At 38.3% G+C, this 71703-nt stretch overlaps 4 protein-coding genes across 15 annotated transcripts in view; all 4 read right to left on the reverse strand.

Moving 5' to 3' along the window:
* Positions 1–4274: 4274 nt before the first annotated feature.
* LOC109039545 (uncharacterized) lies at positions 4275–10321 on the reverse strand. 3 transcript variants are annotated; one of them, XM_019055046.2, is made up of 4 exons: positions 9522–10319; positions 8180–8358; positions 6297–6393; positions 4281–5646 (listed from the first exon to the last, which is right to left on the reverse strand). In XM_019055046.2, exons 1-4 carry the CDS (start codon positions 9711–9713, stop codon positions 5614–5616), a joined length of 501 nt encoding a protein of 166 aa, XP_018910591.2. In that variant the 5' UTR covers positions 9714–10319; the 3' UTR covers positions 4281–5613. The 3 variants fall into 3 exon arrangements, with proteins under 3 accessions (XP_072152581.1, XP_018910591.2, XP_018910590.2); XM_019055045.2 differs by having other exon boundaries at positions 4285–5646; positions 6286–6393; XM_072296480.1 differs by lacking the exon at positions 6297–6393 and having other exon boundaries at positions 4275–5646; positions 9522–10321.
* Positions 10322–12444: 2123 nt separating this feature from the next.
* LOC109039631 (probable cytochrome P450 6a14) lies at positions 12445–23847 on the reverse strand. Of its 6 annotated transcripts, none has more exons than XM_019055209.2 (6): positions 23651–23847; positions 22311–22725; positions 17543–18039; positions 15369–15596; positions 14384–14635; positions 12445–13161 (listed from the first exon to the last, which is right to left on the reverse strand). In XM_019055209.2, the coding sequence occupies exons 2-6, from the start codon at positions 22685–22687 to the stop codon at positions 12992–12994; spliced, it is 1524 nt and encodes a 507-aa protein (XP_018910754.1). In that variant the 5' UTR covers positions 22688–22725; positions 23651–23847; the 3' UTR covers positions 12445–12991. The 6 variants fall into 6 exon arrangements, with proteins under 6 accessions (XP_018910754.1, XP_072152145.1, XP_072152144.1 ...); XM_072296044.1 differs by having other exon boundaries at positions 22311–22807; XM_072296043.1 differs by having other exon boundaries at positions 22311–22827.
* A 4723-nt stretch (positions 23848–28570) lies between these two features.
* On the reverse strand, positions 28571–58936 carry t (C45 family peptidase tan). Of its 4 annotated transcripts, none has more exons than XM_019055219.2 (8): positions 58918–58936; positions 39796–39930; positions 37455–37652; positions 35914–36036; positions 34622–34856; positions 32361–32601; positions 30645–30835; positions 28571–30216 (listed from the first exon to the last, which is right to left on the reverse strand). In XM_019055219.2, exons 2-8 carry the CDS (start codon positions 39889–39891, stop codon positions 30122–30124), a joined length of 1179 nt encoding a protein of 392 aa, XP_018910764.2. In that variant the 5' UTR covers positions 39892–39930; positions 58918–58936; the 3' UTR covers positions 28571–30121. The 4 variants fall into 4 exon arrangements, with proteins under 4 accessions (XP_018910764.2, XP_018910763.2, XP_018910766.2 ...); XM_019055218.2 differs by lacking the exon at positions 58918–58936 and adding an exon at positions 57506–57661; XM_019055221.2 differs by lacking the exon at positions 58918–58936 and adding an exon at positions 45589–45607.
* A 9014-nt stretch (positions 58937–67950) lies between these two features.
* Positions 67951–71703, reverse strand: part of LOC109039669 (protein CutA homolog) — a 7728-nt gene continuing 3975 nt past the window's right edge. For both annotated transcript variants that reach the window (XM_019055265.2, XM_019055264.2), the window contains exons 3-7: positions 70765–70824; positions 69940–69985; positions 69372–69421; positions 68565–68607; positions 67951–68163 (exon numbers count right to left, since the gene is read on the reverse strand). In XM_019055265.2, the coding sequence (XP_018910810.2) occupies positions 68101–68163; positions 68565–68607; positions 69372–69421; positions 69940–69985; positions 70765–70824 (262 nt within the window). In that variant the 3' untranslated portion in view covers positions 67951–68100. The remainder of the gene's footprint in view (positions 68164–68564; positions 68608–69371; positions 69422–69939; positions 69986–70764; positions 70825–71703) is intronic.

Consider the following 71703-nt stretch of genomic DNA (forward strand, 5'->3'; position numbering starts at 1 on the left):
TACCTCTTCAATGCAGTTACTCACATAATACTCACACTACGCGTTACGAGGGCGTAGTGAATACCGGAAGCCCTAACGCGTGTCATTGTTCAAGTCAAACTGACGATAACATGATTTTTTCCATAATTTCCGCACATGGATTTGTCTACAATGAAGAGAATGATAATTTGTTTAGAGCAAACAGTCAGGGTCTGGTCTGACATTGGAAGTTGGTGTACCTATTGACTCGACAACTCGTCGTTCCCCAGACAAAAGAACGTAACTGTGTTCCAACGCTGCAAAATTTACAGTTTTATTTTGTATCTATCTAGGCAACCGTTGGGCATCTCTAATGGGAAATTTCACAAATGTTGAGTATGGATATACGATAAAATTAAGAGCACTTATTTTGACCAAAATCGAAAAGTCAAATTCTTGTAAAAATTGGATTTTTTTTCGTGAATATTGCAACGTAGGAGTGGAGTTACGTTCCTTCATCAGGAAAACGACAAACAGTCGGGTCAGAAATCTGTCAGCACGGAGTAATCTATTAAAATCCGTGAAAACATGTAATGCACACAACTCGACTTCCTCACCGTCAAAAACTCCTGTAAAAAATATTTTGTAATATTTTTGTCACCATACAGACTAAAAAAGCTTATGCTCAGTTTCATGAAAACCCAATTAATAAGAATGTATTTATGTGAATCATACGATTCAACGGGTAATTATGGCCCGTGGTATAGCCAGTAAGAGGATTTGGTAGGTCTAGAATCTAGAACTCCTCAACCCCATGACTGGAACATACCTCCAAAAAGTCAGTTTTCGTGATTTTATGGAATTTATCACCTTTGCACCCCCCTCCCCACGCCGTGAGACATACTTGACCGTAAACCCTCACTCCCCCACGAAAGTTTCTTGGTTACACTAGTGGTCATACTCCATCCGTCATATCTCAGACAGTGAATATTCAAAATTAGACGATTTTCCTGAGTTGAATATTCGTGTTTGTTCTTTATGATTGAAAGATAATGCTCATATTAGCTATACAAATAACAGGATCTGTTTAGATGTCAAGTTTAATCGTCGAGTGTTAATCGAATTGGACGTATTTCTGCCAAACGGAACTATGTGCATTAAGACATGAGTCCCGAGACCCATAAGAATATATGCATGACTGGGCTCACGTCATAATGCACATAGTTCCGTTTGACAGAAAGACGTCCAATTACAACCTTTTAAGGTAAACCTGGTTAAGTGCGCCACTTACAGCGCTACTTCATCAGTGGTTTTTCCGCTTGGTTTCAACAAAAATACTACTCATGTAGCAACCACTGAGAAAATCCACCAGTGCGATTCACAAGACTGGAAATAAAATATCCATAGAAAGCAACAAGCTGGTAAAAGGCGTCATTAAACAACTGCTCGTCTCTTGGCGAAATATTTGTGAGCGAGAGAAAAAGCTGATATATTATTGTATTCATTTCAGATTAAAGATTCAGCCCAAATATTTCGCGAGCATGGATGTGGAAATGAAGTATCCCATAAAGGCTTGGCGATTTGAGAATTTTTTTCGCATCTTCGATTAAACAATCAATTAACGATTCTACGATTTGCAGAAATGACTTAAGTGCTTAAGTTGCACTTTAAGATGCAGTTTAAGTGCTTAAGTTGGTCACTTAAGTGCGTAAGTAAAAGTCTTCATCCTCAACTTAAACTCGAGTACGCATTTTATGAAGACAAACAAATAATTTCACAGCTTTCACGCCAAAGTGGTCAGGACAGGGTGTTTAACTGTTTAACATCTGTTGTAGAACAATAACAAACCTTGGAGTTTCGTCAACCGGCACAGAGGCAATAAAGCTCAGGTGCTACACCCAAATTACCATTCACTACAAGAGCTCAATTATTTTTACGTTGAATCAGAGATTTTAATGGTGCGTTGCGTTGACTCAGGGACCTTTCAGTGAGGAACCTAAGGGGTGAAGGGTGGGAATCTGTACTTGCCTTGCAGGGCTTTAATAGGGAAAAAAGGTCAAGCCCAGTCTTGAGTAAGTCTTCCACTTTAGAGAGTGTCCATAAATTATGTCACGCACTTTCTCGGGATTTTGATCCATTTGATCCATCCCCCCTACACTGCTTCGTCACGTAGCCTTGGACCCCCTTTAAAAATTAAGCAACGCTTGACAACTCCCTCTCCTTAAGATCCCAAAAGTTGTCATGAAACGTTGAATATATAACTAGATAAAATTTGAAGTATTTTTAATGATAGTGTGACAAACCACGTCGAATGATTGAGCATGACACATTCTGGAATTCGTTTATTTTTTATGAGTAAAGAGGGTTGCTTAGTGCGTAACGATGGCAATAACTTTCTCCCCTCCCTGTAACGGCAGCAGGCTCAATATTCCTTCCCTCTTAGCGCCTTATGTAATTTATGAAAGTTATCTTAAAAAAGTAAGAAAAAAACTAATAATAATATTCTGCAATAAAATGACACAATTTTCGTTAATTCCTTGTAATTCTGTATTACTGCATCTATTATATATGACTTGACAAGATTAGCCCAGATACATTGATTCATAAAATGTTATTTCAGCTACTTTAAAAGCTTTCTCTGTTATTTCTAGAAAAATCGGGGGGGGGGGGGAATATCAGGCCAGTTTTATTTTCCGAAAGGATCCTCAGTGATTTTGAAAATGGCTCATCATCGCGCTAATAATTCCGTTGAATTGGACATCCTAGCCGGGACGGTCTTATAGCAATCCGCGCGAAATCTATACCGTATTCATTTCGAGTGGGCATTATTATTTTAATTTTCAGCGTTGAATAGATCGATGCTCACCGTAGGCGTGCATCTTCTCACGTCCATCACGACGCCGACAATACGTGCAAAGCCGTCATGCAAACCCGGCGTCAAAATTAATGAGTTCACTACAAAAGCTCGCAGATCTCATCATCGCATTGATGAGAACAAAGAGCAGGAGCACGCCGCAAGATTCGAAACGTAAAAGATAATTTACGAACGGAGAGAATTTGCAGTTCAAACAGTTGTTCAAATCACAAAAAAGAACTCACGCTTTGCGGTTCAAACAGTTGTTCAAATTACGAAAAATTACTCACGCTTTGCAGTTCAAACAGTTGTTCAAATTACGAAAAAGAATTAACGCTTTGCAGTGATAGGACGTTTATGGGGAGAGTTAAGACAGAGGGGCGCTCGCCATACCCCTAGGCTAGGGTTTCGAGCATTTTTTTCTTCTCCCTACTTTTGTCTACTGTCTCAAAAATTATTGATGATATTAGTATTCGGTGCAGGGATGATATTGCGTTGGGTACGTCTCGTAACTCTTTTTAAACGTGTCACAGGGAGACCTAAAATTTCTACCTTTTATGAGGGTTGTTGTGGGGATGATGCCACTGTCTCTTCTTTGGAACCTCAAAAATAAAATAATAAATATGCGATACCTTGGACACAGAACAAATCGGCTACCACATTCAACATCCTGTTCATGGCACGCTGGTTCAGAAAACTCTCAAATTAATGCCAGTTCCCTAATTAATTTCAGTGCAAAAATAATACCGCAAAGGTTAACTTGAGGTTGCTTCCAGGCAAAAAAAAGAAAAAAAAGAGCAAACATCATTAAGTCCTTGGGTGTAAAGGTAGTTTTACGCAATTTGATAAATAATGCGTGAATCGATAAAACTGTGTGTGACAGATATTGATTTCATTCTATATGTAGAAAACGCCGGGTGAAAAAAATTGTTACGACAAACTGGTACTGGTTGTTGGTACTTTTTCATGCGGAATTAAAAGGCGTTTAATACGGAGCCTGGTGCGTTTTGCTGTCTCGTCTTGCTCAGCCAAAACTTACACCACATGACTACAAACTTGCTTCTTATGATGTAAAATGGACCACTAAGCATGATCGAAACCTTACATTTGTACTTCTATTTGCAAGCGCTGAGAAACTGAAGTCCATCTCACCACCGTAAACCTTTTTTTTATGATTGAAAGATTTTTTCCGATATGCGATTTTTTTTACTCGCAAGGCGACAAATGGACGTATTTCTGTCAAACGGAACTGTGTGCATTATGACGTGAGCCCTGTTACGCATATATCCTTACGGGTCTCAGGGCTCATGTCTTGATGCATATAGTTCTGTTTGGCAGAAACACGTCCAAATACATTGTATCAATGAAGGAAAAACAATTTTGCAAAACCTGACTCGGGGAATTTTCCGAACATATACTTTGATCCTCAGTATACACTCTGATTTACGTCTTTTTTATGTGTATTCCTTAGACCGACGGGCTCTAAGTAATGCGAAACAAAAGCTATTTTCTTGCTGTTCAGATGACTTCAGACATCTCCATTTCAATCAGGTTCGTCCTTGTGTTTACATTTTTTCTTGTGTTTGAAATTGTTGTTTGTTTTTAAAAAGTTTTCATTACGAATTTTAATGATGCTCAGTGGAACCAAGGAGGTGATCATCGTACATTCAACAGTCTGCCGAAAAGTTGATTGTTTACGTCACTTGTGACGACGTCCCGGTGGCTAAGCACCCGGAAAATCCCACGAGTCCAACAGTCTGTCCACCGACGGTGGACAACATGAACTACTCTAAATTAGGAGAGTTTTTCCCACCATTAAAATGATAGACCTTACACACAATTTAAACAACGATGCCAATGTCCATTTCAACTTCAATTCATTTTTACGTTGGTTTTACACATGGATTTGAAGACCTCTATGCAAATCGATGCTTCCGTCATGGGAATAAATGAATTTTTATGAATGATTACTATCGTTTTTTTTTTTATTTTTGGCACAGAAAAGTTGATGGAAAGTGAGATAGAGGCAAGTTGACGTAAAATTATTCGCAATTAAAGAAACAGGAATAACCATTGTTGGTTGGTTGGTAGTAAGGATTCCCTGTCGAAATTTTATATTTAAGGGATAACTGATCATCCTCGTTCTATATAGTTTTAAATTCTAGTACATAGTTTTTTTTTAAGAATTTAAAAGAAATAAAGAAAAGAAACAAGATAACCGTGTAGGTAGTGCCTAACAAAGTGATTTCTCAAAGAATAAAGTGAGAGGCAAAATTCTGAAAACCTCTATACTGACTACCAAACGCAATGTCAGCCTTCTATAAATTGCGTCACATCTGAAATGAAGGCGTTGTTAATTTCTTAGCCATAACCGTATCATCATTCCACACCACGCCATACATAAATGCTTCTTCGACATAAAGATTCTGATCGATTTACTTGGTTTCATCCTTACCCCAAACGCACAAGTTTTTATTGCAACTTTTGGACGTCCTATACGCAAGTAAAACTTGCCACATTCTTACCTTATTTGGACTATGTTATAAGTTCAGATTCGACAGAACTTCAGGAAAATTACAAAAATTTGAATGACAAAACATCAACTAATTTTATTAACATTATTTCTCATCCACAAAAATGATAAGTATAAGCTTTACAATTGAATAATTTAACTGCAGTAATATCTGTAAAGAACACGAAATGGACCTTAACCGAAAGGTGGCTTTGGTAAAAATATAGTTATTGGACAAACGTCCATATATTGAGAGCAATTTTCTTGTGAATGAGCAGTATCATATTTATCAACGGGTTCGTATGCTTCTCCTTTCTGATACCTGAAAAATAAAGAAAATAATTTCAAGCTAGGAAAAATGTAAAGGATTGACAATGTTCTACCTCAGTTAATGGGTCAGTTGCGCTGGTCACAGAATCGTGTGTGGAAAAAACTAAGGGTGTCACTACCGCGGTGGATGACGTCAAAAATCCAACTTTAAAACATGAATCTTTGACCATCGCTACTGATCCGTTTCACCGGAGAGAATTGGATCCGTATGTATCACAATGGAACTAGAAATGAGCGTATCAGCAACATTACTACATTTTCATCGCATATTTATCCTTTTAAAGAAAGTAGGGAAAGCTGAGTGGAATTTTTTCTTAGAATGTGAAAAGGAGTTATTTTGAAGTAGCAAAAAATATTCACACAAAAATGACTTCATCTATCATCGATCCGTTGAATGAACACGCAAAACGGTTGGAGTCGATAAGACTATATCATATTGGAACGACATGAGTTTTACCTGATATTAACAGAATTTTTGCATTAAAAGATAGGAACTCATTTTAAATCAAATACAATGTGATGTTTGTGATTATCGTTCAGTATAGTATGCCATGAACAGAGTAGAGAGATCCGGAATAATTATATCAGAGTGTAATTGAAAATTAAAAATGAGAGAAGAAATATAGCTCACGTAAAGATTACTTGAAACAATTTTTCTATCAGTGTCAAATTTTTGTCTTCCTTCAGTCTTGTCTCACAGAGAAAACGGTGCACACAATTTTCTCCGTCGTAGCCTAGCCTACGAAAAGAAAAGAAAATTAATGTTAATGTCACGTGTGTTACTTGTATCTTTGTTAAGTATGTGCAATGTGCGGTTTTCTTTGGGTTCTTTCGTGCATGTATTTTTCCGCTCTTTTTTAAATGCCCGTGGCATGATTTTTGATTTAAGTATAGAACGTACATAAGAACAGTACTCAAGAATAAGTTCAATGGATTGCTACCACAGTTTTAAAACGGCAACTGTTTAATGGGCCTGTTGCAAACTTTTGCTAGAGCAAAACTAAGCGTTGTGTCTTATAGATAATGCCTCAAAAATCACGATGAGCGCATCGGCAAACTCTAAAATGCACTCATAACTTCACAATCTGCGTAAGAAATTTGCGGTTTTTTGAGCTTCCCGCTTCAAAAACGATACTACGGCACAGGTGAACATTTTGTTAGAGGAGTCGTTCCATCGTCTGCAATACTCATCATGGCCGACGCCAATCCGCCAAAACACGTGTGATGGTACGAGATAACACCTGAACAGGATTAGACCAGATAACAATCGGCGTGTTTACGTTCATATTTTTCTCGCCCGCCTTGATTGACCTTGAACTCTCCTCGAAATACACGCGGAACCGCGCAAGCGTCGGCCATGATGAATATTGCCGACGATGGAGCGACTCCACTGACAAAATGTTCACCTGTGCCGTAGTATCGTTTTTGAAGCGGGAAGCTCAAAAAACCGCAAATTTCTTACGCAGATTGTGAAGTTATAAGTGCATTTCAGACTTTGCCGATGCGCTCATCGTAATTTTTGAGGCATTATCTATAAGAAACAACTCTTATTTTTGCTCTAGTTAAAGTTTGCAACAGGCCAATTGACATCGATTCGTTCGAGACTCTAGAAATTATTTTTCGATAAAATTGTCAATTAAATGTTTAATGATTCATTTATCTTTCTTTAAGAAGAATATTTGAGGAATTGAATCAATTTAGAGGTAGGAGGGCAGTGTTTGTTTGTCGTTGTCAGACTAACGTCTTTCGATATCCGTTCCACGTTCAGATTGCCTGCAGTTGCTAGTATAGGCAACTGTTGAAACACCCATCCAGATCTCATACTATGCCACCGCACATGATTTTGTGTTTTTCACTTGACCCGAATTTGCAGGTTCTGCCAATTTCATAATATTTTTAAAACATTCGTTCGAGGCGATTCAAACATCAATTTTAAAAGTCTTGCAGAGAACTTGCATCAATATTACAGCCATCTTTGCTCCTGAAAAACATGTGAGTGAATCATGTGGCTTGCCTCGTTGGTAAACATGAATCTTAATTTAAAAATATTTGACGGGTAAGCATAGTCATTTTACTAATCCTTTGTTTTCTTTATCGGGAACTATGTGATTGACTTACTTACTTTCTTTTTCGCCCGATGAATTTTTCGGTTCGTCCCCCCCGCCCTCCTCCGTGACGCAACACAGTCAGCTGATCACCGGCAAGATATCGCACTGACTAGTATCGCGACGCGTCGCCGGCGATAATACGTGGAATTTTAACGTCAGTTTTTAGCTTCGGTTTTTGTTTTTATTTTCGTTGTTAGTTATTAATTACCTGATGATGACTTCCACAGAAGTCGAATTGGCCATCGTTTAAGTTTAAATAGTGACAACCGAAAAATTCATCGGGCGAAAAAGAAAGTAAGTAAGTCAATCAATAGTCATTTTATGTCAAATTGTCTAGGTTTTTCGACTAACACGTACCACAAAATTGATTTTTTTAATTTGCGGCAAAGTAATATCGTACTTTTTAAATGTACTCACTTATCAATAAAAACAGCAATTTTTGGATAAAGAGAGCGTTTGTCACGCCTGTGCTGCGTTCTGGTACCAGCAAGGATATTCCCAATATTTGAAGGCACTTCATATGCTATACCCAAACTTATACCAAAGGTCAGTTGTTGGTTAGAACCAAGTATCGTCATTAAAAAACAGTACACCAGCTGAATAACAATCAAATTAACGGATCTTAAATACATAATATAAAATTTAGCGACCAATAGCATCCAAGAGAAATGTTTAGTAATGGGGGGGGGGGGGGTTAGGGGTGAATGTCTGCAATAAAATAACATCGGAATTCGATAAAGTACGTGGCAGAGCTAAAGCTATGTCTTGTCTCATCATGCCAACGTAGCGAAAAGTAGTTTCGACGGCAAGATTAGAGCTCAATATAACTCAATTAAAAATTTTGGTTTTTTTCTGACTTTTATATTTCTCCTCACAATAAAGGACCCAAATTTATATCATCGAGGGATTGCGAGTAACATAGTTACTTTCAGCATGAATACCTACGTCCATTTGAAACTAATCTCATCGGAAACACAAATTGTTGAGAAAAGGCACATTTTTTGGGTGGGGTAAGGAAAAAATCTAAGAAATATTTAAAAATGTCCTAAAATCGACCAGATATTACCAAAATCAATCGAATAAATAGAATTGACCGAAAAAGGGTGCAATTTTAAATGAAACTGTGGAGGCAATTGGACCGCGTTAGACAGAAAGGAACCAAGCCACATCCGCTAATGCAAAATTTATTTGGAAAAGCCAACTTTTTATATGAAAACGTTTGTGCGCGAATTTTCCCCATAGTACGAAGCAAATTTCTTTAAATTTTCAAAGGAATCCGCACACAAATCTCTCGTAAATAATTAAATTGCCTATATAGTTAAATTTGCAATAGCTATAGTGGTTTGGTTCCTTTCTTAAACGCGGTCCAAATGTCTTTCTCTCTCTGCCCTCTCCAAATGAAGTTAGTGATCACTGCATGTACACTGAAAAAAAAGATTGGTAGAATTTACCATTCCTTCACGCTGTATTTCACACAGCGTCAATTCAGAATACAATCTGGCAGAAGGAAGGTGAACGTTACTATATACTGGTACAGGTAACCATTCATCTGGCAGAATCGATCGACTTGAAGATTGGTAGAATTTACCATTTATTATCTTATATTATACCATTATTACCATTATCATATCACCATTTATACCTGTATTTCACACAGCGCGAGGGAATGGTAAATTCTACCAATCTTTTTTTTCAGTGTATATTTTAAGTATTCCATACTAAGTCCTAGAAGGTAACGTTTGCAGAACACCACACTCACCTGAACTGAAGCTCCCTCGGGTAGATTTAGGTACCTTTTCACTCGCCGTTTCGGCTGCCGAGTGTCAGCTTTCCCAGGCTGATCTGCTGTAAGAGCAGTCTCAGATAGATCTTCAACGGGGCTGAGTAGGAACTGAAGAACCACAACAAAAATACACCCCAATATGACGCAGAAAGTGAGGTATCCGTTCATGTTGTGTCATGATACTCGTAGTCCTGACAGGAAGGGGGCGGAAATCACGGAAATTCCAATACAAAACCGCATGGTTAGGGTAAGAGGCTTTGACTGACTGACCGCCGAGAGCTGTGGAACTTGCTCTATTTTCAGGGAGGTGTTAATTAGTTTACCGAACGTTAGTTTTTTCTCGAAACAATACCACGAGGCCGTTGCACCTTGCGCCGCACAATGATGAGCTATTCGAAGGCTTCCAGGACTTTATGTCGACCTACCTTTCGTCCATTAAATAAATGTCCACCGCTATTTATGTCCACTAAAAGTTAAACGTCTTTATTAAGTCCACATGATTTAATGTCAACAATGAATATGTCCAAAATTGTCCAAATTGTGGACATGTTATGTCCGCATTTTTTTCTTCTCATTTAAATGACAGGAACCACCTCAAAAATAAATGCATACTACTACTACCTTCATTCTTAAAAACATTTCATTCATGAATCAAGTCATGAAAGAGAACAGACTCTAATAGCAGATAAAAACATATGTTCATGTGTACACTGTACAGATATGATAAGATGAAAACCAAAGCGGGAGCCTAGGAAACGCTCCAATGCCAAATTAAATGTTTTTCAGTAACAGATGCTGTCAAAATTGAAAGTCCTCTTTAACTAGTTAGTTCGTGCGCCTTCAATCTTGTGGGATACTGCGCAATGCCTCTGACGCGAAATAGTTGCTTAAAGCGTTACGGAGCGGCGTGTTAGCAGCGCAGAACGCGCACTGGCGCCTACAAACCTAACGGGATACTTCACGCGTTGCGCAATGCGTGAAGTATCCCGTTAGGTTTGTAGGCGCCTATGAGCGTTCTGAGCTGCTAACACGCCGCTCCGCTCTGTGTTAGGCTCTAATATTTAAACTCGCGGAGTCAGCGTTTTTCAACTCATGATTTTGAAATGTTTGCACTCTCTGCATTGATTATTCCCTTTTGAAGTGATGAAAAATAGTGAAACTTGTGAAGCTTTAGAACTGTGGACGTAAAAATTGTGGACGAAAAGTCTGTGGACGTAAAAAAAGTGGACATAAAGTCTGTTACCATTCGAAGACGCCGGGAATGAAATTTCTTACTATTACTGTTAATTTGAATTTTCATTCTAGCACAATATATATTTTAATGGGAGGTTCCGTGAGGCAATTTTACGAAAAAATCAATGGAGCTGCTTTTAAATATCTTCGTTTTGTATTAACAAAGATATTAGATTTTTAGGTGTCAGCACCATGTCCGACCTCTCCGATTGACGCGCATCACTGTGCGCTGGTCACCTCCGCACTTCTAAGACAGGAGACACGTCTCCGGAGACATTGCACTCGAACTGGATCATCATTGGTTATGTTGCGTGATAGAGTGTCCTGACGACATGCATGAATGTAAAGAATGGTCGATTTTGTCAATGTCCTCACTTTTGCGTCTATGCGTCTACATTGTCACATTGGGTTGTATAATGTAGGTGTTTGAGATTTTCCTGGGAAGCATTCTCTAATAAGCCAATCCATGGGTCCGGGCTAAAAGAGGGCGTTAAGTTGTATTGATATCATCAAAAAACTAATTGTTTCAAACATTATTTTTAATAAGCAAACTTTAAATTGAGAACACTTATGGTTTAATATTTTTTGGCGTTTTAACAATATATCATTTATTAAACTCTCCTCTAAGCGGCGAGAAGCGCCCTCGATGGTTTGAGCGATAACTATTGAGACACGATCGTCAGGGGGTTGCATACCCAAAATGATGAAGGCAATTTTTCGCTCGTACCAGTAAAACGTTGTGCCTGTAAATAACCCTCACAATGTTTAATTTTGGTCCTTGGCTACAGACTACCTATTATTTGTTCGAGAAGTAGGGTCCTCAAAAGATTTTGACTAATTAAAAAAGTAAGTAAAGGGAGGTCGGGCTCATTGCCGTAAACATAAACTTAATGCCTCAGTTTTTGAGAAAAACAAAATTATGCTTCAATCGTAATAAACAAGTTCATTTTAATATTTTAAGTGACGCATCACATTGGACCGCACAATCTGCAAAAAGATATTTGGGAGTTCTCGCGGTTTCAGTTGGACAAAAATTGAATGGTTGTAACTATAGTGTTGCATCAAACAGCGAATCTCTTTGAGGGAAAATATTGTGCTCGAATGAGTTTGTGCCCACTGTAGTGAGATTCTCAGTTTTTGATTGGACTCTTACGCAGGTTGGCTGGACAATTACAACCTTTCTGACAAAAATTGTGTAGAATTTCTGCATTCTTTGATGCTTTCCTTCCTTTTTGCTGAATAAAAAATATTTAAAATTAAGTAGCTGATCTCAGGTTGGTTGCCTTCTTCAAAATACTCCAACCCTAGCACTCCCTACTATTTTTATGTCTATATAGTATTGATTCATTTTCTTTTCAGTCATATTTAATATCTCGTATTCAGTGTTTCAGAATCCTCGTTCCCGTTTTATTTTATCAAAAGAGGATAAACCAACACTATTGCTTGAATTTTTCATAGAATATGCTTCTCGCTGAAAAGTGATAACAAGCATGACTTCAAAAAACAATAGTCATATATTTTTCTCTAGAAGAAAAGATTATAACTAACAGGAAGTCTGCAGCGTTGCAAACCGAGATACGCGTTTTTGCAGTTTCAACTTCGGTGTCCTTTTCAGTGACGTCATGTCTTTTGGTATCATGCGGTCTAATAATAAACAATATAAACGTTACAGTCATAAGAAGTCATTTATTTACACATTTGAAAAATATTGTGTTAATACGGCAAATATTCCATTAACCTTAGTATAAATGAAAATATTTCCCTTACTATCATTTTTAATTTAAAACCATGATCATTATTATTTGAAAGCCCACAAATGTGAGTTCTGCATTTATTTTAGATATTGGCAGTATATATAACAACCGACAGAAGTTTTAGCCGAACAGATCGGGTTCAACTTTCATTCATTGGCATTTTTAGCACTTCCAAAGCTTTAGGAGCTTTAGGATGAGCTTTCCGGAAAAGGGCCCATGGCAAAAATCACGTTCTGAGAAAAATGCATTTGCAGTTTTACCAATGGTCGTTTATTCAGTCAATAGTCTTTGACTTTGATCCAAGCGTCCAATTTCCGATGTGAGTCATTCACAGTCAGTGGCCAGAAATTGACAGTGAAAACTTCAAAAAGGCATCGTTCTCAGAACGCGCTTTTTACCATGGATTATTTTGTCGCAAAGCTCACCATTTGTATTTCTTTTTTGCGAGTAGACCGCAGATTATACGTTGCGTTTCTTCCACTTGAGCCAGATTCCATTCGAGGCGGATATCAACATACTCGTAGGGGCGAACTGCACCGGAACATCCGTTTTTTGCGATGGTTCGATATCATAACGCATTATCAAAGAGGCGATGGCCGCTTTCATTTCCATACGAGCAAACCGCAGTCCTGGAAAAAGTACAATAACTAAGAATTTAAACGAATCTTAAAAAAAGAGAAAAAAGAAGATAAAAAGAAAAATAAATGCATGCTCATCAAGTAGAATGTGGATTTAGAGGATATGCATTAAATGTACTTGATGTCGGGGAGACCTCAATAATTGCAGCCATGGACATCAAGAAAATTATGTATATTTTATGACAAGAGGAATAGGATGGGTTTTTCTCTTATATTTTACACTAGGAAAAAATGGTTTCAACCACGCAACTCATGCACATAACGCATTCATTTTTCTTGTCGGTTTAGTGAGAAAACAGCCCAATGATTGACAATTATTGTTTTGACAAGCATCAACAAAAATTTCCGGTGGCCAATGGTAGAGAGTCCTCTCTAGACTATTTAGCTCATGTGTTTTTCAATAAAAAGTAGTGAGGCTATGTATCCAACAGTTGAAACCAAACTGGCATATTGGACCCGCCGCCACCGCCGGACAGTAGATCGAGTCACTGGGAGAGGTCGGACAAAATTTGGAAACTTTAAACGCTTATAACTCCGTTTACACGATTATTTGAGATTTCAAAAGTGATTCCAATGGTTTTCTCGTGAACTTTCCTACTAGAGGCACCCCATAAAATTTAAAACGTGACGAAATAAACATAACAATTTGCAATTTTAGTCATAAATTTCATGACCAGCCTCGAATATGAGCTCGTTCCACTGTGCGCCGTGCCGCAGGTGAAGAAGTGAGTGCTTAGCGAGTCAAAACGCCTTCACTTTTGTGCGTATGCAACACGCACATCCATGGAGCTCAAATAGTTGCATTCAAACGTTTTCATGCAGTTGGCCTAGTGTTGCGTTGTATAAGACACAGACTGAGGATGTTTTGTTCACTTCCGGCTTCCCCGTTTTTGCCGATGAAGTTAACTATTACTGACTTTTATTGCATATAAAATTGTCAATTTTCCGGAAAACACTTTGATTGCTAAAATGTATCAAAAAGTTGCCCTTTTAAAATGTGGACCGCATGCCCAATACTTTCCAACCTGAAAATGATGAGTTTAGCGAGGCCATTTCATGGACATAGCATATTTGTTTTCACGGAAGAATTAAAAAGAAGTCCACTTAGAAATATGCATCATTCTACAGTTAGTTCAGAGCCAAATGAGGCAGAATCCATGGATCATGGATAGTACAGCAGTACAATATGTGAACGAGGCTCCGAATCTCTTACCTATACATGACCGTGGTCCATCACCGAATGGGAAGTAGGTGCCTGGAACTATCTTATTCTTGTTTTCATCACTGAATCGATCCGGGTCAAAGCGTTCAGGGTTCGGGAAATATTTTGGATCCATGTGAAAAGCGTAAATTGGGAGCAGCAACCGCGCATTTTTCTTGATCGTATATGATCCGTCAGGCAACTCGTATGGTTCCTGGCATACTCGCTCCAACCAACCCACATTCGGATACACACGAAGAGTCTCTGTGAATTTTATCAACATGGTTAATCTTTTGAGTCATGGAAACTTTTGAGATGCAGCGCTTTTTCAAGATGTAGTTCCGTTTTAGTATAATCTGTCCTCTGTTCTTTTTTTATCATGGATATTATATCAACTTTTATGAAAAGTAAATCAAAAATTGATGACCAAAGTGCGAAACCACGCATCTTCATATGTGATGTCGCAGATTTCCTGTCATAATTTATTTTTATTTATTTTTTTTTGTGTGGAAAAGTCAACTTAATTTCTTGGGAACTTCCTCGATTTGTTTTCTCTATTAGCAGACAATTTTGGATAAATTTCAAGCCGTACAGATGACTTGTTTTTCCTCGAAAATATAAAATAATAGCAGAGATTTTGAAATACCGCAATGAAGATGCGTGGTTTCGTACTTGAGCCATCGAAATACAAAAATACAAACAACCTTTTTAATGAAGTCCATGAGTTCCAGTTGGTATCAATGATTTTTTTTCGAATAGAAAAATATTTAATTATATGCGGTCTTTGTAATAGATGTAGCCAGAGCAATATCGAGCACTTTTCTGAGGATGGCTTTTGGTCTCTATTTTCCCAGAAGAATTCTGGGACTTTTTACTATAGAGATAGGTTTTGAGGGACCTCTCCTGTACAATTTTAGAAAATTGACCTGCATTGGATACATTTTAAGGCTGATCTCACATAAAATTTTGACCGTGCTCAGAATTTTGATTTTCTTACCGTCTATCACGCACTGTATGTAAGTCATGTCTTTTAAGGAGTCGTAGGTCATAGTCCCACCGTGTCTCTGCAGCACCTCTCTGACCTCCGCCCTGCACTTTTCCATGACCTCAGGATGTAAGGCCAAGTTGTAAAAGACGAACGACAGCGTACCAGATGTCGTCTCAAAACCACCCACAAAAAACACGAACGCATGAGAGGCTACGACTGAATCCGTCATCAACGGCTCTGAGACAAAGGAAACATTAGAATACAAACCATGTGAACTGTACGCATTCACGTAAATTGCCCCGATCTAAATTGGAATTATAGGGGAGAAAATTATTGACAGTTTAAGACTGATTACAAAGGTGAGGTACAGATGAATCTACCACCACCACAAAAGATTCTGTTGTCAATTAAGTGTTTTTGACTCTCTTGGAGAATGTGCTATTTTCTATATGTTTATTTTTTTGTTTTATTTATTTTTTTTTTTTTAGCAAAATGTAATCTCATAAGGAAAATTTTTCTGAACAAGTTCATATGTACGAAACCTTTGAGAAAACCTATCTGTAGAGCTGTCGCGTAAGCTTCGGGATTTTCTGTCTCTGGGATTTTTGAAGCCCCTTTCTCGGTAGGCAATTTTTCTGACAGTTCCTACAGTAAAAATTGCCTACCCAGCAAGAGGATTTGAAAATATGAAACTTTTTTAAAGCCTGTTGCGTCGAAATGACGCGTTTCTGGAAAATGTTGTGCACTATTTGGTAACCTTTATTTTTGCGCTTTTTCACGTGCTGTAATTCGTTTTCGAAAATATTTATCGCAATTTTAAAATTCGGGAACGCTCGTGACGTCATTTTCCGAAAACGTAGGTCCTTGAAAACACAAAAAATGAACAGTGCGCTAAAACACAGTTTCAGCCACTTACGACAAAATTACGAGGAGTTACATCAATTTGAAAGAAAAAAAATGGCAACTTTGAAAGGGCATATAGTTCAATTAGAGAGCGTTTGCGGGTATATGTGCATGTGTAAAAATAGTCATATTTTGAGCCGAAAAATCAATCCTGAAAGTTAAGTCCGTTAACTTTCGGTCATCCTGTATAACTGACCTGCAACAAGTTGGAGAAATGTTGCTGGGTCCACACACTTTCGTGGGGAAAACAAAGTCGAGAAATTCCAAAAATTATAATTTATTATAGTAAAATTATATACGTTATAGATACCTCGGCGCGACTTCAACTTAATATTCCAATGCAAACTGCCTGAGCTGAACATTCTCCTTCCTCAGTTTTGTAACTCGTTAGAGTTAAAATTATTTGACTCCAATGGTATTTTTGGAATTTCTCGGCTTTGTTTTCCCCACGAAATGGTGTAGAATCAGCATAATTTCTGCCGTGCTAAGTAAGACCGCCGTAAATCCATTAAGATTTTCCCTCGTTTTTTTGAACTTAACACTGTATAAAATAAAAACTGTTGTACCCATGCACCTCAAATTTTCAGGTTAAGTTCTTGATAGTATTTGCGAGAGAATTTTGTAAAACCATTGTCCGAAGGTACACACATTTTTCTGCTATGATACATTGTTTCCAAAAATGCAAAATGGCGTTTACGGCATTTTTACGTTGCACGACAGATTTCTCCACTTTGTTACATACAGTTTCGGGCCATTCTTTTAAGCGCTCAGCCGATAGGCAGCGATTTTTGATTTTGACTTGCCTCTGAGTACTAGTATACTAGTGCTAATGCGTTTAAATGGCGCACCAGCTCATCGATTTGTGGGCTTTTTTTTGGGGGGGGGGGTCCATTTTTAAAATAAATAAAGCTGTGAAAACTGTATTTTATGCTTTTAACGTAATGCGCAGGTAGTTTCGATCGTTTGTCTATAAGAAAATTTCTTAGCGGTAGAGTAATTCTTATCGAAATTGATCGTTGATCTTAAATGAAGCCTAAAAAAACGCGCCTGATGAGCTCAACGGTGAGCTCATTTTCGGGAAACAAAAATAAGCGTTTACGGTTTCCTTGGTAACCTTTGTTTGCTATCAGCTGATGTTTTATTTCCATTACCCAGCCAAGTAGACAGAGTTTATACTTCCTTTCTTCACTAAATACATTGACTAACACCTGAGTGCTTTTCTAATACGACAGTATTAGAACTTTCCCGCTTGTTTTAGGGTTTTTTCTCGTTTAACTAACCTGCTTGACTATTATCTTTCTTGAGAGCCTCCTGCTCCTCGTGCTGGAGGTTGATGAGATGCTGCATGAGATCATTGCGGGTGTGCTGGTTCTTGGCCCGCATCTTGGTGCACTCCCTGACGAGCGAGAAGAAGAAGTCGTCGACGGACTTGTCGATCCTCTTCCACTTGAGGAAGCGAACGAGGTTGAGGCCCATGGAGCGGAGGAGACTCCTCAGGAAGAAGATGTGCGACTCCCGGAGGACGGTCTCGGTGGTCTTGCGGAACTCGGACTCGGGGTCTTGGATGGCGTCGCAGCGGAGCCCAAAGGCGCAGGTCCCGATGACGTCCATGGCGAACTTCTTCATGACGTCCTTGACTTCGAACTCGGTGCCGGACTCGATGAGCCGGTCCAGGTGCCCCGTCAGCACCTTCTCGCACTCCATCATCAGCGGCCACATCGCTTTCATCTTGGCCCCGGAGAAGATCGGCGTCAGCTTCTGTCTGATCGCCCTCCATCTGTCCCATTCAAATACAGGGTTATTCAAAAGTCAAGCACCACTGACCATGAGGGGGGGGGGGGGGTTTAGCCATTTGAAATTTTTAGTTACCCCCCCCCCCATGCCCCCTGAGGGGGTCAAAAACTGGAGAGTAGCTAAAAAAGTTTTCCACTCGATATGAGGAAAAACGTCACAAACCGCAAGTTGATATCTTAATTAGAACTAAATTTATGGCCAGTGGTGCGTGACTTTTGAATAACCCTGTATATTCCCCAATCAGGGGCGGATCCAGCAATTCAGCAACAACGGATGCCCTCCTTTTAAACCTATGTTAAATAATCGATTCTTGTCGGGCACCTGGCCCCTCCAAGAATCGATATATTTTCATAGGTTTAAATGGGGGGGAAAAACAGTGTTGCCAATGTGCTGGATCCGCCAATATCCCAATCAGGAGAATTGAACATTCGGCGTATTTCTGTCAAACAGAGCTATGTGCATTATGACCTGAACCCTGTTAAGCATATATTTTTACGGGTCTCAGGACTCATGTCTCAATGCACATAGTTCCGTTTGGCAGAAATAAGTCCTATTCTGCCGTACTAAGGAAAAGCGCTGTATGAGCATTCGAGAGTTGTCAAGTTTCCTTCGATAAAATGTTTATTTTTGAGGAAAATTATCAATATTTTTCCTTGAAATTTTCAGACTTTTTAGATTAAATTATGAAAAAAATCATCCGAGAAATTGGAAGAAAAATATGCACAAATTTTCTTGAAAATTAGTGATTTTTCGAGGGGCATTTGGCAACGCCTGAAGGCCCATACGGCGTTTTTCCTTAGCACGGCAGTACTGCACTTCGCGAGCTAGAAAACATTTAGTGACAAAGTACTCGTAACACAAGTTTTAACCTCTTATAAATTGAACTATTTCTGCCAAACGGAACCAGAGGCAGGTGGGAAATAAGGGGTGTGCTCGTTAGTTGAGGACCGTAAGAGTGCAAGGGAATTATAAAACGCCAGTGACGTCAGCGGCAACGAAGCCGACTCCGTTGTCGACTTTAACTTATGAGCCCTGTCTACAACGCTCTTTTCCCATTCCCACGGCTCATGAATGCCGCATTCAGTTGGCACATAGCTCTGTTTGGCGGAATGTAAAATCCCGCTTTTCCATTTCTCCAGAAGGAATCACGCCCACTTTGACATGGTTTCTAATGCAGCTCTCTAGAGCACATCCCATCTTTCCTACTCGTCTTAAGTTCCGTTTGGCAGAAATACGTCCAATTTTGATAGCCTCACATGTATTGATACGGGAAATGAATGTCTGCCACCATGTAGGGTGTGCTGATTTGTAGCAGACAACCATTTTCCATGTCTGTGCAGATTTTAATGGTCAAAACTTGTGTCACGAATTTGTCACAAAATATCAGCTGGCCCTCAGATCATTGGATTATGGCACATACGGAGAAAATGGACCGCATCAAGCAGAAAAGGAACCAAACCACATCAGCTATTGTCATTTGGGAAATTTTATTTCTTACATGAAAACGGTTGTGTTGATTTTTGTGCAAATTTCAGTGAATTTCCTGCATAGTACGAGGCAGGTTCTTTACAGGAATCCGCACAAACGCTCGCTTGTGAAAAATGTAATTTTCCCAGTGAAATGTGGCGATAGCTTATGTGGCTTGGTTCCTTTCTGCTAAACGCCCTAGTAAAAATTCGCAGTAGAATCTGTGTTCCAAAATACCATAGACCTAAAGCCGGCTGCAAGATTTCCAATAGCTTCTGTAGCCGGCTGTACAATTTCTTATAGCCTTTTATAGCTGATGGCAATTAAGCAACATCCAGACGATAAAGTTTATGCTAAACGTTACTAAATACGGATACTAGGACTTAGTGAGTTTTTGGACTACCGCTCTCTTTTTGTGCCGTAGTATCTTGATATATCTTGCGAGGAAAGCTCCGTACTTTTGAAGGATGCCTGTCATTCTTATGATACTGTGCAATACCTCTGGTGTGAAATAGTTGCTTCAGACGCCGTGGCACACTGCGGCAGGCGGGCAGAGAGCGCGAAACGCGCATTGGCGCCTACAAACCTAACAAGGATACTTCACGCATTGCGCAATGCGTGAAGTATCCCTGTTAGGTTTGTAGGCGCCAGTGCGTCGCCGCTCCGCTTCGTGCTATTCTCTAATACTTAATCTCGCGGAGTCAGCGTTATTCAACTCATGATTTTGAAATGTTTGCACATCCTGTATGGATTATTCTCATTTTAATTGATGAAAAAAATATGTTTTAAAGGAAATATAGCGTATGTTTTGCAAATATTAAGGTAGTTCCGTATCAAACTTAATGATTTCCAAAGCACACGAATCTCTACACAATTTCTTATAGGCTTTTATAGCCAATGGCGATAAAATGTAAAGCCCGGCGATAGGAATTATAGCCCGACTGTATCCTTTTTTTATAGCTTCGTATAGCCCGGCTATATGATTTGCTCCGCTTTCTACAGCCAGCTATATGATTTTCAATAGCCTTCTTCAGTCGGCTATATGAACTCCTATGGTATTTTGAAACGCAGCTCCTATCGCCAATTTTTACCAGGGCGTGGTATAAATAACGTTTGATTTGCCTCAACAATCCACATGCCTATCATTAAGTGTAGAAAAATGGATTTGAGGCAGGACATTTTTGCAGGGTTGTGGTATAGTTTTCCTGGCGTGAAATATCGTGAAAACCCACAAAAGTTTATTAAAAATTTCAAAAAATCATTTCTAAGGTAAGTAAAATCCGATCAATTACAAGCCAACAGTCAAGTTGACGTATCAATGAGATTCCAAACTATGAGTTCAGCCAATCAGCAAACGTCGTTTCCCTTGCTTGGCCTGGCTTCATCATCAGCGCTCGCCAAAGATACCTTTTCAACCTGCCCCATTTTTGGCATTTTATAAACGGGGTTACTTTGCCATTTAGGGTTTAAAAAATCTGGGAAAATTCCTAGGAGCTTAGTTCACTCCATACTTTCAAGAAATGAATTTAAAAAAGTAGGTGCCCCGCCATGTGCGGAAAGAGTTTAAAAACTTTTCTCGTTTAAAGTTTGATACATACTGACAGACAACAGCGTGGATACTCAAACATTCTCATGAAACTTTCTAAAATTCAGGTTGTGTCAATTAAACGATCGATTGTCTTATCAATCGACAAAGATCTGAAGAACTATATCTCAAAAAGAAACAATGAATACAGCCTTGATAGACTGCGGGCTGATTCTTAAAATCGATAGACAAAGCGATAGTCAAAGAAGACAAACTGAAAATGAAGTGATCCTACTAGTGGAAGCTGGTGGTTACAATGAGCTAAAGAGGTAAGTAATAAACTAACTAACGGTAACCTTTGAGAGATCCTTTCGCAACTCCATCATTTCCCCCCTTCTCAAGTAGCAGTGATCGCGATAAATAGCGATTTTATAGGTTGGTTATCGCGGTTAAATCGGTGGCAATATATTGAGATATTATCGCATTAAAAATTGCGATATATGGCGATTAAATTGCTACATATCGCAATTTTTGGTTCGATAAAATCGTGACCAATTTTCATCGATAAAATCGACATTAAATCGCGGCCATTTATCGTGATTTTTATTTAAAGAATATCGCAATAAATTGCGTCGGGCGATAAAAGCGCGATTTCATCCCGATAAGATCGAGGATAATCGCTCAAATGTTGATGATCCTGCTGATTTCATCGAAGATAGAATCGCAATGTATAGCGATTTTTCCGTTGAGAAATGCTACTTACCCAAGTAGCAGAGGTTGCAACAACTTGCAACAAAATCGTTTGATTCTTGCAACCAATAGATTGACGTGCAGATTGCCTACTCTCTCCCCCGAAGGAGCTATCATTGTTGGAACTAGTTGTAATAAGTTGAAACATGTTTTAACTTCAAAGTATTGCTGGTTGCCTATCTTTAGATTTTAAACATCTTTGGTTCAGCGCTTCTGCAATCTTAGCAGGTTGCAACTGTGTCTTCCGATCAGATCGCCGAAAATCGGCACTTATCGACCAAAAGTTGACCGAAAGTTGCAACTAATACCAACATTGTTTTAACTTGTTGCAACTTTTACATTGAAAAATGCTACTTGGGTAGGTTAGTCTATAACAACCACCCGCTTTGACCAATAGGATCGCTTCATGTTTTTTATGTCTTCTTTATCTACGGCCATAACTATAGCAATTTCAATAATCAGTCCACTGATAAGCTCACGAAGCGAAAAAGCACGCTGAAAACATTACATACCTTTCCCCTTCTAGATTGAAGATGTGAGCATTGAGGGGGTCCAACCCTTCGTCGATATCAAAGCCATGATCCACGAAATGCGAGAAGTCTTTGATGAGGATGCGACGAAGCAGCTCCGGATCGCGAACGAGGAGGTACGGCCGTGACATTTTGTAAAATCCTCCGATTGGATGTGGTGCCAGCTCATTGTAAAACTTCTGCAGGGTCAGAGACTTTTGGATGGGGTAAAAAACGCAGTCTCGAGGGAAAGGGATGTAAGGCAATCGCGATCCCTCTCTGCTCCAGGTTGTGTAGCTCCTGTAGTAGTGAATCACCAGGTAAACGAGGAACGCAATCAGCGAAAAGCAGGCGCTCAGCAAAAGTTCGTGGAAAACCATTGTGCCGCACGAATGGAGTTTAAAGTCGAAAAAGTCCTCTAGAGGTATGCAACATTAGAACAGAAATTGTTTTTCCCCTCTAAGTTTTATCAGAGAATAAATGCACGGACGTGGACACAGCTGCAAAGTGTTTCACGGGACTAAATAAAACGCACAAGAAACGAAACCCGGACGTCTGAGGAATGAGTGGATGTCAATATCTGCTAGTGTAACCAGGGAAAATTAAGGGACTCTGGACCCCTTTACGCTACACGGAAAAAATTAAATTGCTTATTTAACAATTCAATTACTAAAAAAGTGACTGCAATGTTTCAATGTACATTTTACAACAAAAAATGCTACTTTAACACCCCCCGTGATTAAATTAGCTTACAACAGTGGCTAAGGTAGAATTTTTTTGTTATAAAATCTACGTTGAAACGTTGCAGTCACTTTGTTCAGCAATTAGAAATGGAATTTGCAGAATTGAATTTGATTTAGAATTTGTTTAAAATTAATAAATCAGCAATTTAATTTTTTCCGTGCAATTTTCCCCCAAAAATGTTCGTTTTGTGATCCAAAGGTTTACAGAATGGACCTCCCTTTTCTATGAAAAATGTTTGGCCATTTATTAGAACCCCTTCTCGCTATCCTTCTTTAAAGAGCCCTGGGAATACTCTCTGTGCCTATCACCAACTGGCGGAAAAGCTTTAATTCTTAACAAGACATTTTACAGTTTGAGCTTATGAAATCAGTGCTCTTGTTATTCCTACTTTTATTGTTAACTTTTATCTCAGTTGAGGATGGGCACATTCATTGGTTCTAAACATGTTTTCGCGTTTTCCCTGTATGTTTCATTTGCCCGGACTTTTAAACTCGATTTTAACTTTGAATTTAATCGTTAAACGCGAGGGCTACCGCCCAGTATTCTTGGTTTATCACTTTTTCACTGAATCTGTTGGGAGGTTAATCCTCGATACTCACGAAATCTTTGATGTTCACGCACCAACTTCAGATCTAGATGTATTCGACAAAATAAACTCACGCTTAGTGTATTCAGGAAATAAATTCTTTTCACCGATTAATCGCACGATCAAGTTGCAACATACTTAAGCCCCGTGCGCATACTTGTCGATCAAGACGTAAGTCGCTTGATTGGCTCTTAACATGCGAAGTAGGATTGCCAGCTCGAATTGAATATTTATAGGCACGACTACTTGAAAATAGACGCCCGCTGAGCGGAGGTTATGACGGGCAACCTATCAACAAGGTAGATAATTAATTGTAGATAAACAAAGGTAAAATAAATACTTGTAAGTACATGAATAATATTCCATTAGATAACGCACTGGCAGATTCTCTGACGTGCGGGAGATATTTACGTAGGGAGATCACTTGAATATTTTTGTCATTAGGGGCATATCTGTCAATTTTGGAAGTTTGGTACCTACCATGACCTCACGATGAAATGCTGAACTTGCGATGTCGAAAAAAGAGGAATAAGAAAATAAAAAGTAAAGAATGTCAAACAGACCGTTAAAAATAACTTCTTACACATCGGAGGAAAGAATCTTGAACTATGTTACGGTGCGTTAGAAATGACGGGTTGGGAGGAGATCTTAGCGTGCAAACATGCAAATACGCGAAATTGGAAGTAATTTATGCGAAAAAATCCTTATAAATTAATAATTTATGGGCAAAAAACGATGAAAGGGGAAAGGTCCCGGATCATCGTAGAGAATATAATGATGGGCAGGCACCTGACTTACTAGAAAGCCCTTATATGCGAATTCAGTGATATTATTGCGTATTTTAACGTTGAAACTACATTGCTGTGTCTCTAATTTTTGCTACGATTTCAAATGTTTAAAATGGTGTTAATTCATTTTTTGCCTGACATATATGGAGCAAAAGATCTGAGAAAATCACCCATAATTTAGGTGGAAATTATGATTGGTTCGCTCTTTGTGATCCACGTGAATTTCACTAACGCATTAATTCAATGACAATTTTTTAAAGAATTATGTATCTATATTAAAAAGAGTATCACTACCGGATATTTTTGTATGGAAATACTGAAGATTTCGGTATGAGGTTCAAGGAAGAATCAAGCAACATCTTAAAAAGTTCGTATAGTTGATTTCCTTTCATTATAGTCCGAGTAGAAAGGACATTTTCAACGTCGATAACTGGACTATTGAATTTTATAGCTTCATCAGCGATTTGTCATTTAATTTATGGACAGAGGTACTCTTAGCCCCTATCTCCTCCCATACTTTATCTGTATTTTATTGCATTCGCCATACCTCTGTCATATGTAACCTATGCAAAGCAACAACGCCTTTCCCTTCATCCGCCTTATCACAGAACTGCGTTTTGAAGATACAGCGGGTAACTTAAGTGCATTCCTTTTGTGAATAACATGGGGCAAAACACATCAATATGCTACTACATTTACCCACAGTCATGTAACAGAATCGTACGCGGGGTGATACTTGTGTGTGTTTAGAAGTAACATAGGTACACATTCTGCAGTAGTGATGTTACATACCTTTAAATGTAATACATCGTTTCGCATGCAAAAATAGCATTGGAGTAGATTTACCGTAAATGTCGTTGGACAATCCCTTTGTTGCGGTTTTTGCCTTGAGTTAGGGACTCGGACAAAAGCCGCTCTGATTTTTCAATGTACCTATCGATGGACTGTTCTTGGAAACAAAATTTACCATTACCCATTTACCATTAGTAACCCATTTACCATTTCTCCTCCGAGAGAAATATGACAAATATCTACAGCCAAGGTGTTAAACAAACATATCAATTTTGAAACCGAAAATTGAGGTATTTTTCTGTCCGTCATCTTCATTGGTGTCATAGTGCCACATGCAGTACGCTGCGAATACTAAAAGCTAATATGTAGGGATTTTGACGGATCGATCATCATTTGGACGTATTTCTGTCAAACGGAACTATGTGCATTAAGACATGAACCCTGAGGCCCATAAGCATACATGTATAACAGGGCTCACGTCATATTGCACATAGTTCCGTTTGACAGAAATACGTCCATTTAAGGGAGAATGTGCTTAAAATACAGTATTGTCCTCCGTTTTTATAATCACTTCCCTTTTAAGCTTTTAAGCGCGCCATGCACATGGCAGGCTTTATTACGATCGCTAAGAACTCAACTGTTCGATATCTGCGGCTCGATTTTTGAATCGTTATCAAATTATCCTAATCGACGAATCCCTATCTTAGCAATGCTTTTTATTTACCATGGTTATTCGATATCAATTCAAAAATCGAGCCGCTGTATCGAGTCCCATTCTGCCGTCCTGAGGAAAAACGCCGTATGAGCCTTCAGGCGTTGCCGAATTTCCTCTGGCAAATCACCAATTTACAGGAAAATTTGTGGATATTTTCCCGCCAATTTCTCGGATAATTTTGTTTGTAATTTGGTCTACAGTGTCTGAAAATTTCAAGGAAAAATATTCATAATTTTCCTCAGAAATAAGCATTTTATCCGTGGACGTTTGGCAACTCTCGAATGTTCATACGGCGTTTTTCCTTAGCACGGCAGCATTGCTTGCTGGGTAATTTGAAAGCCTCTTTTGTGGCGGGAACGTGTTTGAATTTTTGCATTGTGATAAAAAATTACATCAATAATAACAATAATTAAATGGAAAAAGTGATTATCTATTATCATTTTAGCCAAGTTTCCCTCACTATTAATGTTTTTGAATATTTATATATTTCTATATGACATGAATATAATCTATGGATATAATCATATCTGTCTCACGATTCGTGCGTCTACCGCTATTAGTTTGTGATAAATAATTGGACTGCATTTTGCAATTTGGAACAATAAATTCTGGCTCATCTGAAAAAACACTTAAGTGCACAGGGAAACTAATGGCGCATACGTTGTTTTTAAACCGGGCCAGAATTCGTAGTTCGTAATTGCAGAATGTAGTCCAATTCTTGAGAGCCGATATTCCTCACCGATATAATCGCGATAATCAACCGATAAAATTGCTATCTATCACAATCACTGCTACTTTGGGAGTCAGAAAAGTGATTCTATCACTAAAATTAATTTTATGGAAAGTTTTCTCCTATTTACCTCTTTAGTATTATTAGGTAAGTTCGAATGACGTCTTTTTAAAATGTACTTGATACTCAAAATATCCAGAGTACATCCCTGTCTGGAAGCCTCCCTTTCCCTGCGTGATACACGCGTGATAAGTTCTTTTTAACAAGTAATAATCTCAATAAATAACTGAAGAGAAAAGATAAATGGTAATATAACACCGTTAGTTAAAAAGTTCAAAATATTTAAGTGCATACTGCTCGTTACGAGTGGCAACTCATAGAAAAAATTACCACCTCAATTTTCCGGGAGAAAGACCAAAAGCAATCAACAGTGTCATGGAGTTTCTGCCTAAAATGCTCAAAAAGTTCCTGCGTGAACCGCTAAACTGTTTAAGAAATAAGCAACCGCATGATAAGATCCCTTATAAAAATTTCTGTTGGAAAAGTTCAGAATCGAGAGATGAAAAATAAATAAGTGTTTATAACTTTCAATGGACTTAGTAAATTAAACTCCTCACTCGAGAAAAAACAAAAATGAGCGATGTTCAAATCTACCAATACGAATAAGCTGATGATGGTGGTGGTGAGGTATGTGCAGCTCCCGTAAGAATGGAGAATTTGCATGCAAAATTTTTATTGCATCACCTGAAAGCGCTCAAAGAGCTGATTTCACGGTATTTTTTATAATTTTTTTCTGATATGGGAAATGGTATAAAAATAGATTTAAAAGTGAGAAAATGCACCGCCTATAGTGACGTCATCTGGCGGCATTTCCCATTGAAACACACGTATTTTAGCAGATTAGATAATTTTGTCATATCTTCTCCAATAATTGTTCAATTCTTAAACCAAGGGTATCTTCGTGTTCATTTCACTCAGTAGTTTCCACTTAAACACAAAATTTATCAAATTTCAGACACCTGCAAATTCTCCATTGGGTCCAAGACGGAATCTAGTCATACTTTCATTTTTGTCAAGAATGGCGGAGTTTTTGATCCAGTCCCCCGGGATGCTGGGTGGGGGTGGGGATCAAAGAAAAATTAACTTTTGGGCGTTTTGAACGGTTGCAGGTGGGTTCAACTTCTTTTATATGAAATAGTATGTAACAAGACAGAGTTGATAAATGAAAAATTTTGCTTTTGCGCATTTCCTGCTTTTTATTTTCGTTAGTGCATGTACATTTCAGACTACGAGTCCATCCTCAGAAATATTAAGTTGCACTGTTATGCGCATTATTCGTTTTGAACAGTGCATGTTCATTTCGGACTACGAGTTCATCCTCAGAAATATTGAGTTGCACTATTTTTACGACTAGTTTTTAACAGCCAAAACATGTTTTTTCAATGAATTTTCCCGTTAATTTTGTGATAGTAGTGGTGTGGATGGTCTTGTAGTCCGAAATGTATCTACTGACCAAAATGAAAATCAACTAGCGTACAAAGGCAATATATTTCATTTACTGATGCTATCTATTAATTAACATGCAAAATGCGTTAATCCAGTCATAAAAAGACCTTTCTTTCAAATGATATTGATAATCGGTTAATTTTTGACAAAGTCATGGCTCATAGAATTTTTTGAAAGATTATAAGTTGAAATTTTTTCAATTTTTCGATAAGAAGTGTCGCCAAAATTGTGATAAAAATATGTTCAATAGATAGCCCTTGTTTAACTCCTTAAAATCAGCTAAAGCGCATGCTTGGGGAAACGATCAGACGCGCGCAGAATATTTTGCTCAGATACTTTAGCTCCTTTCTCAAATAATTGATACGCGCAAAGGGGAAAAAAGAATAAGATGAACAAAAAATATATATTTTTTTCATATTTATTCATTAATTTTTCATAACGTTTAAGCATAGACTTTTTTTACATACAATAAATTCAACCGAGGTAAAAACGATCAGAATAAAGGTAAATCATCAGTTTGTTGTATCGGTAAACCGCGTTGTCAGTGAAACTAGTGTCTGATCTGAGTATCACACTGAAAATATTATAATGAGGACCTATTTTGTCTCCTAAGTCGGAAAATCTTTGCGACTCTTAATAAGGATACCTGCCAAAGCCTCCAGGCGAGCTAAATCATTTTCAGTGGGGCCTGGAGAGTTTAGTCAAGGTCATGTGTTTTGATTGGCATTTGACAGCAAAATCATCATATGATCAGCAAAGTTGACATTCCTTCAAATGTGATCAAGCAGTTTTTATTCTGTCAGAATAATTAGCATATGTCAATCAGGAACGCTTGTAGGAACTCTTTTTTTCTTTTAAATCTCCTCCCCCTTATTTCTATCTCTCTATGCATCTTCCCTTCACTTCTTTTATGCACCATCACATGTAATTATTGTACTCAAGCTAAGAAACGCAAAAAGAAATCTATGTATGGTAGGAGGGTTTTGATCCAAACTTAATCAAAGTATGATGAAATGCACATGCATTGATACGTATAAATTTATTGTTAAACGTTTGTTGGTGGTTTACTTGTATCAAATGGAGTCAAATGTAAGTATAAATTTAAATAGGAAAAAAACAAAAAAATACGCTTGAAATTGTCTCATAGAGACAAATATTTATTGGGTTTTTTAACCTCAGCCTCTCTTGCGTTTTTTAGAAGAGAATTACCTATAAATCGAAGATTGAGAGGATGATTAGATAAAAATTTTGATGTTGGTGAATATAACCACGTAAATCAACTAAAAAAAGGAACTAAGAATACGCATTTTGGTTTGGGTAAGATTTTAATCCGCGATAACGTCACCTCGACTTTTTAAGACAAAACTTTTGAAAAATTGCGACCCAAACATGCTCTATTCCACGACAAGTACTCGTCAGGTTTTACAAATGGACGGTATTTATAACAAGAAAATGTAATTAGCTTTTGATTCTTTAAGGAATGACGTAGCATTTATCGATTTCTTGATAGGAAAAAATTATTTTACGATCAAAAGCAAAAAATAGTTTTGACAAATTGTAGAGCTCCATTTGCAGGCTGTGCCTGGTTTTGGACATGATTTCGTTTGAGTACGGTCGTATACCCAATAACCAACGAGGATTGGAGATGTGTGACTCCTGTAGTTTTCCCCCTCAATTTCTTTGCAAAGTTTACCAATGTCGTATTTTTACTTCAACCCAGTTTTTACAGGAAAAATCCTTGAAAATTACGTTGTAGTCCGGTGAGATCTCATTACTTCAATCAGTATGTCTGATTTTTTAATGCAGCGATCATCAAATTTATACATCGCTGCAAGCACAATTTTTTGCGACGAAGAGAAATTCCCTGCACAGGAAGATAGTCGTTTCTTCTTCCATGTTTGGTTGAGAGGAAATACAATTTTGAAGGCAAGATACTTCAAGCGTCAAATTCCTTCATTTTGTTTGTAATGGAATCACGATAAGGGGCTCGTGAGTTTTGGGATTATCAGCGTAAATTGTCCACGTACGTTTCACGCAATCAAAAACACCTGCAAACAAATAATAATGGTGTAATTCACCTACTTATGGATTCAAGATACCAAGAAGATTTTTTGGAGACATTTATGTGTAGACCTGTAATAGATAACTAGGGGGCTATGCCCCCTGGCCGCTACAAGGCCCATGGCCCAACCCCTAGAGGGCGCTTCGCGTTCTCTTAGGCCCGCGTCGAAAAAATAACGACCAAAAAAAATGAAAAGATTTTCATACCCGACTCTCATTTATATCCCTCTGGCCCCAATTTATATGCCCGTTTATATCCTCAATATCCCTCTGGCCGGGAGCAATTGGACCAATAAGAATCGAATTTTATTTGAACCATTAGAGCACTCGACATATTACTCATATTTATTATATTACAGCGTCACGAAGAGAGGAAATGATGAAAAAAAGCTTTTGGACCCTTTTCCAAGCTCACCTGTTGCGATAGTTCTGACATATCCTGAATCACAGTAGACGGGAAGTTCGGCATCAGATTGGTCTCCGAGCATTTGCAAAACGTCTTCACATTTCTTTGGACTCACAAACTGGTTTAGGGCGTCCAGTCTGTGCTCGCTGCTATCAATTATTCTCCCACCAGCCTCTTCAATGTTTTTCAAACGCAAATACCTGAGAAAAAAGTAAACTTTTAAAGTTAAAGTTGTTTTATGAAAGGGAGAAAGAAAAAAATAAAAAAAAGAATCAAGCTTAACAGTAAATGAAACTAACTGATGCAGTGTCCATACCCGGATCTACCCGGTAAGTAGTCTCGGCAGTTGCCTACTGGGGTGGTACATTTTGTAGAGTAAACTAGGAAAATACTGAGCAGCTGAATACAAATTGTAAAAATGCAGAAGTGAGAAAACAAGTTACAAAGTACCGTTTATCATGCTTTAAATTCAAACAAACGGTTTTTCTCGTTTGCATGGAGAGTTTGTCTTGATGTAGAGATGGACTCTCAGGATAGCGTGGGATATTCCCTCCATTTTGGCCTCAACTTGAGAGCTTTTTTTGAGCTTGGGAGTTGATTTCAAAGAAAAACCAGTAGCACCATCATGTTTCTCGCGAACTTTTCCCTTAGAATCAACAGTCAAATCGCAAATTCCTCACACATGCAACATCTTCATTCGGTAGGAGAGCGCTTCCATGACGCTGTAGCGTATGAAAAAATTGCAAATCTAAGCTTAAAATTACAAAAATGGTGAAGTTTTCTCTTCGATCTATAAAATTGTCCGTTTGCTGTTTGGCGGTATTGTTCGTTTCCATCAAGATGCGTAGCACGCTGATTGCATTGTGTTTGGCGCAACGCGTGAAGTATTCCTACAGTTTTGTAGGCACTAATATGCGTTCCGAGCCGACCGAGCCGACCGTGCTGTGTTTGGCGCAATGCGTGAAGTATTCATGCAGTCTTGTAGGCGCTAATATGCGTTCCGAGCCGCCTTAGCCGACCGCACTGTGTTTGGCGCAATGCGTGAAGTATTCCCACGGTCTTGTAGGCGTTAATAGGCGTATCTTGTCGACCGCAAACCGCACTGTGTTTGGAGCTGTTATTCAAACAAGCGGAGTTAAGCAGTTCTCATCTTGCTTGGATCTTTGTGCCGATGCGCGAAGGCACCTACAAGACTGTATGCGCACTTCACGCAGTGCGTCTATACCAAGGTGCGCGCTTCATCATATTTGTAATTCATCGGTGTCAGACCTGCAACCCGCGGTGTGCAACATGTCTGACCAGTGTACTGCCGTGCTGAGGAAAAACGCCGTATGCGCCTTCAGGCGTTGCCATATTTCCTTCAATAACCAACGAATTTACTCGGAACATTCTGAATATTTTCCACCCCAATTATTTAGACAATTTTGTTCCCAATTCAATCTAAAATATCGAAACATTTTAAGGAAAAATACGCATTTTTGGGGGCAAATTTGGCAATGTTCGAATGTTCATACGGCGTTCTTCCCTAGCACGGCAGTGTGTACCGCGTGTGACAAACACCAGCGTACACAGACAAAAAAAATGTGGTGTTTCTCCTCCTGCAAATAAGGAGATTTCGTCTTCATACCCCAGCATCCCAGTGTGTGTAAGTAAGGACTTTAGCGGATATAGTATAAACTTTTTGTTTTTTTTTGCATGCCATAAGTTAAGAGAAAAAGAGCATACTTGTTGGTATGGAAGATGTGCTCTCCAGGACTAGCAGTGAGGATATCCAAAGGTGACTCGGAGGCGCCATTGAGAGCTGGGCCGATCTCGGCATTGTGGAACAACCTGTCACCCTCCTGATTCAAGAAAGTCATGTTCACGCTGATCCCGTCTGCAGAGCCACTCCCGTGATCCCTCAGGATCTGTTGCGCCTGCATCAAGTTCTCCGCCGCCAGGAGCGCCCGTGTCAAGAAATACCGAGCTGCAACAGAGAACCGAAAAAAACGAAAATGTTGATTTATCTATCTATTCAAATATCACACGGAAAAAATTGCTCTTGAGACGACTTCATCTTTAAACATTTCTGAAAAAGTCCCCCGAATCCCTATTTGAAGCTAAATAAATACCCCAAACCTACCACTGGAGCTGAGGAACTTTTGCAGATCCTCCTCAGTAGGGTATCTTTTAATGCACCCCCCCCCCCCCTCACAAGAAATGCCTCCTTCCGCCCATAATGACTCTCCCAATAAAAGTATGTCAGCCCAAACAATGAAGCTCTAAATTTTTCAATGTGTGTTCATCATTTGGACGTATTTCTGCCAAACGGAACTATGTGTATTATGACAAGAGCCCTGAGACCCATTAGAATGTATGCATGGCAGGGCTCACGTCATAATGCACATAGATCCGTTTGACAGAGATACGTTCATTTGTATGATTCTTGGAAGAAGGAACCTCTAGACAAAGATTGAATTCAAGCAATACGCAACATGGTTTCCCTCCAAAATTTCAAGTGAAAAACGAATCACAAATCGGAAAGTCTGGAAATCAATTCTCACTCAAGATGAAAGCGTTTACAATTAACATTTTTAAATAGCAAAAATACAAATTACATCCTTAATCTGACTTCAATGTGATACGTGTTCAAAATGCACTCGTTGATATTTCGTTCAAGATTTGATTTTTCAATTTCCCGATGAGCGAATTTATTTTTTTAGTTTATTTTGAAGAGAAAATAAACAATTTTCTTCTATACCCTGGTAAAAATTGGCAGTAGAATCTGTGTTCCAAAATACTATAGACATACGGCCGGCTGTAAGATTTCCAATAGCTTCTACAGCCGGCAACACAATTTCTTGTAGCCTTTTATAGCCGATGGCGATTAAGCAACAGCCTGGCAATAAAGTGTATGCTAAACGTTACTAATTACGGATGCTAGGACTTAGTGAGTTTTTGGACTACCGCTCTCTTTTTGGGCCGCAGTATCTTGATTTATTTTGCGAGGAAAGATCCGTACTTTTGAAGGATGCCTGCCATTCCTAATATGTTGGAGCGCCTTCAGTTTCGTATGATACTGTGCAATACCTCTGGTGTGAAATAGTTGCTTCAAGCGCCGCGGTACGCTGCGGCGCGGTGCAGCGCGCGGGCAGCCAGCGCTGAACGGGCATTGGCGCCTACAAACCTAACAGGGATACTTCACGCATTGCGCAATGCGTGAAGTATCCCTGTTAGGTTTGTAGGCGCCAGTGCGCCGCCGCTCCGCTTTGTGTTGGGCTCTAATATTTAATCTCGTGGAGGCAGCGTTTTTCAACTCATGACTTTGAAATGTTTGCACACTCTGTATGGATTATTCTCATTTTGATTGATGAAAAAAATAAGTAGTAAAGGAAAATATAATGTGCGTTTTGTAAATATTAAGGTGATTCCGTACAAACTTAAGGATTTACAAAGCACACGAATTTCTACACAATTTTTTATAGCCGATGGCGAAAAAGCAACAGCCAGGCGATAAAGTGTAAAGACCGGCGATAGGAACTATAGCCCGGCTGTATATTTTTTTATAGCTTCGTGTAGCCCGGCCGTGTGATTTTTTCCACCTTCTACAGCCAGCTACATGGTTTTCCATCGCCTTATTCAGTCGGCTATAAGAACTCCTTTGGTATTTTGAAACGCAGCTACTATCGCCAATTTTTACGAGGGTACTGAAAAAAAAGGTGATTGGCTTAAGCATGATGATTCTTGAACTTGCCGCCAAGAATTTTTTTTATCTTGATTTAAGCTGAATCTTTCTTGATACAAGAAAAATAACGCTTGGGTCAAGCAAAAAAGTACTTTTTATTAAGCAGAAAAATTCTTGATTTAAAAAAAAATATTTCTCGGTGTCTTTAATGTTTTTTTTTTTTTTTTTTTTTTTTTTTCAGTGTAGGTAAGACCTTGTCTGGTGACTTATTGAATGAAAGATTCAGAGACATTCATTCTGGAAGATTTCAGTAAGAACTTACGTGTTTTTCCAGATACCAAATGTTTCGGATTGATTATGTTGATGGAATAGATAAAACCGTGATGGTTATAGCTCATCGTGAAGCCAGGGAGATGGCCAGCGTAACAGAGCGAGGTGAACTTCTCTTCCTTGACTTTCCAACGGCCCTGAGGCTCCTCCGAGATCACGTGAGCAGAAACCAGGTAAAAATGGTTAAGGACGTAGTGCAGCGCATCCTCGTTGTGACTTAAAACTTCCTGCAATCAATAACATAATTTAAATATCATGAAAAAATATACCATGCCCTGAAATACATGTAAGTACCGGACAGACTAGTGTGTTTTGCTTTAAAAGACTCTCGAGGTGTCTTTTAATCTCGATTCTCACAGTGTCATTTTCAAACTTTTTTTAAGTGGACGTTTTTAAATCAAAAGGACGTATCGACGGTGTAAGTCCGCAACCATGTATCTCGTTTGCGGTGTTTGAATATCTCCGCTCATATTTCATTTTTTTAAAGAGGAACAAATCAACATCATTAGTTGAAATTCTCATGAAATTTTCCTCGCACAGAGAAGAAAAATCACGGCAGTTTTTGAGAATTGCCGTCGAGTGGTTTTCTATGTAAAAAATGAAGTATGACAGGAAAACTGCCACGTCGCAATTCGAGATACGTGGTTGTGGACTTACACCGTCGGTATTTTTATTGTGACTTGAGCCCTATCGTGCATGCACTTTTCTGAGCATTAAAGCCCAACTGGCTGATCGTTGAAATTGATAGACAAATAAGACAAAAGGGATATGGAGGGATCTTATTGGTGGAGGCGGGTGGTTGCAATGGACAAAGACGGTAGATAGTTGACTAAGTAACGGCAACCTTAGTCCATCATTTTCTCCCTTAGTCCATAGAAACCAATCATTTAGACCAATAGGATTGCTTCATACTCTCTATATGTATTCTTTGTCTATCGTTTTTAAGATTTTTAGTATGTAAATCATTTTTTGTATGTGAATAAACTTCTCTCCTTAAATGTAATGATAATTTATCTACTTTATAATGTTTATTTTAACCTTATTGATTTTCATGCTATTACATGCAAATTACTTTTCTGGTAGGAGGAAGCGGAAGGAGAGGGGGCATTTATGGGACCCCGGACTTTGAGACTGGAACGATCGCCTGAGCTGGGATGTGGCAGGCCTGCATGTGAGTATTGAAAAATAAAAGTAAAATAATAATGATCGACGTTCTTGAGGAATGTAATTTGTGTATTTTGTGTATTTTTGTGTGTTTTGTATAATTTGTGTGAATGTACTTACGTTGTTAGGTTGATTGACACAGATGGACGAGCATCCAACAGGAGCCTGACGAACTTCGGGAGTTTCACCTCGTCTTTGACTCACCACATTAGGAACTATGTCCTCCATGTGTAGCAAAAATAACTGGAAAAAAGGGGGAAAGAGAGTGAGTTTAAATTAGAAACGGAAGAGACTTCTTATGTTAGCAATATTAAAGAAAAAATATGGATGTTTATGACTTATAAAACATCGCGTTCTAACCCACTGAAATCGACTTACATCTGAGGCGTTACGCAGTACGCATTGCTCTTCTGATTTTATATTATAGATTTCTGCCAAACGGAACTATATGGATGAGCGAGAAATATGGGGTGTGCTCTAGAAAGCTGCATAAGAAACAATGTTAAAGTGGGCGTGATTCCCTTTGGAGGAATGGAAAGGCGGGATTTTACATTCTGTCAGACGGAACTATGTGCCATGTGAATGCGGCACTCGTGAGCCATGGGTATGTGACAAGAGCGTTGTGGGCAGGGCTCATGAGTTAAAGACGCCTAAGGGCGACCGCGGCGGCGATTTCGTCACCGCTGACGTCACTAGCGCTTTATAATTCCCATTCATTCTTACGGCCCTTCACTAAAAAGCATACCCCTTCTTTCCCATCTGTCTCTGTTTCCGTCTGGCAAAAATACGTCCAAATAGTTTGTTGACGTTCAAACGTGCGTGCATATTAGCATGCTGGACTGGCAGGGTTAATCTGTAGCTGAACAAGCTACAGAGAACTATTGCTAGAAATTGAATTTTAGAACTCTATCTCATGACTAGAATCAATACACATGACTAGAATTCTAGTTTTTTTTCTATGAGAATAAACAAAAAAATACTTGTACGATTTCTGCAAGAGGTAATGCTAACACCTATATTTTGAATGCCATTCCATTCATTTCTCTGAATTTGGTCGCACATGGGGGCAGTATTTATAATCGTTCCTTTAACAGTTCATTTTCTCCGGAGGCACCACATAGTTTATTTTGAGATTAAGAGAGGTATAAGGAGATCCATAACGTAGCATAATTTAAAAACTAAAACCTGAATCTTCAGTAAAAGTCTTCCATTATAATTCTGGAAATGGATGACTGTAGGGGATTAAAATGATTTCCATCCATACGAAAACTCACAAAAATTCAAACAAAAAACTTTCGCAGGTTTTGAAAATTGCTAGTTACGTTTGCTCTTACCTTGAAGTCCGTCAAAATAATAAAGGATTTCATTTTTCGTAGTGGAAAATTTTTGTCATCTCTTCCATGGATCTATTTTCGAAGTCATTCTGTGATTGTTTTTGAAATCATCCTCCTCATGAAGTATCGTTGAGGATCTCTTTAAAGGTCCATTAATCACAAATTAACCATACGAGGCCTCCTGTATTTGAAGAGGCTGTTTAAGGAACGACTGTGTTAAGAGTATATATTCATTTTATTTTATTTTTAAGATTTTGCGATTACTATTTAAGATTATACGAGCTACCTTCTCTTTACTTTCCTCATTCTTTCTCTTGCGCAACTCACCTTATGGAAAGGGACTCCAGCTCCCTCCGCTGTGCCTTTGATTTCATCCACATACTGTGGAAAATGTTCCACGCAGTGATTGAGAGTCTCCTCGTAAACGCGTTTCCCATCAGGAGTTTCGTATACGGGCAGCACTTCTTGGTTCAGGGGATCGTAAATGGACAGAAAGCTGTGGATCAAACTGGCAAATGTCCGGCCCTGAGAACACAAAAATAACCATTTAATAACTTAGTAATTTAACTGTGATATAGTCAAGGTTGGTCACGGCTGAGAAGGATTCATAAAATGGCTGTATTTTACTTACATTATTTGGTTTTGCCGCTTTAAAGGTCACCCTGAGGGTAAACGATTAACACGCAAAAAGAAAATTTGGCGCCTCTCCTCTCCCCATCGGGGGCAATGAAGAGGGATGAATAAAGAATAAGAAGAGGAAAAATAAGAGAATGGAGAAGAGGGCGAAGGAGAGAATGAATATTTTACATTGAACGCAAAAGCCGAAACTGGGACAGGCAAACTTTATTGTGTAAGCACCGTTTACCGCAAGCATTACTCTGATGGCCCAGGAATTGCGAGGAGCCTTCAGTTTATCGTATAGGCAACCGGGATAGTCAATGAGCACAAATAGTTGCATCCTTGGAAGATCATTACCGAATATAGCATCGATTCGTGTTACTAGCAGTCATTTTTTCACCCCTTTCTACCAGTCCGTCCTTAGCACTATATCACAACTCTACGGCAAAATTCACTAATTAATGTGCCATCACAATGCATGTTACTTTAAAAATACGGTAAAACAACAGAGTTATCAATCGAATTAAAGTTAATAAAACTTAAAAGTTCAGTAGTCAGTGGTTAAAATATCACTGATCGTGTATTATAAAAAATTACAGGAAGGTATGATGGCCGAACTGATTGTACAGATTCAATGAGTAGATAGCAACACTCCTACGAACAATTAAACAAATTTTGTTCAGTGTCACACAGAACTTTCCTTCTCTTTATTCTACCTTTATCCTTTCTTTTCCTCTATTAGGTCTTCATGTCATGTTTCTGATTGATTGCGTTTTTCCTTCTTTTGTTTTTTTATTATTTTTTATCTTTCATATTTACCTCCTTTTTATTTCCCCTCCACTTTCCTCCTCATATATTTATCTTTCTTCTTTTAATTTAATTTCCTTCCCTCTTCTTCTATTTTTTTTCTGTCTGTTTTCCTCCTTCTATTCTTTCTTTCTCTTCTTTTAGTTTCTTTTCTTTCTTTTTTTCTCCTTCTCCTCTTCTTCTTTTCTATTTTTTAAAAAATTCTGTCGTCCCAAAAATGTGATGGAGGAGACAATAATTGGACTGCGTTAAGCAGGAAGGAACCAAGCCACATCAGATATTGCCAAATTTAATAGAGCAATTTAATTTTTTACAAGAGAACGTTTTGGCGGATTTCTTTGACATTTTTGAGGAATTTGCTTCGTACGCGGGAAATTCACTGAAATTTGCAGAAAAATCCGCAAAACCATTATTGGCTAAAAAATTAAATTGCCCAATTAAATTTGGCAATATCTGATGTGGCTTGGTTCCTTTCTGTTTAACGCGGTCCAATTGCACCCCTGGAGAAGCCCCATAAAACGACCAATTATTAGTAGAGGTATTGGAGGTATCTTTTTATCGATTGATCGCGCCATTGTTGTGTGGCTCTTGTTGTATGGATAGTTTGCTCAGATGTCGCCAGGTACGTATTAGGAATTAATGACGTAAATTAATGATGCAGTTGAGGTGCTTCAGTGGACGTTCTCTACATTGAACGTTGACTTTAGTATAGTCATTTTCCTCTTTTCCCCCTCTTTTTTTATTCGTTGCGTCATCATTCAGACTTCGAACGGTGTTGGAATGAACAGTGTGAAATAATGCTATATCTATGATCTCAACAATTAAGAACAAATATGAACTCTATAGAGGAAAGATCCGTCAAATATATATCTACTTAGCATAATGTCGATGCACTTAATTTTGGGTAACTTTAAATAACACGACTTTTACAAATATCCTTACAAAAAAAAAAAAAAAAAAAAAAAAAAAAAAAAAAAAAAAAAAAGGAAGGTATAAGCAACTTATTTAGAATCCCTCTGCTGGCAAGCAGAATGATTTCAAAAGAATTATTTTCCAAAATTTGCCAGGAAAGAACTGTCAAGCCCCTAACGGCTTCGTCTCTTTTCAGGCTCATGACCCAGCGCAGTTTTTAAAATGTTTTCTCTTTCCTCTCTGTTTATTGTATAGGGTAAACTATGGTTAAATAAATAAAATTTTGAAAAAGTTCTTGTTTACATGAGTTTTATATGATCATGACACTCACAATATCAAATCCAATTTCATAATGAGTCCCTCTAGTGTGTAGGATTGGTATGCATTCTCGGCGCCCCAATGACGTGTGTTTTGGTATGCTGTCCATGTTGTTTCGTGTCTCTGCTCAGTGTTCCGTAAAATTTTCCTGAAACAAAAATAATGAAATGAGTGCACTCCTTTGAAAAGCACATACTGTGATGTTTGGTCAAGGGTCGATTGCGCATCATACCAGAATTATGTTTTGATGGCTGATTCCTTTACATTTGAAAAACTTTATTAAATTAACCTCTAGTAGAATTTAACAGTGTAAATTTAAAAATATACCCTTGCAAAGGATTTCAGTGACATACCTTTACAAAAAATACAATATACACAGTGACAAAGCGCATTGATAGATTATCGATATCTCACCATTTGAAGCCATGGAATAGAATCGATTAGGGTGCTTGTTGCGAACACCCTGTTTATATCGATCTTTTTCCATAGTTTTAAATGGCAAATCAATCAATATAGCGAAAAGCTCGCCAAGCCACTGAGAATAGAAAAGGAACGTTTTTGCAGGTTTTAAAAATATCAAGTTCGGTTCGAACGGACCTACCTCAAAACATGTGTCAAAATTTGTCTTATTTCTTTTATATTTTTTTTAATGACATAACAATCTAACACCTTGAAAGGATTCATTGACACAATATTTTGATGAATTTTACTTTAGACTCCTCAAAGTCATTTTCTTTAAGATGCAATGTTGAGAATCTCCCAAAACTTCCCTTATTATTATTTAATGTAAAATAACCATATAAGGACTCCCAAATAAAGGGAACTTTTAAGGGACAACTATAAATACGTCCATTTGTATATTGATTCCAAATGATTGATGGGTTTTAGCTTTTTGGAGGAGTGCCATTTATCAATTTAAGGAGCATAAGCATTATAGATCAATCATCAAAACACGATTCTTTGAGATGCGCAACTGACTCGTAATGCGGAATAGTTTATAATAAAGAGATTTTCCATTACCATTTGTAACTCTCAATTTGAGTCCCCTCTTCATCTGTTACAAATACAGACAATTATTGATACCACGGACGCTCCGATGCGTGTGCTCATTCAAAACGTCACGACGATCTGAATAAGCTTTGATCCTGAGGAAGCATTGTACCACTAATCAAATAAAAGAAAATTAGGACGCACTGGAATTGTATGGCCTTGACGCGGCGGAAAGTTCCACGCCAGGATTTTCGCGAATTTCGTCTCAGAAGGGCCATGAGTGATGAAAGTCAGTATACATATCGTCGCCCCTCTGACGTAATGACGTATCTTGATTTCGGCATAAGCCCTGCTTTACATATAAATCCATGCTATCCAAAGGCTCGTGTTGGATAAGAGATACGCTCTTCGTCATAGGAACGACGATATAAAGCGCGAAAGAAACTTGGTAATAACGTCGCCGTGGGCGGCGTATTTCGATTTCCACGTGAGCCGTGCTCTCCATATAGCACCATTCTTTCCGGGGCTCATGTCGGAAAAGAGATGCGCCCTTACGTCTGGGGAGCGACGATAAATCAGCGTCAGTTCTGCACGCGTCCACGATCTGAATACAAAGCGCAGTTGTTTGGCGATGCGCTAAATAGAATGCGCAACTGATTCTTCTCCGCAACAGCAATAATTACCGTTGCGATAATTAGGCAGGTGTCCGAACATTCCGTGTTGTGGGAGTCTTTTGAAAAGTTTGTTATTTTCATTGAGAGACCACACTGAAAAAATAACTCATGCCGTTGAAGTCGTGCTTACGGGCTCTATAGACATATCAGTCGCGTTCCGGGCGTAACACCCGGAGCGATCGAAGCTGCGGCCCCAGCAACCGTTACCTTCGGCCTCTGAGTCCCGAATGGACGGTATGGCTATGTAGCCCGTAACTTTTTTTTTCAGTGCATGTTATTTTATTTCATTTAAATTAAAAGTGTATGTACCAATCATCATGCATCAAAAGTGTGTCTGGAAATTACCCACCGGTCATTTATTTTGTACTCAATTGGACGTATTTCTGTCAAAGGGAACTATGTGCATGAAGACATGAGATCTGAGACCCATAAGAATATATGCATAACAGGGCTCACGTCATGATGCACATAGTTCCGTTTGACAGAAATACGTCCAATTTAGGGTAACTTAAGTACTAACTACCTTTTACCAACTTTTTTTCCTTTTTGCAGCTTTTTTTGAGGTATGGTTTTATTGTATTAATTAGGATTAATCTGGCTTCCAAATTGCAACGCACATAGAACACTTCCATCGAGTTTCTTACATATCCACACTTTTCTTTTTAATATCTAAGTATTTTTTTTCTTCTTTTTTCTTCGTTTTTACTGCAAAGAATCTACCCTAAAAGCTAGTTTTGAATAGTTTTAAAAGCTACCCTGCAAGACTGCACAGAATAATGAGATGCTCTAGTTTTGACATTATTGGTTGCTTTTTTGGGTATCAATTATTCCTCTATGTATTCCATATCATGCTTATTTGAACATTATATACCTATTTCAGAGGAGAGGGGTTCTTCTTAAAGGGAATTTCAACAAATAATTGGTAAAACCGCTTTAAAAGCTGCAAGCATTTATTGATAAGCATTTTAAAGTTCCTGCATTATGTTTGACCTCTCTCATTAACCCGATCCCTTGTGCAAAATTGTGAAAATTGTGAAATTGGCAGAGAAGGGCGACACTTTACTTGAAAGCACTGTTTTCATTGGTTCTCTGGAGGAATAATGTTACTTACTACATGTCTTGCCTGAAACTACGTCATTTTTAGCGCACTTACGGCTTTCTCATATGTATTGTTGTTATACAGTTAAGATGAATTTTGCTGTTTTAGCTATTTCGTCTGAAAGAGATTAAACGAATTTTGAAGGAAACTCGATTTCGAATGTCGCACATCCTGCTCTCTTCGCTATCACATCAGTCTGAACTGTGAAGTCCTTCCGCTCCAATCTGCTGTCACGGTTGCATCCACGAAGTATGAAGGCGAATTGTACTCCAAAATATATACGTTCAAAATCTATTGGCGCCACTGTCGGTGCTGCTTTCATGATTAATTTCACAAGTTCAAGAGATGTAGGAACTGATCAAGAGAAACCATGCCTCCGGGGAAACTCAGGGCATGTTGATAACTCACTGTCCTTACGTACTTCAAATTATTCCCAGGGAAGTTATTCCTAGACTTTAAAATAAAAGGAATTATGAAACCTTATTTTATGCACTTTTAAACAATTTGCACGCGATGTCCGACATAATTTTTTATCCCTAGGGCTCATAAATTATGTGATGCACTTTTACGACACTTTTGACCCCACCCCCTTCGCCATAGAGTACCTTTATAGGAAAATAAGGGCATGTCGGTACTTTTAAGATTTGGTCATTGAGCTTATAGGAGCCAATCTATGAATACAAATTATTCGAAGTGATTCATTATCGCAATTTGTACAACCCGTCATTTGTGAAGCATTTATTTGACTTATTTTTTGCATAAACTTACTCATTTTCGTGGGAGAACGCTCATTTACGAGCATTCTTGGCCATCTTGGTTTGATATTGAAATCTGATGATTGGCAGTGACATTTTTGTGTCACGAAACTGGCTGCCCTTTCAGGCCCTAGAGCTCCATATCTCGAAATGTCCGCACTCACCCTACATAGGTACTCTACTCCCCCTATGAGCGGTGCGTAATTTATGACCGGATTCTGAGAGCTCCATGGAACACAAAATAGCTAAGCCAACCTAGAGTCCCTTTATACTGAGAGTAAACACAATGTGAATCCATTTCTGATTGGTTCCTGTATTTAGACCTTCACAGTGTCACAAACTGGAATAAAGATTACATTTTCACCAATTGCAAAGATTATAAACTGGTGGACCGGGGAATTGGGGGTACAGTGGTCACTGAAAAAAAATGGTATGTTGCTTTAGCACATAGGATGTCAAAAATGTGTCAGATGATCCTGAGATGCTGATTGATTGTCTACGCAGTTCTTTGAATTTGCATTCACAGGATGTAAAATTAACTGTGGGGGCAGTAAAGGCAGCATCTTCGGATCACCAGACACATTTTTGGCATTCCAGATGCTAAAACAACATACCATTTTTTTCAGTACACGGCAAGGGACAAATGGAAAGTGAGAGGGAACAGAAATAGGAATTCGGGAATGCGTCGATCAAAGCTTACAAAAAACTTCCGATTTGTGTAATCTTCGTTTCTGTTTGTGACATCCATAAGCCGCGTTGTCCCAACTCTCTCTATAAAGGGACTCTAAGCCAACCAGAGGCGAATCTTCGAGTGGTCATCCTCTCTTTAAATGGCGCTCTACTCTACATCAGTCGCTTCCTCGCAGAGATGAGCCGGTGGGATGTGACCCTCCGATGTCACGGTCAACAGGGCACACGCGCATTTGATTTCATTGTGCTTTTTCGCACTATCATTAGATCGACATGGGCACGTGGGTAATCCCAGCAGCCTCCTTGGACCCCGTGCGATGCTGGCAAAGATCCTCTTCCCGGCCTTGCGGACCAAAGACCTCGCGGTCGATATCTGCCCGGACCTCCCGAGCTCCCATGTTGTGTGAAATATTTCCGTAAAGAGTAACAGAACCTAGGACAAACCCGACAGAGATCTGGCAATCCTTACTAAGTTATCCTTATTGACCCGGTCAACAGACTATCATCCTTTGCGTCGGGTCATGCTCATACACGCCGGCGCGGCGTCGCGGTCAGTATGCTCACGATCTGATTAGGTATTATTCGCGGATTCGGCCATTGAAACTCCTGCAAGGTCCTAGGATTTGCCGTTTCAATAGTCGATCCTTCGCAGAATTTTGTGATTGATACTGTAAGATAATGCCACTGGTTTCCTCTAGCCAAGCTGAAGATTCTTGAACAGTTTCAAAAGATGAAACCACATCAGTGGTTAAAGCTGTCGTTAAACTGAGAGATTCAATTTCTATATTTCTTCACATTTCCGGTGCAGATAAGAGAAAGATCTCCGTCAGGTGATAACTTTCAGCTAATAATTGGACGTACCTATTTCTATCAAACGGAACTATGTGCATTAAGACATGAGCCCTGAGACCCATAAGAATATGTGCATAACAGAGCTCACGTCATAATGCACATGGTTCCGTTTGGCAGAAATACGTCCAATTAGCACATGATCTCAACAGATCTGCCTATGTATCAATCTTCATGATGGTCAAACTACCAAACCACGTATATCGGTTTGCGACGTCTCTGACTTCCTGTCATACTTAATATTTGAATTGGAGCCGCAACGTCAATTCTTGAAAATTTTCATGATTTCTCTATTCAGGGTGAGGAAAATTCTGCGGAAACTTCAAGGAGTGATGTTGATTATTTCTCCTTTTAAATATAAAACCGGATCCCAGATTTTTGAACACCGCAAACGAGATACGTTGGAGTGTCACCGTCGTTATGGTTCCTTAGAACACATAAAACTGTTCTCTACAAAAACACTCTATAATACACCTTTTGACCGCCATTCCTGATCCTCGAAAGGGATCCGGGACAAAATTTTCTAACATCCTATTATTCGGGATATACCTAGCACTATTCGGAAAGTCTGCTTTAAAAAGTATTACGTCGGTATGGTACTTACAAATGGACATGTAGCTTTGTGCTCTTATACTATGATGGTGATACCGTTTACCGGATACTCTCTCTACTTATTTCACTCACGTGAGAGGGAACGATGGCTCATTATCAATGAGAAAAATAAGTAAAATAATAAAATAAATAAATACCAAATGGGCGAAAAAATACAACGGTTCGATGGAAACTCACTCTCACTGATATAGAGTAGTTTTGACTGTAAAACAGGCGGTAGGTATACTCTTCGAATGTTGACCTAGGAATGATAGTGCGTCGAATGAGTTTTGAGTCAACTCAAGTGTTGCCTTCAATGTTGATTAGTGTGTTCGATCATGGGAAGATAAGCCAACTTTTCACATGAATCTTGACGTACGGCCTACTTTCAGTTGTACGACTCGCCTATTTCCTACTTAAGCGAAGCTTGAATTTAAAATTCACGGTTATGAGGAATTTTTTTTTCAGCGCCTCATGCATTTTCTTTTAAATTTAATTTATAAAAATGTTCAAGAAATTTAGTTTTTGATGTAAACGGAAGTAGATACCTCAATAATCATGTTTCACCGTCCGCATGACTTATTTGTGTAAAACTGAGCTCCATGGTGCTGATGAGAGACATTTTAACAGGGAAAATCAGAAAAAAAACACTCTACAACAATAGGTTGTTGCAAGGCACTGCCTGGATGATAGGTATTTTTTCTTTAATTCTACACGAATATGATTGCGAAATCTCTGCCTAAAATTTGCTGATTTTTCCGTGTAATCAGAGACAGAATCAGTGGAATTTTCAGTTGAAAATTTCCAACAGTTTCCCATCAAAAGTTATAGTCACGTCCTCTTGTCTCAGTAATAAAATGATGTGTACCTATATCGTCACCTTCCGGCCAAAGTATCACAAGCGCCATGCAAATGCCGCCATTAAATTTTTTTTTTTGTTACAGAGAAATTGTTGGTTGAATCTGTGAAATTTTACTAAATTTTATCGACAGCACAAAGAAAATGTAGTGAAATTTTCGGATAGCTTCGTTGAACAATTTCTCTGCAAAAAAATAAAATTGCGGCGCAAATTTTGAAGCGTCGCATAGTGCTTGTGATACTTTGGCCGGAAAGTGACGATATAGTGCCTGAGAGCATTGCACTTATTCCCGTAGACATGTATTGAGGAAAAGTCCGAGAACAGTGTTTCCTTGAAACGGAACAAAAAAGTCTGTGACCATATCATGAAATTTAAATTTTTTTCTTTCTAGCCGTATGTCTTGTTTCAAGTATCAAGAACACGTGCGACGTGAGTCTCTATGATACAATGCCCCGAGCAAATATGCGCTGAGAACTCATTCATTAATGTGTAGCGGGCGCACCCGCGGTGCCTGGAATGGATAATTTCGTATATTGTTCATCCGTCGAAGGTAGCAATGCAGCCGTCTGCTCTATTATCCGTGCACTAATGGAGACAGGAACACATTGTTTTTTCATCCTCGCCTTATTCTCAAGAAATAACCTTCTGAAAACATGAAGACTGTCTGCGGATAGCTCTAATTTGGACCGCGTTTAGGGAACCAAGCAACATCAGCTACTGCCCAATTTAATTTTTTTTTTACTACTTCAAATATCACACAAGTGGTACTCCTTAAAAATTGGAAAATATTATTAAAATTGGTGAAAAAAATATTGTTAAAAAAATGTATTAAAATAAAAAAAGAATTATAATGAATCATTTAAAATAAAAATGTATAATTTAAAAAAAATTAAATTTAATTTTGAATTAAAATTTAAAATTATTTAAATTATTGAAATATTATTAAAATTGGTGTGGTACTTGGGCGATTTATTTTTTTACGAGAGAACGTTTGTGCGGATTCCTTTAAAAATTTTAAGGAATTTGCTTCCGCTATGCATGAATCTCACTGAAATTCGCACAAAAATCCGCACAACCGTTTTCATACAAAAATTATTTTGATGGCTCAAGCTTCCTTACCTGGACAGCATAAGGCAGAAAGGCACCAAGCCACATCAGCTATTGGTTTACTTGGGCGATTTAATTTTTTACGAAAGAATGTTTGAGCAGATTTCATTGATAATGTTAAGGAATTTGCTTCTTGCTATGGAGAAAATTCACTGAAATTTGCACGAAAATCCGCACAACCATTTTTATGTTAAAAATTAAATCACCCCATTCAATTTGGCAACAGCTGATGTGACTTGGTTCCTTTCTGTTTAACGCGGTCAATTTAAAAGTGCGCTGACCGATAAGGTCGGCTTGATGACATTGGTCAATGGGATTAGTTGGTTAGTCATCAACTCGCGTTTTGATGGATTCAGCTAAGTAAAGCAGACCATTTCCCGCAAAAGCTCATGCTTTCCGCTTCATTGCATTTGCCACACCTGTTCCGTCTTACAAAGGAAGACTTTGACTGACACTGAGGAGTCTCTCGGTCCAATCCAGTTTCGTCCTTACCTTGGAAGCTCATTGCAGAGTGCAGACACTCCCCCGAGGTAAAAATGTTTTATGTATGCTCGTCTGCATTTATAGGTTAGTATTTCACGAGCAAACTGGCGTCCGCCATCGTGAGAAATGACCACGCCAATGCTGTTGCAAATACGATCATCGACTCTGCAAATTCAATGTCAAGGCTGCGTTGCCGAGAGTGGAAAAAATCCGCCGGTTTTAATGTGTTACAATGTAGAGGAAGCCTGAGGAATTTGACCGATTGGCAACACTGGTCGGAGAAAGCTATTCCTGAAGGTCATTCCCGAACGCCGAACGGTATACACCCAGAATACATGCGAGTAAAGGGTCTAATTTAAAGCCTAACGCCGAATAAAAAATGCTATTAAATCTGCCCGCACTTGCAATTTGTACGGAAGTCTGATTTAAAAATTCTATAGAGGAAAACTAGTAACTATAAAAACTTGAATGGGAAAAAAAACAGATACCAACTAGTTATGCTATGCAAAACGATGCTCTTTTCTCACAATTCTTTTACACAGGTGTCTCATGTTCCAGGAAGATAAGAGGCTCTGAGTCTATTTAGTACAAATTTCACTCTTTTTTAACACCTTGTCTGTCTAGTAGAGTAAGGAGAAAAAGTTGACCTCTTGAAATTTTCACTTAAAATCCCCTGATTAATATAACTACATTGAAAACACGGAACCCAACAATATTCTTGGTATCCAGCACCAAGGACAGAACAAAATGTAATCATCTAGGGAATTTTTTTTCTCGTTCAAGTGCTCTAAAATTTTACTGATCCATCCTCCTCTTAATAATACTCTCAAAAAGTGAAACAGATAGGTAGCTAACAAGAATAAAAATTTTGAAGAAACAGATGCAGTTCTCTTTCCTGCCTCGCATACTTTTTGACTGATCAATTTTAAAGTAGGAAGACTTTCAATTATTATTGCACTAAGTACCTACTTTTTCTGGCTTTTTGGCATCGTACTTCCGTTAAAAAGTACCTCTAACGCGTTACCAGGCTCTGCTTCTTTTGAATGAGTTAACGGTAATTGATCCCCTCTCTCCCCTCGTCCCATTTTCTTGAGCTTTTTTTGTGGCTGAATAGACCTTTTCTCCCGAAAGGTGGCAATTTTTAAACGTGGATTCGTGCATTGGCCTTCTTTTCATCGTCGTTGTGAAACTCGCAAAGCGCCCCTAGTTAGTGAAAAATTCGACGAACAATCATTTTAACTCCCACATGCAACTATTCGGGCTCTGTGGATGTCCGTGTTGCATACTCACAGAATTGAAGGCGTTTTGCTTGTCCAGGCACTTACCGACTACCCCGCGGCGCCATAAGCGAAATGCTCGCAAACTCGAACCATTCTCTTTATCCAATGTACGCATCATTTAACGTATTTGATTGCGTGGGCGGAACAAAGATTTTTTTGGATACTCGGACTTTACTTCCACTTTTTCGAAAAGGAAATCATGTTCACCCTCTCTGAAAGACTCGTATCATTTTGCGATGGGCTTTACCTACTGCAAACACAAGTCAAAGTGCCTTCAATTCTTCATTGATACTTTAAGAAAATATCCTGGGCATTGATAACTAAGTTGCTCTACAAATCAAGCTCAGCACATCGCGATATCACAACATAATGATACAACGCCTTTAGGCACTTGCTCGTGCCGAAGAGATATATTTGTAGTATAAATGAGGCATTACAAGCCCTCTGTCACTTTGGGCCCTCGCAGTTAAGACCACTATTGGCGCCGCGCTGCGGGGGTGACGGTGAGTGCCTGGACTGGACAAGCAAAACGCCTTCAATTCGGTACGTATGCAACACGGACATCCACGGGGCTCCAATAGTTGCATCTAGGAGTTAAAATGAGTGTTCGTCGCATTTTTCACTAACTAAGGGCGCTTTTCTAAGGTGCTCTGCACTGTAAATTCATACTAGTGTTGCCTGTTGAGCCGATGAAGTGAAATATAACTGATTTTTATCGCGACACTGTCGATTTTCCGAATTATGCTTTGGTTGTTAAAATACATCAACGTTTGTCGTCCTAAAATGTGGGCTATGACCCCCACCTTTTCTGACCCAAGAACAAAGAATGCGGGAAAGTTGTCTCATGGTCACTTTAAAGCATTGGCTAGGTTAGGTGGATTTCGTGAGGCTTTAAAAATATCAGGGGGCGACCCGAGACATCTTCACGACTTCGACAGGAGTCGAGGGGCGAATGACCCCAAAAACAACAAAAGTAAAACTGAAAAGCTGCATCTATTCGTGAACGAAACCTTAACTATTTTTCTTTTTTAAAAAAATCAAGGAATTTTAAAGGCTTAAATCTGATTGAATTTTACAAATCTTCAGACGCATCACCACACTCGAAAAAAAAATTCTTGAGAATCGGACTGATAGATATCTCTGATAGATACCGGATCTCACTAGTTCAAGAAGCCACTTCTTTTTTAAATATACAGATGAGGACTGTGGGCCAAATCACCATCTATTGATAGCATATCTGTGGCGTCGTTACACTGCTTTCCTCTGAAGTTATTTGGTGTACACGAAAAAAAGATCGAAAACTTTCGGACAGGAATTGGTGAACTGAACCAGGTTAAAGCATGCCGCTCGATAAGAGGGTTACCGTAGGTTTCGACCTTTCACCCATTCAACACTTCAGTTTAAAGCTACACGCGAAATTCATAGGAAAGAAATTATCTAACCCCCCTCCCCCTCATTCTCCCACTCTTCTATTCTAATTTCAAATACTTTATAGCAATCTACATTTAAATCGGCGTACTTTTCATATGTTGCGGTTATAGTTAAAGTCGGTAATCGTTAAGACTGGATTGTTCGGTGATGCATTTTGTTACATAATTTTATGAATGAATAGTTTTTAAGGCTATTCAAATTGATCAATTGGACATCCGATCCAAGCAGTGTCCTATATTATTCGACCACCGACTCTGATGGCAACACTGTTGAGAATTTTTAAGGCCCACCGTGTCAATTAAGTTGTTACTTTGATCATTTCAATTATTATATTTTTTTTTACTTTCAAAACACGTCATTGAAAAATGATACATAAAAAGTTTAAAAGTGCAAGAGAGGAAAAAATCATGAAAATGGCGAATCGTTTGTATTTCTAGTGGTGAGGAAAAAAACTGGTAGGCAAAATATAAGTGGAGAGAAATAAAGGAATGCAGGAGGATGAGGAAGAAAGGGGGAAAGGAGGTGAAGGAAAAGGGAGGAAAAAAGAGAAAGAGCAGGAAGAGGAAGATGAATCAGGTAGCAAGAAATGCACGAAATTTAATTGTTAATTTAGACCCCATAAAAACAGCGGTCACCCTTTCACTCAGTACAACTCTTTGTCGACGACCGATAAGGAAGGCTGCCTTTTTTTGCAGCCTTGTAGCAAAACGATATACCTGATTGATCTGAAGGAGCATAAAGTTTTAGATCTGCCTGAAGGTAAAAATCCGAATCCTCCTACGCGATCCTTATAGATTAGCAAAAAATTATGAGATATGTTCCAACGTCAAGTTTTTACGTTAGATAATGATATAGATATAACGCCCTCTGAAAAAAACTATGCATGATGTCATCTACCGTGATAGTGTATCCTACAGAATATTTTTACCTTGGGTTCGTGAATCAGGTATGCATTCATTCAACTGATGGCTTCACATAAATCAGTGATTAAACGAAAGTAGGAAAGGCCATGAGGTGTATACTGCCACAGAATGTGACCGTTAAACCGTTTTTGCCAGAGGACGACATAAGAATCGCCGTTAACATAAGGCGGTCAAATTAGGGATTTGGGGAGATCATTTGCTGCTGATTGATGAGCTGCAACTGTCAGAAAAAGACTTTTTAACAGGTAAAACTGACTTCCTCCTGTGCACTTCGTCACCTTCGGGAAAGAATATCACGGACACAAAAATGTCAACTTTGAAGGAGGGACAAAAAACTGATTTGCCATGGCAAGAAATGCTATATTATCCGACTTTGATTTGAAGTACATTCTTCGATTGTAAGGTAATGAAAGCATAGAGAAGGTGGAATAGGTTTTCTACTTTGTCGATGACACTTATGATTCGTGAGTTTGACCTCATTGGGCTCTGCGGTTCAGCTTATCTGAGAAAGCAGAAAAAACATCAAATAACTTTCCACTGTTGCCGATTTGGCGCTCGTTTTTACCATTTTTTCAAGGGTTCAGTTGTTTTTATTAGACAAAAAAACTGTGATTTTTTGTCGGCATAAGTATCTGTGGAATCCAAGATCATTGAAAACTCGATTTCAGTAAGAAAAGCGCTTGTGGTAGTCTTACTGTTGTATAACGGGACGATTTGAACCACTTTCAATCCATGAGCAAAAAATGAGGTAAATCACATGAGAAAATTGTGGAAGTTTTGAACTTATTCTCCAATGGAGCAGCTTTTCTGCGGACGAACTTCCGAAAGTTTACAGGCCGCCTCTTCTTTTCCCCCAGATTTAACTATTCGATGGAAAAATCAAGTGCGGTTTTTTCGACGGGGAAATCCGTACGTGTAACCTGTTTCATCCTAAACTTGTATCGGATGATACGGTTTTAAAATTGTTCAGGCGCAAATTTTCAATCTATCTTTCCAACGCACCATGGTGAGGGGGGAAGGGGCTATGTTGATGTCTCGCACATGCAGGCTATAGAGGCTGCAATAGATAAAAGCAAATAGGCTACTCAAAGACTAGCCTATTTCGGATTTCGAGCATCTTAATTTTTCCTTCCTAAGTTTATCCTTTCCCATCCATCTCAATGTTCGCTTTTCACCTTCACTTGTTCTTCTCCTGCCCCTTTATACCCTTTATTCTGACCTGCTCTCGTCCCTTTGTCTGAAATATAGTGTTTAGTGTGTGGATATCACATGGTTTTTGCAGTATACTGGAGTTACTCCCAGGGTATCGATGATTCTTTCTGTTCCATAAAAAACCTACTTTGTCTACACTTGTTGGTAGATTCCAGTCTCTTAATTGGAGTATATGCCATACAGCCCGAAGAGGAATATAAAGAGGAAAATGAAGACGGAGAAGAAGAATAATAAGTAGAAGGAGAAGAAAGGAAAGAAGGAAAAGGTGGATAAAGAGGATAAAAAGAGGATGAAGGGAAAGGAAACAGGAGAAGAAGAAGTAGAATAATAAGATGATGGGGAAAGAGGAGAGTGAGAAAAAAGAGAGTGAGGAAGAGAATCAGAAGAAGGAGAAGAATAAAAAGATGGAGAGTGAGGAAAATGAGAAGAAAGAGAAGGAAGAGGAAGAAGGGGAGAAGGAGGAGAAGGAGAAGGGGCAGAAGAAGAGTAAGACTAAGAATAAGGAGAAGAACATTGAGAATAAGGAATGAGGGGAAGGAAAAGAGGGCGAAGAAAGATTTTAAGAATGAACCTGGAAATCACCACGGGCTAATATAGCACAAGCAGTGGCGTGGCGTGAATTGCGATGTATCGATTGTTATCAGTGGCGTGGCGTGAATAATCGATTATCGATATCTCGCCATTTGAAGCTATGGTAAAGAATCGATTACTAAGGTGTTCGCTGCGAACGCCCTGACAATCGATCTTTTTCCATGGGTTTAAATGGCATAACAATCGATATATCGCAATTCACGCCACGCCACTGATTGTTATGCCATTTAAACCTATGGTAAAGAATCGATTTTTAAGGTGTTCGCTGCGAGCACCCGGTTTATCGATCTTTTTCCAAAGATTTAAATGGCATATCTATCGATATATCGCAAAGCACGCCACGCCACTGAGCACAAGATCTAGGATTCATTTTTATTTACGCGGCAAAAGCATCCCGAAGTAAGCTCGTCGGGATCGCCATCGGTTGCAGTGATATCAATGCCGTGGGCCCGCGTTTGCACCAGACTCTCGGACCATTTGCTCTTGGCGGTAAAAAAAAAAAAAAAAAAAAAAAAAAAAAAAAAGCGCGGGGATCGTGTTTTGTTTACCCTCCGTGCAGAAAATGAATGGACACACAATTGCAAACCTCCTTGACACTAACCTTCGCCCTGTCGTTCACTCTCCGCGCCGCGCCGCGACGCCTCATCTGCCGCGTCGAGCAAGAACCGCGAACTTACACCGAGTCTTAATGCGAGTTACGAGGTTTCTGCGATTATATATCTTTAATAGCGATTCCTCCGCGTCGCGTCTGCAACACTGTTGCTCCTCCATTTAAACTCATTAGAAATATCGATTCTACTTGAGATAGTAAGCTTCGATAAATATCCTAATATCCTTCGATTAATATTGTTTTACCTGCGTTCCGATGAGCGAGGCCCAGTATTGCCACACTGGGAAAAAAACACATTGGATTTAGAGTCCAGACTTAAAAACATCGACAAGAAAAAGTACTCTTGATTCAATCAGAATCTAGCTTATATTAAGGACCAAGCCTCTTAGTTTAAGCGGATTTCGTTTTGATTCAAGCAAAAATCTGATTGAATCAAGAGTATTTTTTCTTGTCAATGTTTTCAAGAGTTTGGACTCTAGATCCAATGTGTTTTTTTTTTCCAGTGCAGCTTGGAAAAAATGGATAAGTTTCTTAAGTTCATTAATGTATTTAGAATCGTGCTTTGATAATATCATAAATTATGGATCAGCAAAAAAATAGTAAGGTCTGTCCTAACACCATGTTTTCACCTCCAATATGAATACTGAGAAAAAAACTCCGGCCGTGGAAGCCGTACTCACGGGCTACATAGACATACCGTCCGCGTGCCGGGCTCAGAGGGGGGGGGGGGGGCTCAAATTCTGAGCGTAGCGCTCGGAGCTGCGGCTCAAGCACCCGGAACTTTCGGCCTCTAAGCCCGGGACGGTCGGTATGTCTATGTGGCCCTTAAGTTTGTTTGCAGTGAGCGGAAACCGCCCTCTTAAATTTGGCAATAGGTGATGTTGCTTGGTTTCTTTATGCTAAACGCGGTCTATTTTTTTCGTTTCTTTGGTGTTCCAAGAATCCAACTTCTGCGCGTTTGCACACTAAAGTCGAATAACGAACTTGATTAGGTTACAGCTCTGACCTGTAACAGTTCATAGTCAAAGCAAACACGTTTCTATGGGCCACACCTGTCGTATCTGAAAGTTAAAAGTGCGCTCGTACTTCCCAGAAATGGGTCACTGGATATGGTTGCAACTTAACACAACAACGCATGGCTCATCGTCCAAATCATATCTAAAAGAACCGCGAGTCTGAATTTACACAGCCAACACAAATATGAAGGGTACTCTGAATGAAGGAGTTGGGTGCCGGTTTTATAATGCCGAAAAAAACATTTAAAGGGCTGAAAAATCGCGTAGGAAGCTTTGACAAAGATAAAGATGAACTTGAATACTAACCCATAGGAATCTCAGACCTTTCTTTCTATCTGTATTTGAGGACTATGTATGTGATATCTTCAATTCAGAAACGTACCTTAACTTATTCCATTGATACGCCTAATTACGTACTGCGCGACAACAAAAACTTAACCTACTTGAATTTAATATCATATTAAAATAATTTCAAAATTGCAAAACTCGCCAAAATAAGATGGGTGCGAGTGAAATCATTCAATAAATGTTGGTCTTTTGGCGCGTGGAAATCACTTGAATGACACGGATCACACAAATTTCTCATCCCTGAGTTAGATACGGAAAATTTCAATCTACAGGTCCGTCGTTTTTCCGTCAAAAATTGTACTGAAAACCTATACAGGGTGACTTCTAACCACACATATGGTGATTCATTTCCAGGAAGTCTTTCTCTGACCGTTCTCTCTATCTATAGATGGTTGTACAGTGTACAATGAAAAAAAACCTTTGTTAAGTATGCCACGATAGGATTTCTCTTTAAATCAATGGAATATCTCTTCGAAGCAACCGCACCTTTCTTTGAAATAGTAGGAATACTGTTGGAAACGATGAGATTTTCTCTGGTCTCAATGAAAAATTCCTGCTGTCCCGGCATTTCAAACAGGAATTCCTTTTGATCCAACGAGAATTTTTTTCAGTATACGCAACCAGAAACTCTCCCAGACAAGCTTCCTCGACATCCCCCTCTACTGCCTTAACCTAACTTTTCCGGAAAACTGAGATCCCCAAGTCGACACTCCGTATCCTGACGGGACTACTGTCGCTCATTCACACTCCTCTATTATTTTGCTAGACACCACTAATCATCCTCATCAACAAAATGAGATACTAATTGTTTTAATTGCCATGCAACTATTTTTTTTTTTCTATGTCTATGCAATCTCTTGAAGAAATAATTAACACCTGTCCTCTTTACCTCCTGGGGAGATGGAGGATGCCGCTAATTCGGGCGACTGATCAAAAGCTAACTTGTCGATCAAACAGACTCACTAATAACTTCGGTATAACAATTATACACAATATTATAACACGAAAATGGAAAAATTCCAGCAATGTCGCTGAATGTCTTAAAATTATAATAACTAACTAACTAACTCAATTCTGACAAATAGGAACATGTGATTTAATAACCTTACTTCCTCGTTTACAATGCTATGAAAAATTACTTGCATAAGCAGTAGACGAAACTAAAAGTAATTGAAAAACACTAAAACAAGTATCGATGCCATGATTTGTATTTCGACGATTTTTTCAAATACAAGCGGAATGTACTATCCTTAGAAAACTTACGCTGAAACTTAAATGACCGATAATTGATTCCACGCTTGACCTAAAATGTTGGAAAACGTTTTGCTGCTAATCAGTGCTATTGTTTAGATGAAAATTATTCCTTCCGGGGCGACAGTGCTTTGTACAAGATAATTTTTGAATAGCTTTGATGACATTGTCAAGGCTAAAATTATTACAGCTATTGCACGACAGCATAAGAGCATTGACCTATTTATTTTTTTTAGTATTATTCCCAGTAAAACAATACCAATGTGAAGAATTTACAAAAGGCCATATGAGAATTAGGAATTTCAATTTGGAGTAACTGCATGAATTCAAAATGGAATTACCAAAGAGAACGACGATTCTTTACATTTCAATTCATTTGAATTCATTTTAAGGTTCTAACAAAACATAAAAAATAACCGTGTCCCATTCTGTTACTTTGGGGAAAAAGTGACTCGATGTAAGTGGACATATTCTTGAACTTGCCGCCAAGAGAAAATTTGCCATGAATTAAGCAGACATAATGTTTTCATTAAGGAGGAAGTACCTTGTATCAATCAGAAATTTACTAGAGCAATTTTATTGCCTATTCCGAGAAAAATCTTTTTTACGGAAATTTCAATTTTTTTTTTTTTTTTTTTTGGTCTGAAAAAAAGTTATCGGCTACTTACGGCGGAAATGACTACACAAATACAGAGTCGTGGCTAAGAGGCCAAAAAAAAAAAAAAAAAAAAAAAAAAAAAAAAAAAAAAAAAAAAAAAAAAAAAAAACACCAATTAGAATCTTGAAAGAATCGAGACTGCCTTTTAAAGTTGTTAAATAAGTTATAATAGAAACCACAAAAACGTCACGTTTCCAATGAAAGTAAGGCAAATAAAACGAAAGGCGAACACGCGGAGGTGCGTAAGAAAAAGTCACTTTAAAACTGAAGAAAGATCAACTCATAATGTACTGATTGGTCACTCACCTAGTTTCAGGGCTTTCAGTGGCGGAGGGGTGGCGCCTGGTTGGGTCGGATCCGGCGTGAAAATCAGCGATTGCGTAAACTCACTGCCTGGTCGCGACTAAACGAGGAATGCTTGCAAACGCGCGGAAAAGTGGCTCTCCACTCGCCACTGGTAGAGAGGTGGAGTGGGGGTGGATCTCAAGCTTCACTAATTTTATTAGTAGAAGCTCTAGCGGTGCGAACTATCGCCCCCTCCTCCCCCTACCCTCTACCGCCGGCTTCAGAAGCAGATTTCCGTGCTGGAATTTGCCTCGAATTCCAGATTCATTCTGTGCTTGCGAAGCTATTATACCGTCCTAAGCCAGGATTTTCCTGAATGATAACAATCTGAACTTTTGCTGCTGCCGATAAGTTTTGAATAGTTTTAATCAAAACTTGTAATTATATACCTACGTAATCGGGGATGTACGGCAATCTTCCCGTGTTGGAATTTGTTTCACATTTTTAATTCGTTTTATGCTTGCAGAGCTATTATACCTTTTTGAGTCAGGATTTATTTTTAATGTAGCAAGCTCTACTTGGTGGCAATACATTTTAAAAACTTTTTTTTAAAAACTTGTAGAATATAAGATGTGGGTGGATACTCATTTGAATCAGTGAGAACGAAAACACACCAACTCGAAAAAATGAAAAAATAAAGACACACACTAAACTGCACAGTAGGTGAAGAAGTTAGTCTAAGAAAAAGATTTTTGGTTTCGAAGGACTAGAAGACTCTTGAAATGTCCAAACTGGAACAGCTGCGCTAACTTCAATTACTTTTGTGAAAATTGACTGTTTTTAATGAAAATTAAGCATTTTCGAGTTACAGAGTTGGTGTGTTTTTGTTCTCACTGATTCATTTAAAAAATCCTCAAACACACACAAAACAAATGAGGAATCCTTTAATGTGATTTTTGTGTAAAATGTACTTAGGCTTACCTGGCAGGTTTTTATTTGATTTTTCCCCTTAACAGTTTCAAAATTTGCGCAATTTTTGAGGTTTCACATAGATGTAAAATCATATTTAACGTCATAAACTTTTTGATACAAACATTCTAGTTCCCTAACAATTGATTAAAGACTTTCCGCACATAGCTATTTCGCCTTCAATTTCTGAGGTAGGCCAGAAAATATACCTCGTGCAACAATGAATATCTATTTGAGACTTTTTATCTTATGCTTTCTCTCAGGAAATTGCGATGTTCAAACCGTACCTGAAGGCTTTGATTCTAGCTCTATTTTTCTATTTCAGTTTCTTTAATTGATGAGAGACGCATAATATTATTATAGTTATTTGCTATCAAACGTCTCACAGGAAGCAGAGCCTCTCTAGCGTGAATGGGTACAGAAAACGCCACTGCGCGGAAACAGTGATTAGAAATTTTGCATACCTGATGTCACACTCTTGGCTCACTATATCAAAGGGACAAACAGATCTAGGTAAACAATATGTGATGCAGATTGATTGGGTTTCCTTGCAACTGAGCAAACTTGAACGGACATCGGCAAACTTGATATTTGTAACACTTCAGTAAAAGTGATACTCACGGAATGTTTTCTTGCTTATCATCCCGCGATAGATGTAAACAAATAATCCAACCTATTAAATACTAATTAATTGCTAAGATTCGATTGCTAAGCTGTGGCTATACGTGTGAAAATTTACGTAGGCATAATTAACCATTGCTCTGCCCGCAGATTCTGGAGGCATTATTGATACTTTACGCGGAGAGAAAAAACTTCGATCTAAACGCCAAACTTCATACTTCATGACCCATTGGAGGTTTTTGATTCATTGAACATTGCAGTCATTGAAACTGTACTTTGTTCCGATGTATAATAGTAAAACCGGAACTTCACATGGAAGCAGGTAGGTATGATACTCATTTTTTTTCCACGGATAATTTTGTAGACTCGACGTTGATTTTGCAGTCAAATGACAACTCGTGGAGGAAGGCATTACCTTTCTCTTCAAAGCGTCGTTTTTCAATGTTGGCTGGGCCGATTTTGGATTTCTATGTGTCTACTTTATTTAATTTAATTTGAAAAAATTTTTCCAGGTGCCAGTTAAAATGAACCGAGCTGGGCAGAACTGCGCGCGCCAAAGTTCGATCCGAGAAGAACAGATTTGCAGTCTTTACTCGTTCATATGACTAAATGTCAAGTGTAACGTTTAAAGTCCATTTTCATGCACGTTCAAGTTCTTTTTCCTCGAATTTTGAATTTTTCGAGGAAAATTTTTGAATCCAGCTGAGTTGAGAGTGGTTTGTTGGAGTCAAAACTATAGGGACTCTCGACTCATTTTTTCCCGAAAATGCGACTTGGTGTGCATTTCTGTTAGATTCGCGGTCCAGCGGTCCTGATGGGAAACATTTAAACAGGATATTGATGTTGAAAGTTCGAAACTTCGTATCTCCATTTGCAACTTTGCAGACTTCCTGTCAACCTTTATTTTCTCTTTGGAAAACTAGTCAACTTAATTTCTTGAAAACTTCCTTGATTTTTTTTTCTTATTTTTCTTCTATTCCATTGAGATTTAAAGCTATTTCTATACTGTCGTGCTGAGGAAAAACGCCGCATGAACCTTCGTCAGTTGCCAAATTTCCTTTGATATAATACGAATTTTTGGGTAAACTTGTGAATATTTTCCGTTCAATTTTACAGAGAATTTTCGTTGCAATTAGGTTAACACTATCGAAAAATTTCAAGAGAAAATATTTCTAACTCTCCGCAAAAATAACCATTCTATTGGAGAAAATTTGGCAACTTTCGAATGTTCATAGCTGTGTTGTGAATTTTCATGTTTTTCACTAACACGGTTGTATAGTTAACGTGTTTCTCCTCGAAAAAATAAAACAGGAGCAGAGATTTTGAAACGCCGCAATAGGAACACGTGGTTCCGCACTTGATATTTAAAATTTAGAGCATTCATGGACCTTTAGAATTGATGTTGACGGTCAGCAATAATGCTGGCGCACCTACCTATTTCCCGCGCCGGTTTATTATTCGCACCAACCCGGCTTGTTTGTCAGAGAGGCAAGACGCGTTGCATCTTACATAAACTTTTACGTGAGGAGATTCTCAGAAGGTTTTTTTTTTCGTTATTTCGATGGGCAATTTATAGGACAAAACTGCTCAATTTTGTCGAATTGTGATGTAAGACAAGCAGGTCTGGAGGGAAGGACGACGGATTTGAGGTTTTATTTGACAGTTTGACTGACGAACTTACGTGCAGAGTCGCACGGAGCCTGATTATGCCCCGTACAGTGCTTAATATGGGTCGTTCTAAGGAAAAACACCGTATGAACCTACAGACGTTGCAAAATCCCTTTTGACAAATTGAGAGTTTTCAAGAAAACTTTTTAAAATTTACCTGCTAATTTTTTCAATGAATTGTACTTGCAAGTTTATATGACGTGTCTAAAAATTCCACGGAAAAATATTCATAACTTTTCTTTAAAATAAATATTATATGGAGAGGTGTTTTTTAGATTTTCCAATTGTACTTTAACCTTTTCTACTTAATGTGTTCCTACTTGTTGTGAGTTTTTCAACAAAATTTACCAAAAAAGGATTTCCAAAAACATTCATTTTAATAGTTAGGTGGGAATTGGTCCTCTAAAAATGCGCGAGTTTTGAGACTTAGTTTTTCAAATTCGTTACAACCAGAAAAGCTTTAGTCACGTGAGATATATACAATGTGACTCTAAGGGCAATTTCCAAAAAAAGAAACGGGTTCGATTGTATCGATGTGCATTTAAAAAAAGAGATGAGAGAACCTCTTTCGGTGCTTACTCGATTATCGAAATCAATCTAAGTGTCGGATGATCAATTCTAGCTGTCTGTAGAATCGTCATTTCTTTGTAAGAAAATTATGTGCGGTTCGCAAAAATTCATAGATATGTACGCAGCTAGAATGTGGCGTTTGCGTGTAACCATGATTTTCAAAAAAAAAAGAACCAACATTATAGTCTGAAATCTATCTAATACATCCTCTGTAAGACGAGAAGAAGTTAATGAATAGCGCAAGAAGGAGACACTGATTTCCTCCTCTTAGTAAAAAAAAGAAGGAGACAAAATTGCTGAGAAAAACCGTGAAGTCGCAATTTTACATTCTTGGTTTTAACAAGTAACTTGATTCTTCATACTTGAATTTCAAATTGCTGCAGAGTACCTAGTCTAAAGATAATTGTATTCATAGGACATTTTTAACAGGAAAAGAAAGAAAATGAGTAAATGACGTAACATTTTTTCACGCAGAAATCTATACCACACCATGCATGGAATATTTTACAAAGACAGCAAATGCAGTGACATAATATTTTTTTTGCATGCAAAAAATCTTTGGGTTGCGAAATATATCTATAATCAACTCGGAACTCGGATTTGTCCTTTAGAATTTCATGTTATCTTTGTGTTTAAAAAAAATGATGATTACGTCATGTTCTTACAAAAAAAAAGAAAAAAAAAGAAGTAGGTACATCAAATAGATGTTCGAATATATTTCTCTTCAGTTGGCAACGCGGCGTTGTCATTCATCTCTTGATGCAACTATTCAAACTTAATGAAAGTGCGTATTGCATGGCAAAAAAATGAAGGTACCGTGACATTTCTTGCGCATGCACCGGCATGTGCGATGAATGAATATTTCTGTTCAGATGTATTGCCCTGGAACTACTGCTTGAGCGTATTAAACCAGGGTGCAATAGATCTATTATCCCGCTTCCGACATCCCTCTCCTCTGCCGTGATAGCGTAGAGAGAAGTAAGTGCCTTTCTGTACGAGCCATGGTCAGCACATGCTTTTATGTGTCTTGCGGTTCATCCTAGCATGCACATACTGCTCTTCTTCGCTATCACGGCAGTCCTATCGGCCGACCAATAACCGAACGGATGGGGAATAATTGAATTGTTACATAGGGAAGATTTGTCGATAGCGGGAATGTCACTGATTTAGTTGTAGAGTTATCAAAAATGATGGAAAAATCAAGTAGAAAAAGCATACGGTCGTTGTGGGAAATTTTCTTTCTCATAACTGCAAAGCAATACGCAAAAAATATACGTAAAAGACTTAAACTTTAATTGATTATTTATTTATTAATTAATTATTTATTTATTAATTAGTTATTAATTAATTGATTAATTATTTATTTACTTTTTGTCAATTTTAATTTACATTTTTAATAAATGAAAATAATACCTAATCAATAAGACATCAAAAATAAAAATCTTAGTATTCCAAATTTGATAAAAGTATTACTACCTATGCCATTTCAACCACCTGAATTTCCCCCTAATCCCCACCTCAGAGTGACCCCTCATTAGGGGTTGTTCATGAATTATAAAAATCGTTTTATATTTTTCAAGAACGAGGTTGAATTTCCTCCACCGACAACCCCCTACGATCTAAACATCGGTCATTTTTCTTCACCTTCCCTCATTTCATACAGGCGTGGTAATCGTTCTAAAAACGCACGCAAATGAGAACACATTCGAAAGAGGACGAACTCGAAGTAAAGCTCGCGGCCAAAAAGTAAGTGAGTGCCTGGCTACTTAAACTGGCCGAAAAATTGCGCGAATGTGAATGACAGGTGAGCACGCGTAGATGAAATACCTACCCTGCCTGATGAACCGGAATTCACACGTTCGAATGTTTATGTAACCAATAATTAGCACGTGCGAGATCCAATTAGTAGCTATGAGATTTTTTTTGTTTGGACGATGCCAATGCTGCGAAAGTATTAAGTGTTCCCAGAATTACATCTATAACTGTAACATTGCCTTGACCCACACCAATAGACAGTCGTACAATGCAAAAATAAACTTGAAGAAAGGGCGTTCCGTCAGCATTTTTAAAAACGAGGAGAGATATCACATTTCCTTGACATTTCCAGCTTTTCCCTGACTTTTAAAAATTCCCTGACATTCCCCGGTTTTCCCAATATTCCCAGACTGGGACAACTCTGATACATCGATGAAAAAGACGGGTGAGAGGGTTAAAATATTTCAATTTTTATTGTCACCGTCTGTTTACTAGCGTCACGCTAAGTACAGTTTGGCAAGAAGAATCTTGATTGGGAAGATACGATGATATCCAGCTCCCTAGGGATACATTCTCTTAAAATCCCTCCGTGATTCATGCATTCATGGCCAGGAACTAAACGACTTACCGTATCGTTTCATCATTATGGAAGAAGATAATTGAACATGTGCGAATTTTTTTGCAAGAATGTTTTAATAAATGAAGTCAAGTCATTCAAATTAAATTCGACGGACTAAGAAATGCTTGTTCTATTGTGGGGCTCTTCATAAATTACGTAACATAATTTTGTGACCGAATGTGACAAGGGGTGGGGGTGTTAAGCCGTATGCGAAACAGTATGTATACCGGATTTCAACTCTTTTCTGTTGCAGTTACTTTTATTGAGTTTCTTTTCATTGGGCCTTTGAGTATTTCTTTTCTTTTTAGTTTTTTTCCAAACAAAATTTATCGCAATTTCATTAGCATTTATTGTCCTCGGTATTCATATTTTACTTGTATGATGCAGATTATTCCTTTTCGCAACTATTCTTCTCTTGCATACAAAAATTTCTGAATTCACCGCTTTAATTTTTCAAATTGAATTTATATTATTAGCCAGTCCAATTTATGAAAGTTATACAAAAATTAGCTTGCAACCCACCTTTTGGCAATAAAACTACTTGGCCATATAAGTGTTCCTATTGCCTGGAATCAAAAGTGCCAGCGAGCGAATAAAAACGCTGAAGTTACTTCATTGCGTTCGCAGATGTCTGGATCATTGCTGCAGATGTTCTGAGTGAGCTTGACATTTCGCGATGATACCACTTTTCGACCACGTGGGAGCCCGTGTTGCCTACATCGAAAATTGTAGGCGAACTGACAATGCGTTCGAGTCACCTCTCCACATTTGGTGGAAGGATACTTTTTGCGTATTTTGATTACCTAAGCGTGATATTTCACGATGATACCACTATTCGACCTCATGGGAGCTTTTGTTGCCTACACTAAAAGTTGAAGGCGAACTAACATGTCGTTAAAGTCACTTCGTCCCGTCCAGTCAATATCTGTTTTATGTGTGTATTCTGTGTTATTTTGTGAGTTAGCGTGTCACTTCATCATACTTTTAGGCCACAGCGTGATATTTCACGATGATACCACTATTCGTCCTCATGGGAGCTTTTGTTGCCTACACTAAAAGTTGAAGGCGAACTAACATGTCGTTAAAGTCACTTCGTCCCGTCCAGTCAATATCTGTTTTTTGTGTGTATTCTGTGTTATTTTGTGTGTTAGCGTGTCACTTCATCATAATTTTAGGCCACAAGGCAGCCCGTGTTGCCTCCACTAAAAATTGTTGACGAACTACCAAAGTGTTCGAATTACCTTTCATCATTCGGTAAAGTGCCGCTATCACACGCTGAATGTGACTTGAATGTGGAAGTCATCGACCCGATGCCTGCACTTTGCGCGTGTGACGCGCAAAATTCAGCGACGATTCTCATATCAGCGATCGTCGGATTCGTCTGAACTTCGAATAGATTTGATACACATTTGAATGAAAATATCTCGAATTTGCGAAATTGCAGCTATTGAGCGATAACTGTTGACTTCCAGATTCAGCTGCCAAATTCAGCGTGTGATTCCGGCAATAGGATATTTTTCGCGTCCCTGGTAAAAATTGACATCCGTGTTCCAAAACACCATAGACCTATAGCCGGCTGTAAGATTTCCAATAGCTTCTATAGCCGGCAACACAATTTCTATAGCCTTTTATAGCCGATGGCGATTAAGCAACAGCCTGGCGATAAAGTGTATGCTAAACGTTACTAATTACGGATGCTAGGACTTAGTGAGTTTTTGGACTACCGCTCTCTTTTTGGGCCGCAGTATCTTGATTTAATTTGCGAGGAAAGTTCCGTACTTTTGATGGATGCCTGCCATTCCTGATATGTTGGAGCGCCTTCCATTTCGTACGATACTGTGCAATACCTCTGGTGTGAAATAGTTGCTTCAAGCGCCGCGGTACGCTGCGGCGCGGCGCAGCGGGCGGGCAGCCAGCGCTGAACGCGCATTGGCGCCTACAAACCTAACAGGGATACTTCACGCATTGCGCAATGCGTGAAGTATCCCTGTTAGGTTTGTAGGCGCCAGTGCGCCGCCGCTCCGCTTTGTGTTAGGCTCTAATATTTAATCTCGCGGAGTCAGCGTTTTTCAACTCATGACTTTGAAATGTTTGCACACTCTGTATGGATTAATCTCATTTAAATTGATGAAAAAAAATATGTATTAAAGGAAAATGTAATGTGCGTTTTGTAAATATTAAAGTGATTCCGTACAAACTTAAGGATTTACAAAGCACAAGAATTTCTACACGATTTCTTATAGCCTTTTATGGCCGATGGCAAAGAAGCAACAGCCAGGCGATAAAGTGTAAAGCCCGGCGATAGGAACTACAGCCCGGCTGCGTAATTTTTTATCGCTTCGTATAGCCCGGCCGTATGATTTTTTCCACTTTCTACAGCCAGCTATATGATTTTCTATCGCCCTCTTCAGTCGGCTTTCAGATCTCCTATGATATTTTGAAACGCAGCTCCTATCGCCAATTTTTACCAGGGGTTTTCAGAATAAGCGTGGTATTTCACGATGATACCACTATTCGACCTCATAGGAGCTTTTGTTGCCTACACTAAAAGTTGAAGGCGAACTGACATAGCGTCAGTCATTCGTCAAGTATGCGATCACACGTTGGAGCTCATATTGCTGTGCGAAGCCCTCCCATAAATGTAATATCAACCAACCAAACCAACCTAAAAATATTCTATTCCGAAGTATCGATTAATATTGCGAGTAAAAGAACAGACTCGGTAAATACATAATATGCTTGGAAAATGTTGTGTCAGTAGATCGTTCAGTATCGTATTTAGATTTTCGAAGAGAAAGACGTAATATTGATCATTCCTTAAGGATTTGACGGAGAACTTATTTCCGATGCAAGGTATTTTGAAAAACTACCGCGGCGAATTCGTATGATCCTTACCTAAGTATTCCGATATCCCCAGCTACCAAGTTTGAAGCAAAAAATATTAGAGAACCGGAAAATACTTGTTTAACGCCAATTTAAGTTGGATCTTTGCCGAGATTCTTTCCTTCAGTTACTAATAACTTTGACCCGCTACCATTCGTAACGGTTTTTTAGTTATATGTTTATTTTTGCACTAAAAATTCAATTTTTAGTGCGTCCTTCTCAACGATGAAAACCACGAAACATATCAAGAGTTTCAGCTTGATGGCTTAGTCAGCAAAAGAGTTATTAAAATGGCGAAAGCAAAGTAAGAAACTGTGAAAAAATACACACATCTTAAATTTTCAGAAGATTTTCTGACAGATTTCGCATTTTTTTTTTTTTTTTTTGGGGGGGGGGGGCTGGATAATCATTATGGAAAGGGCTTCCACTTCCGCGTGATTTTTTGTGTCCTTTCAAGGCTGCTCTCTAGATCTTCTGTGCAAAAATGTATGGGAATATTCGCTTGATAAAATTTCGAATAGGCCTTTGAAACTCAGCAATCGATTTACCTAAGTACTCATTTTTAAATTTTCATTGTTGCATATTCATTGCAAGACTTCGCTTCGTGAGTGCAGGACTGCAGAATGCAAGGGCTTGAATCTTGTCGGTCCTTCCACCGTACTTAAATATTCTCAGGACTGGTTTCGACTGCGCTTAGGTCCAGCTTAGCGCTTCTGATTGGCAGGTGGTGCGGTTTGGACTCAGATAGACGATGGACGCTCCACCTCTTAGGGAAAGAGCCGACAAGATTCGGCCCCGGGTGCTCTATACTATACACCGCGCACTCTCTTCGCTCCACGAGTGGAGAACTTCAGTTTAGAGCGCGCGAAATTCAAAATGACGCTCCGTTTACTGACTCAGTGTCAGCGTTTTTGCGCCATATCGACCGAGAACTCTTTCCGCAAAGAGTGCCCAAAATTTTACCTGAGGGAGATGGGTCAAAAAGTTCTCTGTCAAAAACCCAAAAGACACCTGTGAGAATAAATAACTGAGAAAAATGTTGTGAGTAGTAGAACAAATTTTATTGAGTAGTTACACCATTTCATACGCAACCAGAGAATGATACTTTAAAAAAAAATTCAAAATACCTACATCGTTTTAATTATCATAATGAAAGAGATGAATAAAGTCTGCTTACAGAGCTTGTTAGAGAATACACAATGCACTCTCATTCTATACTTAATTTTTAGAATCTTTGCTCAGGCATTGATCCCAAGCCTCCACTCTATTGAGAGCAGTCGCCATAAAGAATTCTGCTTCATTTACTTACTTCAGAAGCACACACATGTACAAAAACTTGAAAGCTGATAAATTGGGACAGTTGTAAAGGAGATAGAGGATGTTTGATTCGAACTCAAGAATATAAAAAAGTATTACATTTAGAATAGCCAGTGATTCACTTTGTTGGGAAAGAACGAATTTAATATATTCGTTGTGTACTTATTTAAAATACTTTAGATTTTTTGCCTTTCACGAGCCCTTGAGATTGCCTTTATTTTCTTTCAGGTACAACATCAGAGATCCATGAGAGATAGTCTGGATTTCCTTTGTCAATCTGCAAAAAAAAATTGATTCTCTCTTTAGTAAATCCAATTTTAGAGGCACGCTTAGGTAATAGTGATGTCTTTATGACTCAACATGCCCTTGGTGCTGGATGGAGCTTTGCTACTTTGATTTAATCCTGAATTAAACTAATCGGAGAAAATGGTCTTTCCATATTTTCTAACTTTGAGATTTATCAGTTACGAGTTTATAAGCCTCCCCCTGAGTACATTAGCCACCATTAAAAAAATGTTTTTTTTTTACCTTTAAGAATATTATGCCATGAGAGGCATCTGCCTCGACTGAGTCAACCTCAACTGTGACCTTCTAGAGGTTGTGTAGGATAATGCATTTATAATTAAATTTACTTTGAGGAAGGTTGATTGAAAATTAAAAAATATTGAGCAAACTTACCGTGGTTGTGATTACTTCACAAACTTTATATGGATGATTAGCTCTAAAACAAAAGAGCAGAGAGTGACAGTAAAATTTACAGAGAGTGACAAACAAGGAAAAAAAATTTAAAAAAAAAAAATAATAATATTACGAAGGTTTTTGGAAAATAAGGGATGTGAGGAGGACAAAGAAAAAAACTAACTAGGATAGTACCTACTGGAAAACAGGCTTCAGATATAATGATTATTTTGGAAAGTAACACTTCTCAGGCTGCTGCTACATCTAATTCTTTTGCAAAATTCTTTCACAAACTTGGTTTACTTTAGAGTTTTAAAACAAAGAGTTAAAAATTTGCGATCTATCATGGACAGAATTTCTTTGGATATGAGGGGCTAATCTTCCAAAACATTACCGAACTGTAAGAGTTAGTGATGCTTTTTTTTTTAAAAAAAAAAGAAAAAAAAAGGCGATTGATTTTTGCAGCAAAAATTTGCATGTTTCAATTTATATAGTTAATGCGTATGTGCTCTTAAAACTTCTGGATTGAATTTCTTTGTAATTTTCAATTTCTGTGTATAAAAAATAAAGTTCAACTCGATAATACACTGATATAAAATTGAAAAATGGTTATCAAGCTAGAGGGACTTCAAAATATAGTTATGCAAATATAAGGCAACATCGTGTTTAACTGAATAGTAGCATTAGATGAGGATACACGTCGAGTGTAAAGATTAGTTTAGACATGAAAACTGTGACCTAAGAACAAGTGGCACATCCAGTCTTGCTAAAGATATGAAAAATTTAAGGTCTTAGAAAAATACTCACTTCACATGTGCAATTAGTTCATCAACAAGGGATGTTCTGGTTTTCATGAGCTGCAAGAAAAAATGATACAAACACGGTCAATACTCAATACAATAAAGAACTAAAATTGAAATATACATGTTATTGAAGTATTTTCAATAGAATTTCAGGAAAATTATGCGCATACTTATGTACTTAAACTTTAAAATTAAAGATATTAACAAGGAGTATTTTACATTTTTTCATTGCTTGGAACAACCCTGGTAGCGACAACTCTTAGAAAAGACTTGTGAGAAACTCGTAATACTTTAAAAAGAAAACTTTTAAAAGAAATATTGAAATATGTCCTCATACATGTTTGTTTAAATGCTGACAAAGTTTGGTGCTTTGTTCTTACAATATGATAAGCTACATCTAATTCCTCTTTATTTTCGGTTTTAAAATAATTAGAAAATTAAAAGTTTGGTTCTCTCTCCAATTCTGCTGTTAATTTTGGATAGCCTAATTGCAGGTGAAATATATTGTATTGGATGACATTGATAATTTAAAATGATGTGACAGTAGTCCATAAATGGGCCGTAAAACTCACCAAAAGAAGTTCGCTGTCTTCCTGTATTTCACCTTCCCATTTATATCTACAACAAAAAAACAGGCATGATTAGAGCAAGATGATAAGTTAAACTTTAATTTTCCCTTCAGAATTTTTAAATTAACATAGTAATAGGAAATTCTCTCTTTACAGAATTTTTATCAGCTCTTTTGATATGATTTGAAAAGCTTATGTACATGCATAAACTAGTATGAGAACACGATTCCGCAACTACCTAGCGCAAATGATCCATTCTATTTGATCATCAGCTACTTACAAGCTTATTAACTTAATTCTTGTCTCATATTTTAATAAAAATTAATGTATCAAAAAAAGGAAGTTCAGGAGTGCAGAGGTTGGTTTTCCTTAAACCAAAACATCACCACTCAGAAAAATTAGGGCTGTGCAATGACTTTGGGGTAGGGAAAAAATATTCATCATCAAGTTCCCTTGCAATGCAATGAATCTGCACTTTCATATTCTCACTCACTCATTCCCCTATAGACACTTTGGTGTCAAAATTGAAATTTCAGACTCATTGGAGATAATTATTTGGTTCAAAACTTGAAGAGTGCATATTCGGAACAGGGCATCCTGTACAAAGGCACCAAGGAACTTCAAAGTAATGCAATGAATCCTAAAAAAGTTCCAACAGAAAAATCTGAGAAACCACTTCACATTTCAAACTTTAAAAAAACCTCACTCAATTTGAGGGGTGGAGAAGGAGATCCTTTTCCAATTGGGTAGATCCTTGAGTCTTATTTTATGAAATTAAAATAAAAATATTAAGAATGAATACTTATGTGCTCAAAAGAAGAAACCTACATGGAAAGGATCTTTGGAACAATATTAACACAGGCAGCCAACTGATTCGTCACAACCGATCTGAAAAGCAAAAAAAACCACATTAAATAAACAAGACACTGACACACTGGGCTGAAATAATCGATGTTACCTACAAAATATTTCCTTGGAAAAATGCTCAACAACAAGACAATTATAAAAACAAAGAAGTAAACTGATAGTAATATGCATGGTTAGAGAAGGAGATGATACAATATTAATAGGTAAACATGATTCTGAGAATTTCTTTTTAAAAAAGGACAAGAATGGTACAAGAAAACTCACCAACTAATCTTAGGATTGGCAGAGAGTGGCAAACAAGGGGTAAATCTGCGGAAGAGGTAATATTCAAAGATGTTGATAGTTTTTTAATCTTTTCAACTCATCACTCAGAAACAATGCTGCATGAATTCTAGATTAGGATGAGCTGCATTTTACAGCTCTACACACTTCTCTACGAACATTTAATGATACTTCCCTGTGAAGAAGTGTCTATTTTTTCACCATCTACCTTCCTGAAAGTGCATTTCCTGAGCTCAGACAGAAATCATGACATCAAAAATCCTGACAAAAAACTTTTACTTGCTTACGGAAACATAGTCTGGAGTCATAAATTATGACGCGTCGTCTAAGTGTCGCAACGATTTTAGCGTTCGTCCCGCTCGCGAGGGTGGGCAGGGCGGTGAAGAGTCAAGACATCTTCGCAGTTTGAAACGCCTTCAATCCGGGGAGCTGCAACATGCGTACACCCGAGGTAAAATAGTTGTATGTTACGCCTGCCGTAAACGAACTCAAATATCGATGGTTCATTCCGCGCGAAATGGAGCTTATTTACCTCGATTGCAACGTTGCAAACCACATTCAATGCGTCAAGTTTCATCAATATTTTTTAAAAGATACGCAAAATTTCTCTGAAAAATT

The sequence above is a fragment of the Bemisia tabaci genome, chromosome 2, assembly GCF_918797505.1.
Source record: "Bemisia tabaci chromosome 2, PGI_BMITA_v3".
In the NCBI taxonomy this organism is placed as follows: domain Eukaryota; kingdom Metazoa; phylum Arthropoda; class Insecta; order Hemiptera; family Aleyrodidae; genus Bemisia; species Bemisia tabaci.

Bases quoted from the DNA above. Each gene is read 5' to 3' on its own strand.
- LOC109039545 (XM_019055045.2), bottom strand. From the start codon at position 9,713: ATGAACGGATACCTCACTTTCTGCGTCATATTGGGGTGTATTTTTGTT. The intron at 8,359-9,521 runs GTGAGTGTGGTG...ATTGTTATTCAG, and splicing joins CCGAGGGAGCTTCAGTTCAG to CTGGTGTACTGTTTTTTAAT. The intron at 6,394-8,179 runs GTGAGTACATTT...TTCTTTTCGTAG, and splicing joins ATTGCTGTTTTTATTGATAA to GCTAGGCTACGACGGAGAAA.
- LOC109039631 (XM_019055209.2), bottom strand. From the start codon at position 22,687: ATGGTTTTCCACGAACTTTTGCTGAGCGCCTGCTTTTCGCTGATTGCG. The intron at 15,597-17,542 runs GTTAGTTAAACG...CCTTTGTCTCAG, and splicing joins GAAAGATAATAGTCAAGCAG to AGCCGTTGATGACGGATTCA. The intron at 14,636-15,368 runs GTAAGAAAATCA...TAAAATTCACAG, and splicing joins CATACAGTGCGTGATAGACG to AGACTCTTCGTGTGTATCCG.
- t (XM_019055219.2), bottom strand. From the start codon at position 39,891: ATGGACAGCATACCAAAACACACGTCATTGGGGCGCCGAGAATGCATA. The intron at 32,602-34,621 runs GTAAGTTCTTAC...TCTCTGTTGCAG, and splicing joins TTTGGTATCTGGAAAAACAC to CTCGGTATTTCTTGACACGG. The intron at 30,836-32,360 runs GTATGCTCTTTT...CTTTTTTCTCAG, and splicing joins CACATCTTCCATACCAACAA to GTATTTGCGTTTGAAAAACA.